Here is a 72,089-nt window from a genome sequence, read left to right on the forward strand (position 1 = left end):
TTTTTTTTTTGTTTTTTTTTAACATCCAATCAAATTACATAATTTTTCTAGTTACAAAAATGTAAAAAAATCTTTTATACTATCAGGTAAAAAAATATAGGTTTATAGACAATTTGCAGATATCTTCTTTGCTCTCAAATCAATATCACGTTTTACTCCTAAATTACACTTAGAATCAAATTGTAGTTTCAATGGATTAACATCATTTTACCTTCACAAGACAACCTGTGGAAATAAATAAATAACCATTTTTACCAGAATTTATCTAAGATTTTATTATAACTTTTTATATTAACTTTATTATAATTTGTAGAAAATGTACACAATTCTTCTATACTAACACATCAATATTACGCAATAATTATACTGACAAGCTACAAGTTATATCTAAATGTTTATTACAAATATGTAACTTTTCTATAATGTGTAGAACATTTACACAATTCCTCTATATTACCACATCAAACATCAACATTATATAATATTTATACTGCTAATTAGGTAAATACAGCAAAATATTTGTAATTCATTGAAAAGGTTTAATTTATTTATAAAACTTCATTAAAAAACTTTTATATAATGTGTAGAACATTTACACAATTCCTCTATATTACCACATCAATATTACATAATAATTATACTGCTAATTTGGTAAATACAGTGAAAAAAATTAATTCATTGATAAAACAATTCATTTATTTCTAAAACTTCATTAAAATATGTAACTTTTCTATAATGTGTAGAACATGTACACAATTCTTCTATATTACCACATCAATATTACATAATAATTATACTGCCAAATACAGTAAAAGATTTTTGGGCATAATGTCAATTTCATTTAAAATACATATTTCTTCTACCATTTGTAGTAATATTACGTACTCCTTACCCTAACCCTAAATATCAAATAATTTTAAATGATACTGCTAGGTAGATGAATTGGGTTAATGCTGTTCATTTCTTTACTTCCACAGGCTTTTGTGTGGTTTTTTTAACATTACTACCATTTTCTAACCCTAGCCCTAACCCTCGTGTTGAAACTTGTCTGAACTTGTTGAATTGTCTGTGTGCATGTAGGTTTTCTTTCCAGTAAACAATTTTTGTAAAGACAATAATAAGATGTGTTCACTTTTAGCAACTGAGTATGTATGTTTCAAGTTTATAATTCTTAATGTGTAATTTTTAGGAAAAGCAAGGGCATAGGACACAGAAGAGATGTCCTGCAACATACATCAGCACTTGACTATGACACACAAGGTCTCAGACCCAAAGGACAGAAAGATTCTTCTGAGCCAGCACTCTAACAGGTAATTCTTTCTCTGATAGAGCTTTCTAACATGTGCTTCACAGAAAGCTTTCTGCATCACATACATTTGTGTAACAGATACAGCGGACCTCTAAACTGCCCCATGTGCCCAGCAAAAGAGCTGACTCGCCTTGATCAGCATTTAGTAAAATTCCACAAACTGGTAAACAGGTAAACTTAACATATACTTTCAATTACAACCCAACTTTTTACAAAGACCTTACATTAACCCTACATTTTCATTCTAAAAGGCCACTGAAATGAAAGAAAAAATAAAAGAAGCAAAGAAAATGTGCATTAAGAAAAATTTGGCTAACTATCACAAACAGCAGGCAACTGGCAGCATAACAGAGGTCACTATGCTGAAGGAGATAATCAGAAAGAAACGAAGGAAAATTGATTTTCTAAGGGCTCAGCTAAAAGGTAAATAGCACATGACTCATTAACAAGTTAACTTTGATCTGCATACTTACACTAATACATAAAACCCTCAGAAAACTGTTATTATGGTTAGTTGGTGTGTTTTATTTCCTTTACTAGGGCAAAAAATAAAGAGCTTAAATAACAGAGGATCTCAGGACTTCTCCAGTGTTGGGGAAAGATCTGTTCATTTCAGTCAGCCTGTGGAGACAATTGAAAAGAAAAGAAGAATTAAAAAAAGACACATTTCACACTCACAAAACCGCTCCAATGATGGGCAAAAACATTCACAGCTCAAGCACCTTGTGAAAAAAAGTGGAGGTAAAAGGAAAAGAAAATACAACCATCCTCACCTCATTCTTCCAGTGATGCTGAAACACAATGCTGCCCCAAACAAGCTGTGGAAAAACCTGAAAAAAAAAAAGAGCCACCTCGCCGTCAGCAGATACTTCCAGTGATGATGACACATCTTCCAGCTCCAGAGACTCTGTAGAAAGACTGTACAGCAAGTAATAAAAAAAAAGAAAATGTGTTACATCCTCACCAGATTATTTCAGTGATGATGAAACCTTTACTCGACTCAAAACTCCTGCACAGCACCCTGGAAGAAAAGGAAAGTTCACATGAACAATCTTTTCGGTAATTATACATTGTTTCTTCCAAGAAGAAAAATAATAATAATAAAAAAAAAAATAATAATAAAAAAAATACATTGACAATTGTTTGTGATCGTATAGTGGATAAAGATCTTTACTCTCTCTCTAGTAGAGAGGTTTTTTTTTTCTGAAGCTTCACTGAACAGATTTACATTTTGTGACATTTTAGGACAAATGACAACATACCTGCATAAACACACATACAATCCTTTAATTCAGACTGTATTCTGCAACTGCACAAGCTCTATAAAGATAAAAGAAAGATGAGATTAAGCGCATTTGCCCAGTGTAACACGATTGGCGCCAAAAAAATAATCTGGAACTAAAGTTACAAACTATTAAATATGCGCCAATATTTGACAAAAATCACATCAATCAAGTTACATGACTGATATTACTGATCATGTTTGTAGTAATTCACTTTACAAGTACATATGTTCCTTTTAAAATATAAAATAGCTCACAGAGTAAGAGCGCCACTGGAGTAAGGAAAGCGCTGAGGGACAATTATAGGAGCTTTGCAGTTGCGCATGTGTGAAGCAGGGAATTGTAGTCCATTAAAAAACATACAACATATGAACTCATTATTTTTAGAAAATACAAAAAACTAATAATACAAGTAATCGTGTATTATAATAGTATAATATAATATAATAGTATAGTATAATAATGAATTAACTGTTAACAAATAATTTTGCTAGAATTCATTAAAATAAGGGTATTAATATTATAACTTTTTAACTCCGTTACACAGACATGTTCGCATCAGCCAATCCATTATGAAGTTGGTCCTTTCCACACTGTCCATGGAGCTTAAGTCACTGAGCAAACAAATAGTTGTTCATCAACATTCTGTGCCCGAGGAAAAAAATGGTATGCTTACCACCAAAAATGCTATTTTACTCCATGTTATCACAGTCCAAATAACAACACATACATTATTCAGATACAACATTTACACCATTTTCATATGAAATATAGAAAAGTTTTGTAATGTTTAATACATTAATGTTATTTGGATAAAACATTTATATCATTTTAATACAAAATGGATATAACATTTACATCATTTTAATATGAAATATAGAAAAGTTTTGTAATTTTTACTACATTAATGTTATTTAGATATAACATTTACATTATTTTAATATAAAACAGAAAAGTTGTGTAATTTTTCTGCAATTTCATTACACAGTTTTTATATTATGATCAAAGTCCAACTTACAACAACACAAATAATATTTACATATAACATTTGTCATTTTAATATAAAACAGGAAAGATCTGTAATATTTACAACACATAATTTAGATATAACATTTACGTTAATTTACATTAATTTAATATAAAACTAAAAAGATTTGTAATATTTACTACATTAATGTTATTTAGATATAACATTTACATTATTTTAATATAAAATAGATATAACATTTACATAATTTTAATACAATTTTTAATATAAAATAGATATAACATTTACATAATTTTAATACAAAACGTAGAAAAGTTTTGTAATATTTACAACACAAATATAATTTAGATGTAACATTTACATCATTTTAATATAAAGCATAGAAAAATTTTTTAATTTTTCTGCAATTTCATTAAGCAGTTTTATTTATTTATTATGATCAAAGTCCAACATTAATTTAATATAAAATATAGAAGTTTTGTAATTTTTACATTAATGTTATTTAGATATAACATTTACTTCATGTTAATATAAAATATATATAATATTTACATCATTTTAATATAAAACGTAGAAAACTTTTGTAATATTTACAACACCAATATAATTTAGATATAACATTTACATTATTTACATTAATTTAATATAAAACAAAAAAGATTTGTAATTTTTCTGAAATTTCATTAAGCAGTTTTATATATTTATTATGATCAAAGTCCAACTTACAACAACACAAATAATATTTACATATAAAATTTACATCATTTTAATATTAAATATAGAAAAGTTTTTTGTTTTTTTTATAATTGTATTACAGAATTGAATACCTCCAGGTTCTATTATTTACGTTGTGGAACAACAATAATAACAATGTGTCTGCTTCATTTTAGAGCGGCTGATAAGCTTAGATGACTTACAAAAATTCAGAGAAGAAGCAATGAATACCATTCCAAAAATTTTGGGTGAGAGAATAAAAACCCACTTTCAACATCAGCACACTGATCCATGTACTTCTCCACATACTTACCTGTCACTTGTCCCTTTTTCTTCCAGATGACTTAAAAGCTGCACCTGACAACATCAGCCTCCGGCAACTCGTGATTGGGTTTTTGCCGGTTTATGCAGGTTGCATTTCAGGGCACCGTTCCTGCGTCTTTGCCAACATGACCTCTAAAAACATCAAGTCAGCTAAACTGACAACTATGTTATTAATGTAAATGTTGAAGCACCTCATGAGGGACAATTGCCTGACAGTATGATTAAACCATTGTCCTTCAGTGAATCTACATTTGCACAATTAGCATCTGTGTTTCAATCATTTTTTGTGCTTTCAGATACATGACCACAAAACCATGGCCAGCTATGGAAGAGCACAAATTGCCCTCACTAAATCTGAGTTTGACTGGTTTAAAGACTTTGCCAATCTACGCCCACGGATGCCACGCTAAAGGGACAACTGTGACACCCTTTTTTCGGGGTCTGAAATCCGAAAGATTTCCAATTTTGTTTCCATGGCTTGGGTCTATGCAGGGTTACGAAGGGACACAAACATGACAGACATACGGTCTTCTGTAGTCACCCACGGGAGTAATAGTCTTGTGTTTACTTCATGTCATCATTTATTTTGCTGTGTTATAATGTCAATCTTGTGCACAGGCTAAAAATAATTTAACTCAAGAGAAGCGTGAGAAAGTTGTTGAAGCAATGTGCCACAGCTTGAAAACATCTGACAAATTCTATGTGGCCAGCTCGAGCCCGGCACACACTGTTAATGTTTGCTCGCTAGTGAGTAAAGCATGTGAAGTCAACATTCAGGAAGGAGAAGAACCAGGCCATGGAGACACTGAAGACACGGAGTACTGCAGGTACAACCAGATTCAAAACCAGGAGGGTTATTTGGAGAACAACGCTGAGGAGGTAAACGGTGATAATCAGAGGAGGAGCAGTGAGGAGCAGACCCACACCCAGCAGATTCTGTCCAACCAAGGATCTGAGGGAGAAGAGCTCATGAAAGAATCACATGAGAGTTCTGAGACAGAAGAGTCAGGGGTTTGGCCTCCTGAAAGTGAAGATGAGCTGATGCAGCTGGTATTCCGAAAACAATAAACGACACTTCAACATCAGTGGTGATTTCTCTAAGACTGCAAGTGTAGCAGACTTGAACAGGTCGGACAGCTCAGGACACCAACCACACGGAGTCAGAAACTGGAATCTTCACCATTTATTCTGAACATGACATGGGAGCACAATTAGCGCGTATATACACACACACACACACACAAACACACACACACAAACACACACACACACACACACACACACAGTGACATGGACGATTCACGACATTCCAGAATATGTCCAATTACTGCTGATATCTGAAGTCAGTGGTCATAAATGACGACCCTGTCACTTTGAAATCAAATCTGTTCTTGCTGTGGTAACATTTTTTTTCTGCCACTGAAAACAAAATACTCTGGCCTCTCTCCCCATAATATAAATCAATGAAGATTTACAGTCAAAGGACACAATATACAAATAATACTACAACATATTATACTCACCAAAAATAAATAGAAAATATAGAAAAAACATTTATATCACTCACTGTATGCTATATGTTTTTTTTTTCACATTACCAAATGTCATATATATTTACTTAAGTAATAAAAATAACTACATGACCATATTCACTTAGGCCGATGCAGTGACCATATGGTTAAGGATGACAGCTTAAGACTCTTTACTCTTTTAAGCGTTTGTTGAAGAGCTTTCAGTGAGAGATGGAGGAGAGAGCCCATCATTTCTACAGTTATTAACCACATACCACACAGTGAAATACTGTAAATAGTTCTCACAGACAGTATTTTCCACTGCATCATGGCAATTTTATCCAAAGTAAAACAAGTAAACGTTCCATTTTACAAATGACTGTGAGTTTCATGTTTAAAAGCTACGTTAGTCATTGTCTTTATGAACCTGCTGTGGTCAAGAGCAAAGTTTAGGTACATTTACGACACCACAGCGCTAGCATTGTAGCTAATCTGTGGATAGTGGTGATCTCGCTCACACTGTTCATGACATCAGTCAGAGGCTAACATTAGCCGAGTTAACGTTAGTAATTGTTCATTATTAATAATATTAATGGTTAATAAGGCCTGCGACGCTGTAAACTGTGACATCGTTCAACAGTCGCCACAGGATCCTTACAAAACATTGTAATTTTTCAGAAAGATTAGATTTATTTTGAGAATACCGTGTACTGAATTGCACAGAGCTGTTAAATATTCTATTTGTGTGATTACAGGTGAACCACGCTGAATGGATTGTTAATGGAAAAGAACAAGGCAGGTTGAGAAGTGATTCACCTCGCTACGTTTGCTACCCAGGGTCTACCTATAGGAACACCTAGGTTCATTTCATGTTAAGTCTGTGTTTCTGTAACCCTGCATTTCTGAAGCTCATGTCTTATTTCTAATGTAAGTTCACCTACATTCATTGTTCATTGTTGTACTATGCGTTCAATACTGAATTATTCAACAGTAAAAGTGTGTTCTTTTAAATGTATTTTGAAAGTCGCATGGATTAAAGTAAGAATGTTTTTAAGGACATTTTGTGCACGTTTTTGTTAAAAGTGCTTCAAGCGTTTGCAGTGATTTAAATAAACAATCTGATATGTTGCAATAATTGTCTGTGTGGATTAAATAGTAGTATTGTGTAAGATATAAGTAAAAGAAGTACAATGTACAGAGTTCCTAAAATGTATCATTAAATAATAAGAAGTTAACTAATAATTACAGTACTGTACAGTTAAGCCAAGTTTTTACTGTGATGTTACTGTAAAATGCAATTACAGTAACATCAACTTACTGTAAAAGTCAAACACAGTTCTGGTACTGTAAGCAAGAAACAAACAGCAATCAGACAGATTTGAATGATCTCGTTTATGAGCGTGTAAAGAAGTTTTAGAAGGAACTAGAAGCTCTCTCACCTCAAACACGTTCCAGTTGGCATTTCCACGCGGTTGCCAGATTGGCTCATGAAAAACAGCCGACGTTCAGCAGTTCAACGACATTAAAGCAGTCCAGCGACATTAAAGCAGTCCAGCGACATCTCCAAATCAGTCCAATTACTGCTGATATCTGACAATCAGTGGTCATGAACGATGAGTGGCATGCTCGAAAACCTGCCAGTGACCCTGCCACTTTCAAAATCAGATCTGGCAACACTGGCCACCGTTACAGACGTGAACGCAGGCGACCTGGAGCTGTCTATGAAGCGACTCTTATCTCAATTATTAACCCCCGCGGTGCGTTTCAGACGCAGCTTCACTCTTAGCCATCTAAGGACAATAAAAGAGAAGTGCTTCATGACAAAGAACTCACACCGATGGGTCAGCTATTCACAGAGCACGTCCCTCCCAGTCGATTGAACCCCAATTCACACCTGGCGGACTGGGTCAACGACTCACACAGACGAGTCACACCAATTGGCTCTTGGTGAGAAAGTTCAAAGTTAGTGTGATAGATGGCGGAAACCCGGAAGGTACTTTCGACAACGCCACCCCCGGGGGGTATAGGCCCCCGAGGGGAAAAGAGTTTATAATTACAAACGCCCCAAATTGATCACGGTTTCCAAAGTTCACAAGATACCCGCCCAATAGCAAACAAGTCCGTGCAATCAAGACAGAGACAGGGTTCTATTTCTAATCGTATACATATTTATTTACTTTCAAGCGTATTCACAATATATTCTTAAATCTTTTGTTAAAATGGTTACACCCAAACACACACACACATACTCACTTATTTACACACTACTGCGGGTATGGTTAGAGGTAAGCCCACCAGGATAACATGTCAACATACCAAACATACAGAACAAACACCAATACTAGAAAATCAAAATAATAAAAGAAGAAAGGCAAGAGAGGGCTTACCAGCAGGAGGACCGTACTTACGGAGTGGGTCGAAAGGACCACACGTGATCTACACTGCACTGTACACCCAAGTGACGCTACACTACCATAAAGGTGAACTCCGGATACCCACCACCACTGGGTTGGCCCCCACTACTGATCGTCCCCAATCCTGCCAAAGAGAAAGAGAAAAGAAAACAGAAAATATGATTAACACTATACAGTACCCGCCGGGAATAGCTGAGCCCACGGGACCAGCAGTAAAGCAATTTACAAAACAGTGACAGCACACACACACGGTAAGCTATACACCCCAAGCAAATATCACATCCCCAAGAGGGCACAGCAAGGCACCATTACCAACCCAGCAAGTCGTGAGGAACAAAGGTGAGGCCCACACAGGCCCTGAAAACCCAACCACTGCCCCACAGAATGTATATAGAAATCAAAAAGAAAATCAACCAAAGAAATCATAACCCAGAAAATAACTAAATAAATCAATCATCAAACGATAAAATAAAATAAACCAAATCACAAAAACAACATACTCGATAACGAGTGGTTAATACCCACTTACCACCCCACACACCCTCACACATACACTAATTAAAGTTAACCCACACACGCTGCTGTTTGAAATGGCGGCACACGGCCCCTCCCAGTGGGATGCCGCCACAATCCAAAACAAGCAACAGCGTGGAAATATACTATAATAAAAACACAATGAAAGCAGAACAACAGCCGGAGTGGAGCCCGACGATGCAAAGCTGGTTATAAGCCCAGTAGAGGAGAGATGAGAGCACCTGGCAGCCTAAAGTCCAATATTAATGTACACCAAACCCGAATACCCAGCTGGTCTCGGAGACAAAAGTCACGAGTATGGATCCAGAACGCGGGGAGAAAGCGAACTGAATAAACCACTGCAAAGCACAGATAGAGCCCAAAGGAGCCACTTCAGAACGCAGGCCACCGAACGGAATTCCCTCCAGAGAGAAACGTGAAAATACCAACCGTTGCCTCCACAAAAGGATCGCTCGCGAACGAGCAATAACAGCAAAACCAATCCTGATGGCCAGGCGGAACTGCGTGAAACAGCCCGAGCTTGCTCCACTGGTCGTGTCCGCACCGTGAATTTAAAGACTATCGCTAACGCCGAACAACGAGCCAGCGTAATGACGTAACCAACGATGCGACACGGCTGCAGCACACTTAAAGGTACTGGAGCACCACCACAATCTACCCCCCACATCTTTTATCGTCGGCCCGACGATACCACATATACGTCCCCATATCCAAATTGAGGTAACATCAAAAATTTATAGTCGCCCCACAAGGCAACCGATGCGGGTTGGAATGTTGCCCCGCAGTGGCCCGGGTGGTACGACGTGGCAATTGCTCACCCCGACAAGGTTTGCGACCTGGCGGCCAAATGGCCGACGGGCCCGCAGCCGAGCTACTAAAAGGGACATCCTGACTATTCTGACCCAGCCCCTCGCCTCCCCCTGGAGCACAACCTTGGGGGGCGTAAGGCCCAGCAGGAACATATGGGCCGGTGTTACCTACCGGCTCCCCAAGGAGAACGTCTTCCTCACTAGACAGCTCCCCTGAGTCAGTGGGAGTTGATTCTCCAGGTTGGGTCAACCCCAGGTGATTATCAGGGGCATGAGGCCCCACCAGTCCTTTCAGCATACTGCGATGCACGTGCTTCAGTTTTGTCGGGTCACCGACAGGGGCGATGGTATACACGGCCCCAGCTTCCAAAGGAGCACGCACAACCGTGTGTACCAAGGAGCTCCACCGGTCTTGGATTTTATTTCGACCTCGCACGCTGAGGTCACGTACGTACACCAGCTGTCCTACTTTTAAAGCCGGGCTCCGCACCCGTGCATCATGCTTGTCTTTGCGGTATTCCGCCGTCGCTGCCAGACGTTCCCTAGCCCCATCGAATGCCACTTGAAGCCGAGTCTGATGTTCCTGTATCCAATCACACACTCTCCCCTGAGCCGGCGGCCGAACTCGGCCTAGCAGAAAGTCCACTGGCAGTTGCGGCTCCTGTCCAAACATTAGGAAGTGTGGCGATTCTCCTGTGGACTGATGCGGAGTGGTGTTATAGCAGAATAGTACATGTGGCAAGCAAGTAGCCCAGTCGCGCTTACGAGAGACCGGCAGGGTGCGCAGCAGATTGTGCAACGTACGGTTGAACCGTTCGCATTGCCCGTTCCCAGCCGGGTGGTACGGGGTTGTTCGCGACTTCTGGATCCCATACATACTGCAAAGTTGTTGGATTAATATGCCCTCGAAACAGCGCCCCTGGTCGGAATGAAGCCGACCAGGGATACCAAACCTATAGAACCACTCCGTGATCAAGACCTGGGCAACGGTCGGGGCCCGCTGATCCCGTGTTGGAACTGCAATGGAGTACTTACTAAAGACGTCGGTGATTATCAAGACGTTCTCCACCCCACCCGTCGTGGGCTCCAGGACTGTAAAATCAACGGCTACTGTTTCATTAGGCCGAGATGCCAACAAATGGCCCATGAATGTGGAGGCTGGCGGAGCCGTCTCCTTAGCCACCTGGCACCTAGGGCACTCCTCACACCACTGGCGCACCTCTGCAAACATTCGTGGCCAGTAACACCGCTGCCGGACCAACTCAAGGGTCCGATTAGCCCCTTGGTGGCCATGCTGTTGATGGAGTTGTTGCAGGACCTCTGACCGCAAAACAGCTGGCAGAAGCAGCTGACGGCACTCCTCGCGACCACTGTGGTGCAGAACACGTCGATAAAGCACCCCTTCATTTTCGACTAACCGATCCCACTGGCGCAACAGGACGAGAGCCAAGGGCGAAAGGGTTTCCCTTTCTTCACGATTTGGCCGCCTACGATCCTTCCAAAAGACCAGGACCGACTGAATAATAGGGTCACTTGCCTGTAAAGCGCGCAAATCTGGGGAAGCATGGGATGGCAATACCGAGACCACCAACTGGGAAGCTGTAACGCGGTCTCCCCAAGCCGCTACCTGTTGCAGCAACCTGGGGACCGCCGTCCCTGAGGCCAGGTCACCTGCCCCCTCTCCATCAGGTTGGTATTGCCGCGAAAGCGCGTCGGCATTACGGTTGGACTTTCCTGATCGGTATTTAAGTTCAAAATCGAACGAGGCTAACTGTGCAGCCCATCGATGTTCTACGGCCCCTAGCTTCGCAGAGGTGAGATGGCTCAAAGGGTTATTATCTGTGTAAACTAAGCACTTCTGCCCCAGGAGATACTCCCGGAATTTCTCTGTAATCGCCCACTTTAGGGCAAGAAACTCAAGTTTCATGGAGCTATAATTGCTCATGTTTCGCTCCGTCGGTCTCAAGGTCCTACTGGCGTACGCAACAGGCCGAACCTTGCCATCCACCTCCTGAGAAAGTACCGCACCTAAGCCACTATAGCTTGCGTCTACTTCCAGGATGAATGGCCGGCTAAAGTCCGCATACGCCAGTACTGGTGCAGCGACGAGCTTATTTTTAAGCCCGTCGAAACTTACCTCACACTCCCCCGACCAGGCGTCCTGAAACTGCTGCCCTGAGGCCCGTCTGGATCGGCTCCCGCTTAATCCAGCTACCAACCGATGTAATGGGGCCGCCAATTTTGCAAAACCTTCGACGAAACGTCGATAATAGCTGGCGAAGCCAAGAAATGAGCGAAGCTCAGACACGTTGGTAGGTCGCCGCCATTTTGAAACTGCTTCCACCTTATCAGGGTCGGTGGAGACCCCCTGCTGGGAAATCACATGCCCCAAGTAACGAACCTCGGGTTTGAAAAACGCACACTTCCCCAGCTTGGCCTTCAGTCCCTCTGCCTGCAACCGGGTCAAAACCATCTCCAGGCGTTGTAGATGTTGTGCTACGGTGGACGAAAAGATCACGATATCGTCAAGATACAGCAGAACAGACTGACACTGTTGGTCGCCGAACATACGTTGCATCAATCTTTGAAACGTGCCCGGCGCGTTGCAAAGCCCAAACGGCATTCTGTTCCATTCGAACAACCCGAACGGTGTACAAAATGCCGTCTTGGCCCGATCGCCCTCCGACACGGGGACTTGGTTGTACCCACTGGCTAAATCCATTGTGGAAAACCAGCGGGCACCCCCCAACATGTCCAACGTCTCCTCAATTCGAGGAAGAGGGAAGGCATCCTTCCGAGTCCTCGCATTTAACAAGCGATAATCCACGCAAAGCCGTAAGCTTCCATCCTTTTTCCTAACTAGAACCAGGGGAGAAGCAAATGGACTACTGCTCTCTCTTATGACCTTCGCCTGGAGAAGCTGGTTGATGTGAGTTTTCACAGCCTCGTAGTCGGAAGGAGCAATGCGCCTATAGCGCTGTCGGACCGGGGTCTGATCTAACATTGGGATATCGTGGGAAATTAAGGTAGTACACCCCAAATCTCCCTCATGGGCAGAGAAGACTGAGGAATACCTCAAAAGCAGTGCACGAACCTCTGCCTGTTCCTCGGCAGACAGGGGCGACAAATCCACAGCCCCAATTTGTTCCTCCACTGACAACGGGGCAGGCGATTGGGAACAAATAGTGGCAGTAACCGAATGAACCTCCACCACATCTCGTGGCAAACTAACAATGGACACAGTGCTCAGAAGTCCAAGCCTAGTACGGGGGTAGAGCAAAATGTCCGTACAACCAACGTTGACTACAGGGACCTGCACGGAACCACGCGTCACTTGCACAAGGGCTGGAGAAACCAGCAACCCCCCTGGCAATCCACAATCTGCGGGCTCGAAAAGCGTGCCGAATCCAGAATGACACTCGGGACAGGTGGCCGGGATCAACTTCATAGTCCCCCCCGGAACCCGCCACGGCCTTCGACCCCCAACGTTCACAGTGCCACTGGTCCTGATCATAGGCTGGACTTCAGCCTGATGGCAGTGCTGCAACGCTCTCACCACCGGCTGTGGGGCTGTAGACACAGATGGAAGATCGAAAAGCGTGGGGCCATGTTGCCCGAACAGTTCCTGATAACACCTACTAATCACATTCATGCCAAGAACCCCTGGAATTTTAGCGGCCATGCCCCCCAAGGGGTCACGAACAACCAGAACACCGCAGTCACGCATACTTTTTCCACAGAGCTCGACATCTAGTTCCAAATAGCCCAAATATGGAATCTCTAGACCATTAGCGGCTCGAAGTTGTAACCAATGACATGATTGTAAACGCTCCTGCCCCAGAGGTTCAAAATGGGCCGAGAAGAAACTTTCAGTGATGGTCGACACCATAGACCCTGTGTCAATAAGACATGGAACATGAACCCCACCCATCAAGACAAGCAAATGTGGACAGTTGGAAAGTAAAGCATTAGCAACAGTAAGGGGATCAAACGCAGTGCCTGAGCCAAGAAAAGCCCCCTCCGGACTGTGACTCTTCAGTCCGGCGGGCATCAGTTTTCCGATGGCTGATTCAGGTGGGGAGGCCGATGCTCAAGAGGCCTAGGGCCTCTATTAGGAGGGACTGGTGGGGGCCCACCACTCGCTCCCCGTCACAGTCCCCAGCATAGTGGCCTGATTGACGGCAGCGTCTGCAGATGATAGGTCCTTCCCAGGGAGATCGACCACGCCTCTGTGGCTCCCCCCGTGCAGCCGCACCGTGAGAAAGACTCTGAAGCTGAGCCTGTTGTTGTTGCACCAACTCCATAAGCTTTGCCACGTCAGCCTGTAATTTTTCCATATCAGACCTTGTCGGGGGCCCACCGCGAGAATCACTACTCACGGAACAAGATGTACCAGGGACCCCGAAGACTCGATCGCTGGAGGGTAAAGAGCAACTACGCGGCCGTAGGGGTTCAGCCGAGCCCTCCCGTTCCCAACGAATTGCTTCCTTACGAACCTCAATCAGCGTGGCCAACGGTTTAGTCCGGATGAAGCTTTTCAAGTCACGACGCAGAGCACCCTCACTAACATGTTCCACAAACTGATCACGCAGAATAACATCTGCATTAAGAATCCCCTCGGGCGCGCTCCGTCTAACCTTATCCATTAGGGTCATCAAGGCGATAGAAAACTCAAGAAGCGACTCCCCCTCTTGCTGTTTCCGAGAAAAGAATGCCTCCTGCAAGGCAACGTATGACTGTGGACAACAGTAAAGCTCCTGCAAGATGCCAAAAATGGTCTCCGGGTTTTCTTTTTCCTCCCTGGACCTATATCGAATCTCTTCCCGCGCCTCGCCCTCCAAATTATCAAAAAGAAAATAGGCTTTGTCAATGGTAGACAAGCAACGAGCCCGCATACAGGCCTCCGCTTCCTCCTTCCACGCCTCGATACTTATGCCTACATTTCCCCTAAACACTGGGCACTTCTTTTCCCTAGGGATAAAGACTAGACGTTCGGTAGTGGATACAGTTGGAGCACTAGCCCTGGACGTACTCGCATCTATAGCTTGGTCAGAGCGAGCCGCCTTTAAGCGCTCATGTTCAGCTCTCAACTGGGCCAACTGGTCCCTAAGTTGTTGCGTTTCCTCCGACATGTTATACGAAGGCACCAAACAAATTTTTACGTATTCAAAAACTCACGAAAAATAACTGGGCAGAGCTCCAAGGGACTACAGGCTCCCAGCACCGGCTGCTGTTCTGCTTCTAAAAGAAAAAAAAACTCACGCCACTCACTCAGCGATGCTCATTCATTCAACCATATAACAACTTTATATTACAAACATGAAACAACAGATAACAGAACCAATGTCTCTGCTTTCATGCATATCCTGCCGACCAACGCCAATTTGTGATAGATGGCGGAAACCCGGAAGGTACTTTCGACAACGCCACCCCCGGGGGGTATAGGCCCCCGAGGGGAAAAGAGTTTATAATTACAAACGCCCCAAATTGATCACGGTTTCCAAAGTTCACAAGATACCCGCCCAATAGCAAACAAGTCCGTGCAATCAAGACAGAGACAGGGTTCTATTTCTAATCGTATACATATTTATTTACTTTCAAGCGTATTCACAATATATTCTTAAATCTTTTGTTAAAATGGTTACACCCAAACACACACACACATACTCACTTATTTACACACTACTGCGGGTATGGTTAGAGGTAAGCCCACCAGGATAACACGTCAACATACCAAACATACAGAACAAACACCAATACTAGAAAATCAAAATAATAAAAGAAGAAAGGCAAGAGAGGGCTTAACAGCAGGAGGACCGTACTTACGGAGTGGGTCGAAAGGACCACACGTGATCTACACTGCACTGTACACCCAAGTGACGCTACACTACCATAAAGGTGAACTCCGGATACCCACCACCACTGGGTTGGCCCCCACTACTGATCGTCCCCAATCCTGCCAAAGAGAAAGAGAAAAGAAAACAGAAAATATGATTAACACTATACAGTACCCGCCGGGAATAGCTGAGCCCACGGGACCAGCAGTAAAGCAATTTACAAAACAGTGACAGCACACACACACGGTAAGCTATACACCCCAAGCAAATATCACATCCCCAAGAGGGCACAGCAAGGCACCATTACCAACCCAGCAAGTCGTGAGGAACAAAGGTGAGGCCCACACAGGCCCTGAAAACCCAACCACTGCCCCACAGAATGTATATAGAAATCAAAAAGAAAATCAACCAAAGAAATCATAACCCAGAAAATAACTAAATAAATCAATCATCAAACGATAAAATAAAATAAACCAAATCACAAAAACAACATACTCGATAACGAGTGGTTAATACCCACTTACCACCCCACACACCCTCACACATACACTAATTAAAGTTAACCCACACACGCTGCTGTTTGAAATGGCGGCACACGGCCCCTCCCAGTGGGATGCCGCCACAATCCAAAACAAGCAACAGCGTGGAAATATACTATAATAAAAACACAATGAAAGCAGAACAACAGCCGGAGTGGAGCCCGACGATGCAAAGCTGGTTATAAGCCCAGTAGAGGAGAGATGAGAGCACCTGGCAGCCTAAAGTCCAATATTAATGTACACCAAACCCGAATACCCAGCTGGTCTCGGAGACAAAAGTCACGAGTATGGATCCAGAACGCGGGGAGAAAGCGAACTGAATAAACCACTGCAAAGCACAGATAGAGCCCAAAGGAGCCACTTCAGAACGCAGGCCACCGAACGGAATTCCCTCCAGAGAGAAACGTGAAAATACCAACCGTTGCCTCCACAAAAGGATCGCTCGCGAACGAGCAATAACAGCAAAACCAATCCTGATGGCCAGGCGGAACTGCGTGAAACAGCCCGAGCTTGCTCCACTGGTCGTGTCCGCACCGTGAATTTAAAGACTATCGCTAACGCCGAACAACGAGTCAGCGTAATGACGTAACCAACGATGCGACACGGCTGCAGCACACTTAAAGGTACCGGAGCACCACCACAATCAGCTTAAAACAGGTGCTGATCGAACGTGAACGCTTTTTTTTTTTCTTAGTTATTCATTGATAAATATTTCAGTTTCTATTATTTGATCACAGTCGAGCAGTGTTCATCTCTGTTTGTGCTGTTCAGCCTGGCAAAATAAATGGCAAAGAGCCAAAGATACAATTCTGAGTTGTGAGATCTGTACATTGTGTTGTATTGTATAATTGATGTCAAAGTACAGTAATTACAGTCAAAGTAAACCAAGTTCAGAGTAAAACTGTTTAACAAGTTTGCAGTGAAACTGTTAAAGGTCACAGTAAAAGAATCAGGTTTACAGTTTTACTATGAAATTGTTTATAGTAGAACTGTAAAATAATTCATGGTCGAACTGTGCTAGTTTGTAGCGGATTACTATGAAAGTTCACAGTAAAACCATGAAGTGGCCAAATTGCCATCAACTCATAGTAGAACTGTAAAATATTTCACAGTTTTACTATGAACTTTTGTTTTATAGTAAAACTGTGAAATAATTCATGGTTTTAATGTGAAAGTTCATAGTGGAACTGTCAACTACATGACTATGAAATTTCACAGTAAAACCATGAAGTGGCCAAATTGCCATCAAAACTCCATAGTAGAACTGTAAAATATTTCACAGCTTTACTATGAAATTTCACAGTACAATTTCTTCCTGGGTGTACAGAACAAGGAGAGATCTTTGGACAGACACAAGTGTTGCTGCCAGCAAAGGGGTTTTAGACAGCGGTGATGTGCTGCTCCTTTTTAAAAGCATGAAAAATGTGTTCCTGTTGATGAGCACTGGACTAGAACTTTAGGAGATCAGTGTCAGATTCACTTATCAGTGCATGTTTGCATGAACAGAATCATTTTTGTGAAAAGCGTTGTTGTCACATGAGATCCGACCCTGTGGTTTGGGTCAGGTTGACTGCAGTGACTGGTTTCCTCGAATGTTGCTGGGCAAAATGGGTCCATTTTAAAGGGTCATTTTGATCATTTCTCTTTATATGCGTACGTTCTCAGCTGAGTTGCAGGCCTGAAATGCACGAATGGACTTTTAGTCATGACTGAAAAGAAGAAGTTGACGAGACAAAACACAAAATATCTCAGGCTCATCCTGTCTGCAGTGAAATACAAGTCAAAATAAATGTGAGGAGCTCTGTGTTTGTATTTGATATGCATTTTCCACACTGTCCCAACTCTTTCTGATTTGGGCTTGTAGAATCAGACATAGAACCAGACCAGAATGTGATCTCAAACGTAACTGTACATTTTGTCAATAAAAATGAGACACAGCGAACACATTGATTCAAAAGCAGTTTATTTAACTAAGAATTAAAAACACAATACACGAGTGGGCGGCGCGGTGGCAAAGTGTGTGGCGCTGTCGCCTCGCAGCAGGAAGGTCCGGGTGGGGCGGTCCTTTCCGCGTGGAGTTTGCATGTTCTCTCCGTGTCCGTGTGGGTTTCCTCCGGGTGCGCCAGTTTCCTCCCACAGTCCAAAGGCATGCGAGTGAGGTGAACTGGAGACACTCGGTTGTCCGAGACTGTGTTTGATATAAACTAAGTGTACCTGGTGTAATGTGTGTAACAACTGTTCGTGTCATGAATGGAACCAAAAGTGTAAAACATGACGTTAAGACCCTACTAAACAAACAATACACAAGTTTGCAAAAGGAAATGTACGTACTAAAATGCTTTTAACCCAAAACACATCTCTAAATAATTCATTTCTATTGTGGAATCACTATCATTCATAAACAACTTGACATGAATCACACTAAATATCTTACAAGCATTATGATGATCAGTGGTAATAAAACTGACTAAAGAGCTCTAAAATACTCTAATAAACCTGTGAAAGAGAAGCACGAATAACGTTAGTGTATCTTCATTATAAAAATGATAAAAAAAAACGGCATACTTACCACCTTTGAGAAACCTGAGCAACAAGAACCTGATAACAAGAGTGTTCCTAATAAAGTGAGCTGTTAAATCTAAACATTCTATCTATGTGTAAAAATGAAGACAGGAAGAGACTAAAGGGTTGCTCAGTATTTCTTCGTGGTCTGCAGCATCTGCCGGACGTGCCGCTTCAGGAGCTCCAGCACCACATGAGCCAGGCCTTTAGGATCTTCATAAAGCTCTAGTGGCTGCGAGAAAACCACTCGGAGGAACTCCGTCAGCTGATCCTATTAACCAAAACACACACACGCACGCACGCACGCACACACAATTTCCAACATAGCATCACTGAGAATAAAAACTCTCCTTCATGATGTGTAACGTGGGGTGAGGTGAAATGTCGGACACTTTACCTGAAGAACCGTGAAGCACCGCTGGGCTACAGGCTCCCAGATCTCAGGGTCCCAACTCATGATGTGCTGGAAAAGTTGGTCCAAGAATCCTCCATCCATCTTTGAAGAGGAAGAATAATAAACTCTTACTTCATGGAGATTGATCATAGGACCAGATAAAAGCTGCTGATAAGTCGCTTACAAACTCTGGCGCAGAGTCGTACAGGAACCAGCCGAAGAGGACGAGCTCATACAGCACGTCCAGAAAGTTCAAGTGTAGCTGAAAGTAGAAAGTTAAAATAATAATAATGATAATAATAATAATAATAATAATAATAATAAAACTAAGAACAATCCTAATATGAATCCAGCTGTGGAACTTTGGGGCTGGTAGGTACCTCTATACAGAGAAACCTTTTGTTTTTACCTGTACCTCCAGCATCTCCAGCTCGACTGAGCTCTGATTGGCTGCTCCTTTTAGCAAGCGAATCAGAGCCTCGTAGGAAAGCTGCACCTCCAGCACATCCTGTCCAAAAAAGAATCCCATTCTTAATACACACACCGCTTTGTTTCTTTAGGTCACTGCTTCAGGTAACCTGGTGAAGTCAGTCACCTGCTTGTTCAGAGCTGCTAGGTGCATCACCAGCTCTTTGCCGCTCACAAACAGCAAGTTCTGGAGGTGAACGCTGGTCAACAGGGTCTGAACAGGAGATGAAGCACAAGGTCAGAACAGAAGGAAATCTGTAAGTGTGGTAACATCTGGCGATCGGAAAGACGGGAGAGGTTCAGGGTGTACTCACAGAGAACGCCTCACGGAGCGCAGGCAGCTTCAGGGCGACGCCTGTGATGCCGCAGTCTTGGAGGTGGCAGCTAAAGAACAATGTCAGAATGAGTCTTTCTGCGAAACTCTGTCAGCCATTTATAAAATACTACTAGAATGACCTGAAGAATGACGATCCTATACCTGATAAATGGCACCTCGCTCTCCTCAGGAGACAGACTCTCCTCACTGCCATCAGAGTCGGTCTCGGAGTCCATGTCCGGCGTATAAAAGGTGGAGCTCTTCACGCAGTGAGCGGCGTCCTCCTGTCCATCGGCCCACAGCTGCCTGCAGTCCCTGGTCACCTCGTGGAAGCTTTGCTGAGAATAAAACCAATGTCAACATGTTGGACAAACCGGAGACAAAAATGCATCACATCTGGGCAGTGTCACGAATTTACCACACGGTCCTCCAGCAGGACATTCACCAGGGTCTCCAAGCGGCGACAGGACACGAAAGCAGTCACCGTTCCAGAAATACTCTGAAAGGAAGATATTGCATCATTTAGACAAATGTGCACTTTTCACACAAGGTTTAAGCACCTGTATAGACAGGCTCTCACCTGTATGCCGGTGAATGAAACCTCACCGGCGGTGTAGTAGGGGAAGCCCTGCAAAAAAAAAAAAAAGAGTATTTCAACTTAAACTCAAAACATACGACTGCACACAAATCCTCGTCTAATCGAAACAAAGCTGGAACGTGAACGATGTGCTCTTACCAGATGATTAACACGGCAGGTGTCAGCAGTGGTGAACAACCACTGCTGGATCTCTGAGCCTTGTACCACGCACACAAAGCATCGTCTGAGCTGCACTGACTACATAAACAAACACAAAAGCATAGATTAGTAGTCATGAACTGGAGGACACGTTTGTGTTACGCCTGCAACACTGCAACACATTCGAATACCTCAGACTGAGAACGGTGACGTTCGGTAGAGAGGAACCGGATTATTCTGGATGCGCTCTGCAGTTCGCAGTTGCCAGAATGCTGTAAAATGACGGCACAGAGATCAGAAATCTTTCTTTTCAAAACAGTGTCATCGCACACATCGAACAACCTAAACAATACAAATTCGAGACGAGAGGGACCCTGACCCATCACTGGGCCTCGACTGGGTTTTGAATCCGTGGCCCTTTAGGGCCTCCCATTAAACCACAACCATTTCATTCACTAATACTGTGTCACAAGTAATGACCATCACATCTCTCCCATCCCTAATCTAAAGTACAAGAACCACTACCGGAATCACGGCTTCCTCTGTGGGCAGTGGGTCAGCGGCCACCAGTTGCCAGTTTGGCGTGTCGACCTTAAGAATGAACACATACACACACAAAAAAATGAATATGAAGTAATGCGATGCTAACGGACCGGGGAGGGGGGGGTGTGTTGTTTACCATTCGTGGCCGGCTCAGAGAGCTCAGGTGGCGGGTTGGCTCTGCGCCAACGCCGGTAATAAATCAAGCCGGCTGAACTTAAAAGCAGCACACCAGCCGCGCACGCCACCTTCCTGAGACTTCCCTCAGTGATGTTAGGCAGGAATTTGACAAGGTCCATGTGGTTTTGTACTGTCAAAACTGTAAAAAAACAGAGAAATGTGTTGAGCGCTTGAAAACACGTCTAACTCGCAGAGAAGCAGAAACACTACTGAAGGCGGTTACTAAGGGCTCTGCCTTTACCAACCCGAGTACCGGTCACGTGTTCATCACCGAATCATTTCATGAAATCAGAAACGTGTCTGACATCATGATATTTCATTACATTTAAAAAGTTCTTAAAAGCAGATATTTAATAACAAAACTCATAACAACTAATAATAATAATAATAATAATAATTGGTTTCATTCTAGGAGTCGATCTGAGTCAGTGTACCGATTCCACGCTAAAACAATAAAGAGTCGATTCATCGACGTGTTCAATTAAACGAACCGATTCCACGGAACTATCCAGTGTAGATTGGACGCGAAACGGGCATTAGCGCTTTAAAAACATTACAAAGCTTTTAATAATTGTATTTACATAACAAACTTTACCATAGGAATATTTTTTTTATTATTTTCAAGTTTCTAAACATGCACAAACTTTGCAAATTGCAATATTGTGCAAGTAATACCGTCACAGTGGTACAATACAGTATTTAGTGCGTGTGCGTGTGTGTGTGTGTGTACAACACGTTAACAACACCTGTACAACATTACACATATGAAATGAGGTTGAGAATGTCTTTTAGGAAAACCAAAGAGTTTGTCTGGAACAAATCAGGCGCACATAACTAAACTTGTACTTACCTTCACCTTGCACTACTTCCAGCATCTGCATGTACAGAGAGACGCACAGCTGGATGATCCTGGATGCGGTGTGTGCTGCCATTTCAGCCCGAAGAAGATTTCTTTTGTCATGCCGCCAAGTTTTCCACTGGATGTTCGCCTGATGTCCGAGCTTCTTTCGTCTCGTTTTCAGCCAATAAACATCCAACAACCATTCAAACTGCACGAATTGATTCTGCAAGTAAGCCAGGAACAAACAGCAATCAGACAGATGTGAAAATGATCTCGGTTCATCGTTGGTTGACGCTGTTGCTTAACTGCGACGTTCATCTGCGGGGACAAACCAACCAAGGGAGCGTCTAAAAAGAGCAGGAAAGAGAAAAGCTTCATAAGTGCTACAGGTTGTACTAGTGACACACACACACACACACACACACACACACACACACACACACACACAGTGACATGGACGATTCACGACATTCCAGAATATGTCCAATTACTGCTGATATCTGAAGTCAGTGGTCATAAACCATGACGACCCTGTCACTTTGAAATCAAACATTGATATAACATTTATATCACTCACTGTATGCTATATGTTTTTTTTTTCACATTACCAAATGTCATATATATTTACTTAAGTAATAAAAATAACTACATGACCATATTCACTTAGGCCGAGGCAGTGACCATATGGTTAAGGATAACAGCTTAAGACTCTTTACTCTTTTAAGCGTTTGTTGAAGAGCTTTCAGTGAGAGATGGAGGAGAGAGCCCATCATTTCTACAGTTATTAACCACATACCACACAGTGAAATACTGTAAATAGTTTTTACAGACAGTATTTTCCACTGCATCATGGCAATTTTATCCAAAGTAAAACAAGTAAACGTTCCGTTTCACAAATGACTGTGAGTTTCATGTTTAAAAGCTACGTTAGTCATTGTCTTTATGAACCTGCTGTGGTCAAGAGCAAAGTTTAGGTACATTTACGACACCACGGCGCTAGCATTGTAGCTAATCTGTGGATAGTGGTGATCTCGCTCACACTGTTCATGACATCAGTCAGAGGCTAACATTAGCCGAGTTAACGTTAGTAATTGTTCATTATTAATAATATTAATGGTTAATAAGGCCTGTGACGCTGTAAACTGTGACATCGTTTAACAGTCGCCACAGGATCCTTACAAAACATTGTCATTTTTCAGAAACATTAGATTTATTTTTGAACTGTTAAATACACTGAGAAATATCCCAGTGGGCTGATAAATGCAGAATTCAAAAGAATCACCACCATCCCACTTCAGTCTAAGCTTCTGTCTCAGCTGGACCCCCTCTGATGCAGCTGTTCTGAAAGAGAGGAGGACACCTAACTAGGGAGGAGGCTCTGAACAATTATTGATCAAAAGGTAGATGTAAGTGATTCACAGTTATGAGAAACCTAGATAAGTTTTAATTATTGACAATGGGGTTGTTTTTTTTTTTTTTTTGCTAGAATTGTATATTATCAGGAGCATATTTTATTACTGGCTTGTTTATTTGAGCACAGATTATAGAGAGACGATCACGTGTGTAGAGAAGCGCACTTTTCCTTTGACTATGCAATCCCTAAAGGGACAAAATGCACTTGAAACTAAAACACATACATCAAACATGAGCTCACTACATAGACAGCATTTTATGTCATCCTGACATTTTTATGTCGTCAAGGCTGTGCAAATTCTTCGATGCCATAACGTGCTTCCTTAATTCAAAGTGCTAAAGTGACTGAATAAACAGAGAGCGTCCTTTCTTCCTTAGCGGACAAATGCAGGAAAACGTACGAGTTTTTTTCAAATGTAAATCGATTTTTATTGATTTTTCGTTTCTATAAAGGTGTACGAGTGTCATTTATGTGTAAATGCAGGTGGTTTAAATGACCTGAGGCTAACTGTGTTGGCTTAGTAAGTAAAAGCTGTGGTGACATAATGGCTGTCTAAGTAATCTAAGTATTGTGTCTGAATAACCTCCTTTATAAGTTCGATGTTAAACAGACCCATTGTCAGCACACTACACCACAGAAGAGTCTCTTACACTAGTTATGATGCTAAAAGAAGCTTCAAGGCGAAGAAGATTTTCATGTGATGATGATGTGAAAGCAGCGCTGCATCAGTGGCTACACACTGAACCAAAATCATTTTTTGCTGATGGCATTAAAAAGTTGGTACGACGCTGAATAATGCATCAGAAGGTGATGTACTTTTTTTTGTAATAAATACAGTTTTAAAAAGTGCAGAAACTTTTTGAAGAACCCTCGTACATACAGATATACACTTAATTCTGTTAAAATACAACTCAGATATAAAGTTCCATGAGCTGGTGGAGCTCAGTGTATGAAGATGTTAAGTAACTGTAACGTTTAGGGTGCAGGGTTGGATTGTAACAGTCAGTATTGTATATGTTCATGTTCTGGTTGGTATTGCAGGTGTAAACAGTTTAAATGCTCGTGGATAAAAACTGTTCTTAAATCTGGTGGTTCTGGCTCAGATGTTACGGTACGTCTCTCCAGATGGCAGTGGCTGAAACAGGAAGTGGCTGGGGTGTGTGAGGTCAGAGGATATATTGCTGGCTTTTCTCACACATCTCTTGTTGTAAATGTCCAGTATGGTTGGGAGTGCAGTTGCTGTGATGTGCTGGGCAGTTTTCACCACTCTCTGAAGGGTCTTGTGTTCAGCAGCAGTGGTGCTGCCGTACCAGACTGTGATGCAGCTTGTCAGGATGCTCTTCACAGTGGATCTGTAGAAGCTGCAGAGGAGCTGCTGTGGCTGATTGAATGAAGTTCATTTTAATAAAACAAGTTAGATTTTCAGACCTAATTATGGTACCATGAACATAATGAAATTACTTCAGAGTTACATTATACCTTTAAATAATGGCAATTAAAATGTAGCTGACATTACAATTTGTGACATGATGAAATTGCTTTAGCGTTACACAGTAACTTGATTTTACAGTAATGGGAAATAATATCTTGCATCAACATGATTCATTTAAATAGTTTAAATGTGAATGAAATATTTTGTCTTGACAAGGAAAATGATATCAGTTGGCCATATTCTGATCATGTGGGACTGATGTACACATTAATATCAAGTTAATTTAAAGAATTGTTTTTTTTCCCAGTGTATAGTTGTCTTTTTTGAAACGTCCACACCTCTGTAAATGGGTTTAAATCATAATTCATTATGATATTAATAATAATAATAATATGTACTAGTAGTTATATTTACATAGAATAGTAGAATGTGGAATCTCTCCGCTGGACTGAGGGAAATTAAAAGAGCTGTTTATTCAATATACTGCAACATTTCTTAATGTACAATAGTGTATGTAACAATCTTGTTCTTCACCTTTTTTCATTTATAAAGTGTACAAGCAAACGTAATCAAACAAAATGCAATTTTACCTGTAACCAACTAATACAAATAAAAGGTTTTTGTTATTGTGTCTTTTGAAGACGTGACACCTAAAAAGTTCAATATTGTGAGGAACATGGAGAACAAAAAGCTTTATTTATTTATACATGCCTGACACTGTGTTTATCATATACAGCCTTCTGCAAAAGTTTGTGCCCCTCAAATTTTATATCTGATCAAGTGAAAATAAGTTAAAACAACACAATGTACAGGAGACTAATGTAATGGTGGCATTTCCTGCACATTTTAATGCACTGATTATTTCTGATTCTTTACTAAACTGAACATATTAGAGGGAAACACACCTAAATGTGACGAGCCTTTGTGTTATTTTCAGTCAGCAGTAGTTTTGCTCCTTGCAATTCTCTCATGAACATCATTTTTGTCCAGTGTCTTTATTTTAGTGGAATGGTGTACATTGATCTTAACTGAGACCTGCAGATCTCAAGATGTTCATCTGTGTTCTTTTTTAGCCTCCTGTAAGAGTCATCAATTCATTCTTCATGAAGTTTTTATTAAACCGGCCACTCCTAGGAAATTCACTACTGTTCAAGGTTTTTTCCATTTGTGGATAATGGCTCTCACTGTGGTTTGTGGGAGTTCCAGAGCTTTAGCAATGGCTTTGTATTCCTTTTCAAACTGGTAGATTTAAGTGATGTTTAGATTAACTGGTTGATTTAGTAGCTAAGGGTGCAGTTACTTTTCCCCATAGGGCCACACATCATTGTTCTTTCAATAAATGAGACCATTGTTTAAAAACATTTTGTGTTTATATCTTTAATATTAATTAGTACAATACATACAAGTGACAAATGCAAAAATAAATTTATTTCCCAAAAAAATTAATTATAATAATAATTAAAATAATGTATAATAGATATTATTATTATTATTAGTCCATCAGCACTTCAGAGTGGGTTTATGAGTATTGATCTTGTACAGGAAGTGATGTCATGAGAGGAGCACACCTTCTTGTACAAAAAGCATGTTTACAGATTTGAGCAGTAGGAAGCTAAACAAAGTGTCACCATGTAGAATCCCAGTGTGAAGAGTAGATGGGTGTTTATCTCCACTGCTCATCATCTTCATCTCATAATTCAATGTGTGTTAGAATCAGAACCTGTAGAAGAGATCAGACATGATCAGATGTTTCAGTCACCTATCAGACTCAACACAATCAGAACTAGAATAAACACCAGCACACACACACACAGTGGAACAATGATAGGGCATTTTACACAATTTATACATTGCATGTGTGTAATGTTTGTTTATTCGGATTTTAACGTCATTTATGACAGACACAGTAGTGACTCGTTACACAAGACATATCAGTTCACAAGGTTATATCGCAGAAATGACCGCCCCACCCTGGGGATTGAACCCAGGACCTTCTTGTTGTGAGGCGACAGTGTTACCCACTTAGCCACCGTGCCGCCCTGTATGTAATGTGTACATGTGTGTGTAATGTGTGCATGTGTGTGTAATGTGTACATGTGTGTGTAATGTGTGCATGTGTATGTAATGTGTGCATGTGTATGTAATGTGTGCATGTGTGTGTAATGTGTACATGTGTGTGTAATGTGTGCATGTGTGTGTAATGTGTTCATGTGTGCGTAATGTGTGCATGTGTGTGTAATGTGTACATGTGTATGTAATGTGTGCATGTGTATGTAATGTGTGCATGTGTGTATAATGTGTACATGTGTGTGTAATGTGTTCATGTGTGTGTAATGTGTTCATGTGTGCGTAATGTGTGCATGTGTGTAGTGTGTACATGTGTATGTAATGTGTGTGTAATGTGTGCATGTGTGTGTAATGTGTGCATGTGTGTGTAATGTGTACATGTGTGTGTAATGTGTTCATGTGTGCGTAATGTGTGCATGTGTGTGTAATGTGTGTGTAATGTGTGCATGTGTGTGTAATGTGTGCATGTGTGTGTAATGTGTACATGTGTGTGTAATGTGTTCATGTGTGCGTAATGTGTTCATGTGTGCGTAATGTGTGCATGTGTGTGTAATGTGTGCATGTGTGTGTAGTGTGTGCATGTGTGTGTAATGTGTACATGTGTGTGTAATGTGTTCATGTGTGCGTAGTGTGCATGTGTGTGTAATGTGTGTGTAATGTGTGCATGTGTGTGTAATGTGTGCATGTGTGTAATGTGTGTGTAATGTGTACATGTGTGTGTAATGTGTGCATGTGTGTGTTATGTGTGCATGTGTGTGTAATGTGTGCATGTGTGTAATGTGTGTATAATGTGTGTGTAATGTGTACATGTGTGTATAATGTGTGCATGTGTGCGTAATGTGTGCATGTGTGTGTAATGTGTGCATGTGTGTGTAATGTGTGCATGTGTGTGTAATGTGTACATGTGTCTGTAATGTGTGCATGTGTGTGTAATGTATACATGTGTGTGTAATGTGTGCATGTGTGTGTAATGTGTACATGTGTGTGTAGTGTGTGCATGTGTGTGTAATGTGTACATGTGTATGTAATGTGTGTAGTGTGTGCATGTGTGTGTAATGTGTGTAGTGTGTCCATGTGTGTGTAATGTGTACATGTGTGTGTAATGTGTACAATGTGTGTGTAATGTGTACATGTGTATGTAATGTGTGCATGTGTATGTAATGTGTGCATGTGTGTGTAATGTGTACATGTGTATGTAATGTGTGTAGTGTGTGCATGTGTGTGTAATGTGTGTAGTGTGTCCATGTGTGTGTAATGTGTACATGTGTGTGTAATGTGTACAATGTGTGTGTAATGTGTACATGTGTGTATAATGTGTGCATGTTTGTGCATGTGTGTGTAATGTGTGCATGTGTGTGTAATGTGTACATGTTTGTGCATGTGTGTGTAATGTGTGCATGTGTGTGTTATGTGTACATGTGTATGTAATGTGTGTAGTGTGTGCATGTGTGTGTAATGTGTGTAGTGTGTCCATGTGTGTGTAATGTGTACATGTGTGTGTAATGTGTACAATGTGTGTGTAATGTGTACATGTGTGTGTAATGTGTGCATGTGTGTGTAATGTGTGCATGTGTGTGTAATGTGTGCCTGTGTGTGTAATGTGTACATGTGTATGTAATGTGTACATGTGTGTGTAATGTGTGCATGTGTGTGTAATGTGTACATGTGTGTGTAATGTGTGCATGTGTGTGCATGTGTGTGTAATGTGTACATGTGTGTGTAATGTGTGCATGTGTGTGCATGTGTGTGTAATGTGTACATGTGTGTGTAATGTGTGCATGTGTGTAATGTCTACATGTGTGTGTAATGTGTGCATGTTTGTGCATGTGTGTAATGTGTGCATGTGTGTGTAATGTGTAAATGTGTATGTAATGTGTACATGTGTGTGTAATGTGTGCATGTGTGTGCATGTGTGTGTAATGTGTACATGTGTGTGTAATGTGTACATGTGTGTGTAATGTGTACATGTGTGTGTGTAATGTGTGCATGTGTGTATAATGTGTGCATGTGTTTGTAATGTGTGCATGTGTGTGTAATGTGTACATGTGTGTATAATGTGTGCATGTGTGTGTAATGTGTGCATGTGTGTGTAATGTGTACATGTGTATGTAATGTGTACATGTGTGTGTAATGTGTGCATGTGTGTATAATGTGTGCATGTGTGTGTAATGTGTACATGTGTGTGTAATGTGTACATGTGTATGTAATGTGTGCATGTGTTTGTAATGTGTACATGTGTGTGTAATGTGTGCATGTGTGTGTAATGTGTGCATGTGTGTGTAATGTGTACATGTGTATGTAATGTGTACATGTGTGTGTAATGTGTGCATGTGTGTATAATGTGTGCATGTGTGTGTAATGTGTACATGTGTGTGTAATGTGTACATGTGTATGTAATGTGTGCATGTGTTTGTAATGTGTACATGTGTGTGTAATGTGTACATGTGTGTGTAATGTGTGCATGTGTGTGTAATGTGTACATGTGTATGTAATGTGTGCATGTGTTTGTAATGTGTACATGTGTGTGTAATGTGTGCATGTGTGTGTAATGTGTACATGTGTATGTAATGTGTGCATGTGTTTGTAATGTGTGCATGTGTGTGTAATGTGTACATGTGTGTGTAATGTGTACATGTGTGTGTAATGTGTGCATGTGTATGTAATGTGTGCATGTGCATGTAATGTGTGTGTAGTGTACATGTGTGTGTAATGTGTACATGTGTGTGTAATGTGTGCATGTGTATGTAATGTGTGCATGTGTGTGTAATGTGTACATGTGTGTGTAATGTGTACATGTGTGTGTAATGTGTACATGTGTGTGTAATGTGTACATGTGTGTGTAATGTGTGCATGTGTATGTAATGTGTGCATGTGTGTGTAATGTGTGCATGTGTGTGTAATGTGTACATGTGTGTGTAATGTGTACATGTGTGTGTAATGTGTGCATGTGTGTGTAATGTGTGCATGTGTGTGTAATGTGTGCATGTGTGTGTAATGTGTGCATGTGTGTGTAATGTGTGCATGTGTGTGTAATGTGTACGTGTGTGTAATGTGTGCATGTGTGTGTAATGTGTGCATGTGTGTGTAATGTGTGCATGTGTATGTAATGTGTACATGTGTGTGTAATGTGTACATGTGTGTGTAATGTGTACATGTGAGTGTAATGTGTGCATGTGTGTGTAATGTGTGCATGTGTGTATAATGTGTGCATGTGTGTGTAATGTGTACATGTGTGTATAATGTGTGTAATGTGTGCATGTGTGTGTAATGTGTACATGTGTGTGTAATGTGTGCATGTGTGTGTAATGTGTGCATGTGTGTGTAATGTGTGCATGTGTGTGTAATGTGTGCATGTGTGTGTAATGTGTGCATGTGTGTGTAATGTGTACGTGTGTGTAATGTGTGCATGTGTGTGTAATGTGTGCATGTGTGTGTAATGTGTGCATGTGTATGTAATGTGTACATGTGTGTGTAATGTGTACATGTGTGTGTAATGTGTACATGTGAGTGTAATGTGTGCATGTGTGTGTAATGTGTGCATGTGTGTATAATGTGTGCATGTGTGTGTAATGTGTACATGTGTGTATAATGTGTGTAATGTGTGCATGTGTGTGTAATGTGTGCATGTGTGTGTAATGTGTACATGTTTGTGCATGTGTGTGTAATGTGTGCATGTGTGTGTTATGTGTACATGTGTATGTAATGTGTGTAGTGTGTGCATGTGTGTGTAATGTGTGTAGTGTGTCCATGTGTGTGTAATGTGTACATGTGTGTGTAATGTGTACAATGTGTGTGTAATGTGTACATGTGTGTGTAATGTGTGCATGTGTGTGTAATGTGTGCATGTGTGTGTAATGTGTGCCTGTGTGTGTAATGTGTACATGTGTATGTAATGTGTACATGTGTGTGTAATGTGTGCATGTGTGTGTAATGTGTGTGTAATGTGTGCATGTGTGTGTAGTGTGCATGTGTGTGTAATGTGTGCATGTGTGTGTAATGTGTGCATAATGTATACATGTGTGTGTAGTGTGTGCATGTGTGTGTAATGTGTGTAGTGTGTGCATGTGTGTGTAATGTGTGTAGTGTGTCCATGTGTGTGTAATGTGTACATGTGTGTGTAATGTGTATAATGTGTGTGTAATGTGTACATGTGTGTATAATGTGTGCATGTGTGTGTAATGTGTGCATGTGTATGTAATGTGTGCATGTGTATGTAATGTGTACATGTGTGTGTAATGTGTACATGTGTGTGTAATGTGTGCATGTGTATGTAATGTGTGCATGTGTATGTAAGTGTGCATGTGTATGTAATGTGTACATGTGTGTGTAATGTGTGCATGTGTGTGCATGTGTGTGTAATGTGTGCATGTGTGTATAATGTGTACATGTGTATGTAATGTGTGCATGTGTGTGTAATGTGTACATGTGTGTGTAATGTGTACATGTGTATGTAATGTGTGCATGTGTGTGTAATGTGTACATGTGTGTGTAATGTGTGCATGTGTGTGTAATGTGTGCATGTGTGTGTAATGTGTGCATGTGTGTGTAATGTGTGCATGTGTATGTAATGTGTGCATGTGTGTGTAATGTGTGCATGTGTATGTAATGTGTACATGTGTGTGTAATGTGTACATGTGTGTGTAATGTGTGCATGTGTGTGTAATGTGTGCATGTGTGTGTAATGTGTGCATGTGTGTGTAATGTGTGCATGTGTGTGTAATGTGTACATGTGTGTGTAATGTGTACATGTGTGTGTTATGTGTGCATGTGTGTGTAATGTGTGCATGTGTGTGTAATGTGTGCATGTGTGTAATGTGTGCATGTGTGTACAATGTGTGTGTAATGTGTACATGTGTGTGTAATGTGTGCATGTGTGTGTAATGTGTGCATGTGTGTGTAATGTGTGTGTAATGTGTGCATGTGTGTGTAATGTGTGCATGTGTGTGTAATGTGTGCATGTGTGTGTAATGTGTGCATGTGTGTGTAATGTATACATGTGTGTGTAATGTGTGTAGTGTGTGCATGTGTGTGTAATGTGTGTAGTGTGTCCATGTGTGTGTAATGTGTACATGTGTGTGTAATGTGTATAATGTGTGTGTAATGTGTGCATGTGTATGTAATGTGTACATGTGTGTGCATGTGTGTGTAATGTGTGCATGTGTGTGCATGTGTGTGTAATGTGTGCATGTGTGTGTAATGTGTGCATGTGTGTGTAATGTGTGCATGTGTATGTAATGTGTGCATGTGTGTGTAATGTGTGCATGTGTGTGTAATGTGTGCATGTGTGTGTAATGTGTACATGTGTATGTAATGTGTGCATGTGTGTGTAATGTGTGCATGTGTGTGTAATGTGTGCATGTGTGTGTAATGTGTGCATGTGTGTGTAATGTGTGCATGTGTGTGTAATGTGTGCATGTGTATGTAATGTGTGCATGTGTGTGTAATGTGTGCATGTGTGTGTAATGTGTGCATGTGTGTGTAATGTGTGCATGTGTGTGTAATGTGTGCATGTGTGTGTAATGTGTGCATGTGTGTGTAATGTGTGCATGTGTGTGTAATGTGTGCATGTGTGTGTAATGTGTGCATGTGTATGTAATGTGTGCATGTGTGTGTAATGTGTGCATGTGTGTGTAATGTGTGCATGTGTGTGTAATGTGTGCATGTGTGTGTAATGTGTGCATGTGTGTGTAATGTGTACATGTGTGTGTAATGTGTACATGTGTATGTAATGTGTGCATGTGTGTGTAATGTGTGCATGTGTGTGTAATGTGTGCATGTGTGTGTAATGTGTGCATGTGTGTGTAATGTGTACATGTGTGTGTAATGTGTACATGTGTATGTAATGTGTGCATGTGTGTGTAATGTGTGCATGTGTGTGTAATGTGTGCATGTGTGTGTAATGTGTGCATGTGTGTGTAATGTGTGCATGTGTGTGTAATGTGTGCATGTGTATGTAATGTGTGCATGTGTGTGTAATGTGTGCATGTGTGTGTAATGTGTGCATGTGTGTGTAATGTGTGCATGTGTGTGTAATGTGTGCATGTGTGTGTAATGTGTACATGTGTATGTAATGTGTGCATGTGTATGTAATGTGTACATGTGTGTGTAATGTGTGCATGTGTGTGTAATGTGTGCATGTGTATGTAATGTGTACATGTGTGTGCATGTGTGTGTAATGTGTGCATGTGTGTGTAATGTGTGCATGTGTGTGTAATGTGTGCATGTGTGTGTAATGTGTGCATGTGTGTGTAATGTGTGCATGTGTGTGTAATGTGTACATGTGTATGTAATGTGTGCATGTGTATGTAATGTGTACATGTGTGTGTAATGTGTGCATGTGTGTGTAATGTGTGCATGTGTATGTAATGTGTACATGTGTGTGCATGTGTGTGTAATGTGTGCATGTGTGTGTAATGTGTGCATGTGTGTGCATGTGTGTGTAATGTGTGCATGTGTGTGTAATGTGTGCATGTGTGTGTAATGTGTGCATGTGTATGTAATGTGTGCATGTGTGTGTAATGTGTGCATGTGTGTGTAATGTGTGCATGTGTGTGTAATGTGTGCATGTGTATGTAATGTGTACATGTGTGTGTAATGTGTGCATGTGTGTGTAATGTGTGCATGTGTGTGTAATGTGTACATGTGTATGTAATGTGTGCATGTGTATGTAATGTGTACATGTGTGTGTAATGTGTGCATGTGTGTGTAATGTGTGCATGTGTGTGTAATGTGTGAATGTGTATGTAATGTGTACATGTGTGTGTAATGTGTGCATGTGTGTGTAATGTGTGCATGTGTGTGTTATGTGTGCATGTGTGTGTAATGTGTGCATGTGTGTGTAATGTGAGCATGTGTGTGTAATGTGTGCATGTGTGTGTTATGTGTGCATGTGTGTGTAATGTGTGCATGTGTGTGTAATGTGAGCATGTGTATGTAATGTGTACATGTGTATGTAATGTGTGCATGTGTGTGTAATGTGTGCATGTGTGTGTTATGTGTGCATGTGTGTGTAATGTGTGCATGTGTGTGTAATGTGTGCATGTGTGTGTAATGTGTGCATGTGTGTGTAATGTGTGCATGTGTGTGTGTGTTTTGGTGTGACTGTGTATAAATTAACAGTAACTCACTGTAGTTCCTTCAGGTTACATTGTGGATCCTCCTGTAGATCTTTGAGCAGTTTTACTCCTGATTCTCCTGAATGATTGAAGTCCAGATTCAGTTCTCTCAGACGTGATGATGGATTTGATTTCAGAGCTGAACCCAGAGCAGTAAAACCTTCATCTGTAATACTGCAGCTCCTCAACCTGCAGAATAAAATAACTTAATAAAAATCATCCATCATCTTCTCCCACCTCCTCCTCCATCTCCATTCAGATCCACAACCAGACATCATCACTGAGAAATCTTCATCATGTAAAACTATTCTATTATATTAATGATAAAGTGTTTTATCTTGTGTGGGGAAAATGAGTAAAATATCAAACTCCTACACACATCAATAACAGTTTCTGTATGAATGATCTTCTGTATCTACAGTGTGAAAGTGAAGATCTTACCCCAGTATCTCCAGTTTACAGTGTGGATTCTCCAGTCCAGCAGAGAGCAGCTTCACTCCTGAATCCTTCAGTTTATTGTAACTCAGGATCAGATGTTTCAGACTGGAGGAGTTTAAACTGAGAACTGAGGACAGAACTTCACAACTTTCCTCTGTTAGATTACAACCAAACAACCTGGAGAGAAATAATCAGATCAATCAGAGAAATGAAAGACGTCACCCTGCACCAGTAGGTGGAATCCATGTAGCAAATCTGATAATATTACCCAGACTGCAGTGCAGATGAAGGTGAAAGCAGTTGAATTGATGATGCTAAATCAGTAATCGTTCCAACAACTTGTTAGCTGGTAGATCATTTAGCAACAATCACACTACAACATCTACACAATCAAAACCAAAAATCCTCCCAAACACCAACCAATGGAACCTGAGATTTCAGTTCTAGTTTAATTAATGATGCTTCATAATCACACAGGAGTCTGAATCATTATCAGATGTTTTTTTAGTGGTGTTCAAACACCTAATATATCAGGATGGTGGGTGGAGCAGCTGGTAGAGCGAGTACTGCAATGCAACACAGTTCCTGAGCTCCTAGGTTTAATTATCTTTTTTTGTTATTGTCTATGTAGAGTTTTGTATGTTCTCCCAATAGTTCCCTGCATTTTATGTTGAAGACACACTTCCTGGTTTTAAGTGGTGTGGCTCTTATGGGAAAAGCTAATTTCCCACCAGGTTGCACCACATGAACCCCCTGTGATATCAGAAGCTAAAGTTGAACAAAGTGAAATTTATGATGATGTAACATGAACTGTCAGAGTTGTGATGTAAACACTTTTTTCCAACATGGCCGAACAATCCAACAAATAATAATGTAGAATTTGTATGTTAATTCTAACAGTAAATCAGGTGAACGAGTTTCTCCTCTCAGAAACCTACTGCCTGATGTGCACATGAAAACAGCATCACTCCAGGGTGTGTTTCTACTATACTTGGATTGTTTCCCACCACGCCCCTGACCAGGATGAAGTGGTTAATGTAAGTGAATGAGTCCTGATGTAAAAACTTTGTAATCATTAAAAACCTGATTTAATTTTAGAACATCAAACCCCCAGCTATTCAGATCTAACTGAAGCACAACTGATGATTTCTGGTTAAAACTGATTTACTGGTCGTTACTGGCTTGATACTAAAGATGTCGCTGTTACCTCTGTGAATGTTGCTAACTAAAAAGCTAATCCACAAAATTCATTTTATTCATGTATAGAGGAACACTGAGAAGATAAAAAATAGCAGTTATTACTGAATCACATTTTTCTTCATCCATGATAAATTCCTACAGCAGGTTCAACACCAGAAACTCAGGTGCTGCTAGTTTAGGATCTAATCTCAGGTAAGTTAGTGAGCTACAGTAAAGAAACAATCATGATAGGATGTGATGATGTATGAAGACTCCAAAGAGTCCCAAACAAACCATCCACCAAGGTTCTGCTTTTATTAAAATGATGCTTCAGAGTGAAACAGATCTTCTGTATCTACAGTGTGAAAGTGAAGATCTTACTTCAGTATCTCCAGTTTACAGTGTGGATTCTTCAGTCCAGCAGAGAGCAGCTTCACTCCTGAATCCTTCAGGTTATTGTTATTCAGGTTTAGATGTTTCAGACTGGAGGAGTTTAAACTGAGAACTGAGGACAGAACTTCACAACTTTCCTCTGTTAGATTACAACTCCACAACCTGGAGAGAAATAATCAGATCAATCAGAGAAAGTATTAGATCTGATAATATTACCCAGAATGCATTGCAAATGAAAGTGAAAGCTGTTCAACTGATGATGCTGAATCTGTAATTGTTCCAAAGTGAGTGTAAAATGTGATTTCAGACTTAAAATGGATTCCACATTTGAAATGCACTTTCACAGTTCAAATGTGGGATCTTCAGTAGATCTAGTGGTGTTAAACTCCTAATATATCAGGATGGTGGGTGGAGCAGCTGGTAGAGCGAGTACTGCACTGCAACACAGTTCCTGAGCTCCAAGGTTCAATTATCTGGTTATTGTCTGTGAAGAGTTTTGTATGTTCTCCCAATAGTTCCCTGCATTTTATGTTTTTTTTTCTGAACATAAAAACATTTGAAGGCAAATTAGCTACTCTAAGTGGCTCCTGGTGTGAGTTATTGTATCTAAAAGTGTGTGTGAGTGTGTGTGCATATAAAAGAAGACACACAGCCTGGTTTGCTTTAGAGTGAAACAGATCTTCTGTATCTACAGTGTGAAAGTAAAGATCTTACCTCAGTATCTCCAGTTTACAGTGTGGATTCTCCAGTCCAGCAGAGAGCAGCTTCACTCCTAAATCCTTCAGGTTATTGTAACTCAGGTTCAGATGTTTCAGACTGGAGGAGTTTAAACTGAGAACTGAGGACAGAACTTCACAACTTTCCTCTGTTAGATCACAACCATCCAACCTGGAGAGAAATAATCAGATCAATCAGAGAAATGAAAGACGTCACCCTGCAGCAGTAGGTAGAATCCAAGAAGGAGATCTGATAATATTACCCAGACTGCAGTGCAGATGAAAGTGAAAGCAACTGAGTTGATGATTCGGAATGTGTGTGTCACCCTGAGATGGTTTATTTGTTTACACTGATTGTTTCCCAGGATGAAGTGATTAGTGTAAATGAATGAATGTGTATAAAACTTTGTAAATAATTTTATACTTTTTAAAATTTATCCTTCGGGATTAATAAAGTATCTATCTAGAAGTGAAAATCTTACTCCAGTATCTCCAGTTTACAGTGTGGATTCTCCAGTCCAGCAGAGAGCAGCTTCACTCCTGAATCCTTCAGTTTATTCCTACCCAGGTTCAGATGTTTCAGACTGGAGGAGTTTAAACTGAGAACTGAGAACCAATAGCAAGACTGCTCTACTGTACTAATTTTCAAACTATACTACATATTTAAAAAGATTGTTTATTATTAATGTATTTCTCTCTTTAATACTGAATTTCATTTTATTTTTTTAAAAGAAATAATAAAAAGAAAGTTTGTCATAATTTGTCTTTAATTTTTTATTAATTTTTTTTTTAATCAGGAAAAAAATTGTATCGTGAACCCAGTATCGTGAATCACATTGAATCGTGGGTAGAGTGTATCGTTACAACCCTACTCAGTATAATTAGCAGAGTGCAAGTTAGTAGGTGGTGTAAAAAAAGACAGCATCATTATTTTATTTTATTAAATTAACTAAATTAAAGTTAATTTCAGACACATTTTGGGATCAGACTACAACACTAGTTTAGCAACTTCTCAGTTTTGTGAATCTAATTATTAGTATTTAATTGATGAACTTATGAAACAAATGTCAATAAATGGCTTACTCAGCTTTTCTTGATTCTTTCACCACTGGCAGCAGCTTCAGAAGACCTTCATGTGATGGATAATATTTACTCAAATTAAACTCATCCAGCTCCTGATCTGAGTTCAGCAACACAAACACCAGAGCCGACCACTGAGCAGGAGACAGATGGTGTCTATCATGATGAAGAGAACCTCTTCTGTTCAGGTATTTTTGGACTTCCTTCACTAGAGAATCATCGTTCAGTTCATTCAGACAGTGGAACAGATTGATGGATTTCTCTGGAGAGAGATTCTCACTGATCTTCTCCTTGATGTACCTGACTGTTTCTTCTTTGTTATAAGAGCTACTTCCTGTTTGTGGCAGTAGGCCTCGTAAGAGAGTCTGATTGGACTCCAGTGAGAGACCCAAAAGGAAGCGGAGGAAAAGATCCAGGTGTCCATTCTTACTCTGTAAGGCCTTGTCCACTGCACTCTTCAGAAATTCAGTGTTTTTTCTGTTTTTGTTGATAAGGGTGAGAAATTCATATAAAGCAGCCAGAAACTCCTGAACACTCAGGTGCACAAAGCTGAAGACCTGACCCAGGTGCAGTCCAGCCTCCTCTCTAAAGATTTGGGTGCAGACTCCTGAGTACACTGATGTGTTTTTGACATCAATGCCACACTCTGTCAGGTCTTCCTCATAGAAGATCAGGTTTCCTTTCTCCAGCTGTTGGGAGGCCAGTTTTCCCAGTGCCAGTATCATCTCTCTGGTCTGGTGTGGATCAGGGTCAGATTTCCCATTATACTTTTGTTCCTTGTGTTTGATCTGAAAGATCAGAAAGTAAGTGAACATTTGAGTCAGAGTTTTGGGGATCTCTTTCCCCTCGGCTCTATCCAGAATTCTCTCTAGAACAGAGACTGAGATCCAGCAGAAGACTGGAATGTGACACATGATGTAGAGACTTCTGGATGACTTCATGTGAGTGATGATTTTACTAGCCAGGTTCTCATCACTGATCCTCTTCCTGAAGTACTCCTCTTTCTGAGGGTCACTGAACCCTCGTACCTCTGTTACCTGGTCTACACACTCAGGAGGGATCTGATTGGCTGCTCCTGGTCGAGTGGTGATCCAGAGGTGAGCAGAGGGAAGCAGGTTCCCCTTGATGAGGTTTGTCAGCAGCATATCCATTTTTACTGACTCCGTTATGTTACACAATCGCTCATTATTTTGAAAACCTAGAGGAGGTCGACACTCATCCAGACCATCAAAGATGAAGAAAACTTTATAAATATCACAGTCTAATGATGGCAGACCTTTCACTTCTGGGAAAAACTGATGAAGAAGTTCCATCAGACTGAGATTGTCCTGCTTCATCAAGTTCAGCTCTCTAAAAGGAAGTGGAAATATGAAGGTGATGTCCTGATTTGCTTTTCCTTCAGCCCAGTCCAGAATGAACTTCTGCACTGAGACTGTTTTTCCAATTCCAGCGATTCCTTTAGTCAGCACAGTTCTGGTGGACGAGTTTGTAAAGAGGTTGTTACATTTGATGGGAATTTCCTGTGCTGCTGGTCTTCTGGATGCTGCTTCAATCTGTCTGACCTCATGTTCATTATTGATGTCTCCACTCCAACCCTCTGTGATGTAGAGCTCTGTGAAGATCTTATTCAGAAGTGCTGAGCTTCCATGCTGGGAGATTCCTTCATTGATTCTTTTAAATTTCTCACTCAGGTTTGATTTGAGTTTTTTCTGATATACAGAGACCAGTTCTAATAAACAGAGATTATGAATCAGTATTTTACTGCATAATTTAAACACACTGTATATCATTTAATATTTTAATAAATAGTTTAAACCTCAATTATTATAATTTGCGTATTTGTAGATGTAGTGACCAATATCACAGTTCAAATTTTTATCTAATGTCAAGTAGGGCTGCACGATATTGGAAAAAACTGACATTGCGATATTTTCTTTTCCTGCGATAATATTGCGATATAAAAAAAAATGCAGGAATTTTCACAACATTATTAATAATATTAATAATGCATGTATCTTACTCTAATTAAGGGGCTCATCTGTGAAAAAGGGTGGTGCCTACAAGGGATACAAAAGATTATGATAAGCTACATCTTTGTACTCGGTTCAAACTGAGCATTAAACTAAGAAAGCTTCAATATCACATGAGGGAATTAACAGGATTGACAAAATTGGTCATTTAATATTTTATTTCACAATTAAAACCTCTTCAAGTAGTAAACATTATTTAAAAAAAACAAAAGACCTTTGGGCTTCAGCCCAGGGGCCCCAAATAATTGAAGGCCCCGGATTGGCTGCTTTATTTATTTATTTTTTTTATTTTGTTAGTTATTTTGGTTAATAAGAATAGGGAAGCTTACAAACCAGTGATTGTGTAAATCATTTACACGTTATTCATATTTCTGACTGTTGATTGGCCAGATAAACTATAACGAGCTGTAGCAGTACTGTAATGAACAAGTATGTGAGTGACATTCAGCTCAGCCAATCAGAATGCAGCACCGGGTTTATACGTTCTGCAGTTAGTTTTGTATGTGAGACTCACTGTATGGTCCCAGCATGGAAGTTCGGGTTCTGGAACTAGGCGGTCTAAAGTGCTGTAACGCTCACTGAAGTCCTGAATAAACAGTTGAAGTGACTCTACCCTGTCGTGTGCTTTTATTCCCACACCTCCACCACCGCGCAGTAAAAGACCCGCAGCATCCCCACGGGACAGCGTCTAGGTGAGCCGACCCTCTGCGGTAGCAAGTGGCTAATGCTAGTGCCGCGATAGCGAAAGTAAAAACACGACAATATTTTCGTTAAGTAAAATATAAAAATAACTAAAAGACAGTGAAATATCAAAATACATATAATCACAATACACAGTAAGTGCACAGCAAGGGATATATATTTATATATGTAGGGGGGCCACAACCAGCCGTAGCCCCTGAGCCCACAGGCAGGTTAAATCGCCTCTGCATGTTAGCGCCATCCCACCTCATTCCATTGGTTTTAATGGCAAGATGCTAAATGCTAAACGCGAAACCCGATGAAATCGCTAAGTAGCCGTGTTCCAATAGACCGTTTCAATGAGGGTAAACAATAACAACGCTACTGCGCATGTCTGTTCCTTTCGCCTTTCCGGTAGCGCCACTTTTAAACATCCATCCAGCTGTCAACATGACGAGCTCGTACTTTTCGAGTCTCCCGAACGCGGAACAAACGCGATATTAGCAGAAATGAATGATAGATCATCAAGTATCTGTACCGGACCCTTTTGAGGAGAATTTAAGAAGTGTTTTTCCGCTGACCTAAAACGTTTGCCTGAGGTAACATACCCAGCCGTGTATCACTACCCTGTTGAAACGGAGTGTGTTTACACCAGAGAGGCAGTGAAAGCACACCGCAGTTTGGACGCATACAATTAATTATTAAAATCATTATTGTGTCATCTCCCCTTTTGTGTCTGTTGAGTTAAGATCCATTATAATATGATAAAAATATGAATTACTTCTCATCTGAATTAGAACATATTAGCTAATGCTAAAACGATTTTTTATAGCCTAACTGGAAATACATGAAATATTTTACAGTAAGCACAATGTACTCATAAATAGAATGTTTACTTTTTGTATTACAAAAGTAGAACCATGTTTCTTTACAGGTCTGTGTGTCATTTAATAATTAAGCTAAGCTAATTATTACAGCTAATTAAGCCGTTAATATAATTCCATATAGTGACATTTCCCCAAAATATAGTCCTATACAGTTATGGCTTTTACATCGTATTCTCAGGAAAATGTAAACTTTTTAAGGCTTATGTTAGGTTTATGTTTATTCTGTTCTATTAATACAAATATTAAGCGCCTGCATATTTTAATACACTTAAGCTAAACGTCAGGGACAAGACACCAAGAGAACAGCGTTTAAGTGAGTACATTTGTTCACAATATTTTATTATGAAATAATATATATTACATTTATTATAAGAGTTGATGGTGGGTATCCAGCCGGCTCTATTTACAGCAGCAATCCAAGCGTTTTGCTGTGCGTTGTCTTTTGGAAATCTGTTCACCTTAATTTCTGAAAGCAAGTTTGTACCTGGCCTGAGGGAACATCCGACAACCGAACAACACGGTCCTAACTTTAATTTAGACATACTGTCAGTAAATCACAACTGAACTAGCGCAAAGGAATTGAAGCAGTTGTGGTCAATCGCTGTTGTTCTGAGCGCTGTTTACCACCAAGCGGAAGCGTCTTAGGAACATCAACGTCACTTCCTGGACTCATGAATATTCATTTGAAACGGTCTATAACCTAAGTCATTGACTTAATAGAATCCTCTCTACCTATCCCCTCTGCCTATGTAGGTAGTACAGCAAGGCAGCTCACTAGGTTTTTGAACACACTGGTAGATATTACATGGAAAATGAGAACGGTGTGAATTGTGTCAAGCAGCAAAAAAGTTGTAGCATGACGTATTTGATTTAATTTGCATTAAGTAACATTGCACGTCCTGCGATGTGACTATCGCGCATGCACACATCGCGATGTCGATGCTGAAACGAAATATCGTGCAGCCCTAATGTCAAGTACCTGGTGCTCGTAAAATGTTACATAATAGGATAGAATTCAATGACTAATCAAAAACCTAGTTGATTCTGGAAAGATAAATATGAAAGATTTTTTTAATTATTTATTAATGATATAATTTCTAAGTATTTAGGTCTCTTACTCCTCTGCAGGGTGTTAGCGAGGTCTGTCTTGTTCATGATCTTGAGAACATTCAGTGTGATCTTTAGCGCCCCCTCTCTGAAACTACTTAGATCTTTCTCGTCATTCACCTCCTGCTCAGAGCATGCTGGGTAATCTTCATTCAGTAGCTTTTTGAACTTGTTTAGCTCATTCTTTAACATGTTGATGACTTTAACCTCCAGTTCCTGTTGAGGAATTTAGAAGAACAGATCATCACAATTAGTGATGTACTTACTGCACACATTCTTGCTTTTTCTTGTATTTTGTATATTGTATACATGCACATTGTACTATCTATCTATCTATCTATCTATCTATCTATCTATCTATCTATCTATCTATCTATCTATCTATCTATCTATCTATCTATCTATCTATCTATCTATCTATCTATCTATCTATCTATCTATCTATCTATCTATCTATCTATCTACAGTGGGGAAAATAAGTATTTGATCCGCTGCTGATTTTGTACGTTTACCCCCTTACAAACACTTGAACAGTCTATAATTTTTATGGAAGGTTTATTTTAACAGAGAGAGACAGAATATCAACAAAAAATCCAGAAAAAAAAAACATTAAATAAAGGTTATATATATATATATATATATATATATATATAAATTAATTTGTATTTGATTAGGTGAAATAAGTATTCGATGCCCTAGCAAAACGTGACTTAGTACGTGGTGGAGAAACCCTTGTTGGCAAGCACAGAGGTCAGACATTTCTTGTAGTTGGTCACCAGGTTTGTGCACATCTCAGGGGGGATTTTGGCCCACTCCTCTTTACACAATCTCTCCAAATCCTGAAGGTTTCGAGGCTGTCGCTTGGAAACTGGAAGTTTGAGCTCCCTCCACAGATTTTCAAGGGGATTAAGGTCTGGAGATCTTAATGTGCTTCTTCTTAAGCCAGTCCTTTGTTATCTTGGCTGTATGTTTTGGGTCATTGTCATGCTGGAAGACCCATCCACGACCCATCTTCAGTGTTCTGGCTGAGGCCAGGAGGTTCTCATTCAAGATTCTACGGTACATGGCCCCATTCATCAGCCCCTCAATGCGATGAAGTCTTCCTGTACCCTTAGCAGAGAAACAGCCCCAAAGCAGAATGTTTCCACCTCCATGTTTGATAGTGGGGATGGTGTTCTTGGGGTCATATCCAGCATTTCTCTGCCTCCAAACATGGCGAGTGGAATTGATGCCAAAGAGCTCAATTTTGGTCTCATCTGACCATATCACATTCTTCCAAGCTTTCTCTGAATCATTCAGGTGTTCATTGGCAAACTTCAGACGAGCCTGTACATGAGCCTTCTTGAGCAGAGGGACTTTGGAGGCACTGCAGGATCTCAATCCATTACGGCGAAGTGTGTTACTAATGGTTTTCTTGGTGACTGTGCTCCCAGCTCCCAGCTCCCAGCTTGAGATCATTGACAAGCTCCTCCAGTGTAATTCTGGACTGACCTCACCTTTCTCAGAATCATTCTTACCCCACCAGGTGAGATCTTGCATGGAGCTCCAGAGCCAGGGCGATTAACTGTGATCTTGTATTTCTTCCATTTTCGAATTATCGCACCAACAGTGGTCTCTTTCTCACCAAACTTCTTGCTGATGGTCTTGTAGCCCATTCCAGCCTTGTGCAGGTCTACAATCTTGTCCCTGACGTCCTTTGATAGCTCTTTGGTCTTGCCCATGGTGGTCGAGAGATTTGAATGGAAGAAACTGATTCTGTGACAGGAGTCTTTTATACAGGGACAGGACTAATTTGTGTGCCTCATGGGCACATAACCGGTATGTGGGGGTCAGAATTCTTGCTGGTTGGTAGGGGATCAAATACTTATTTCCCTTAATTAAATACAAATTAATTTATAACTTTTATTTAATGTTTTTTTTCTGGATTTTTTGTTGATATTCTGTCTCTCTCTGTTAAAATAAACCTTCCATAAAAATTATAGACTGTTCAAGTCTTTGTAAGGGGGTAAACTTACAAAATCAGCAGGGGATCAAATACTTATTTTCCCCACTGTATCTATCTATCTATCTATCTATCTATCTATCTATCTATCTATCTATCTATCTATCTATCTATCTATCTATAATGTGTGATGTAGTTCTAACATTATACTGAAACTAGTTGTTGTGATACATTTAGTATAATAACTTGTGTGCACCACATTGTTTATTTTTATCTGCATGTTAAGTTCAGTAAATGAATAATATTAATTGTTCATTAAAATGTGCTTAACTTTTAAACTGGGATTTCAACTCTTTCTGAACCAGGTTCAAACATTAAAATGTGGAAGCCTGGGTGTTTGGTAACTAATAAGTCCCATTAACCCCATATGGCAAAAAAAAAAAATTCACATACAGAAGAACATCTAAGAGGGTCCAGAATCCAAAATCAACATACGATTAGGGCTGGACGATATGGCTAAAATTTATATCACGATATAACAATAAATTAGCTTTCACATTTACTGGATTTCAGCATTTGTATACAGACAAAAACACGAAATCATTCTCAAATAAACATAAGCTTTGACAATATATAATATAATATATTAACATGTCTTAACCAGAGGTGAAAAGAGTACTAAAATATTGTACTCAAGTAAAAGTACTATTACTTTAATGTATTTTTACTTAAGTACGAGTAAAGTTACTAGTCTAAAAATCTACTCAAGTAAAAAGTAACTCATTTAAAATGTACTCAGAGTAAACTTTACTTAGTCTCTTCTGTCTAATGCAAACAGGACAAGTGGATATATCTCACAATAGTTGTTTTTAATTAAAATATAATAGAAAAACAACATTTAAAACATTTAGGGATGTGTAATGTGTCATTTTAGTCCCATAAAACTTTTTCAAACTGAATAACCACCAGTGATGTGTGAATAGAATGATTCGATTCTATTGAACGGCCCTTTAAACTGAAATAAAGGAACCGACTCACGCTTCTAGGAGTCGCTATGTATATATACGACTCTTTAAAAGGAACCGAGACAAAATATTCGACTCCTCGTCGCAGAATTCACTGCCGCAGTTTCCCAGACGCGATTTCTTTAGCGTTTTTTATTTACTCAGTAACGGATGTTATTTAAAATGTAGCGAATTACAATTCTTAATACAAAACATACTTAAGTAAAAGTAAAATTACAGGCTGTAAAATTTACTTTAAAAATTACAAGTAAAAAACTACTCAATTACACTCAAGCGGAGTGTAATCAGAGCAGTGACGCTGAGCACTGGCGTCGTGCCTGTGGCGTACGTCATCACGCACGTATGTGTATGGATCGAATTTGTTTAAAAATCATATCACCCTTATTGAAACATTTTCTATCGCGATATATATCGATATCGAATTATTGTCCAGCACTACATAAGATCATTACAGTTTTTATTTAACCAACGACTAACTAGATTAGCATCATTATTATCACTCATACATACATACATACAAACCTTAAATATGGATTCCAACTGATCTCTGTAAGTAACATTTAATTTCTTCTTTTGTGGTCTGTAAGTAAAAAACAAATAATCAGTTGTGCAGCTTTTCAGTCTTTATTATACAACACCAACGTACAGAGCAGTACTGAACACTAGCATGTTCCAACATCCAGTTATTGAAACATTTCCTAGCTAATTTGTAAATTGACCAGTTCAGTGAGTTTAATGCATTTAATCCTGAGGAACTGAAAGTAAAAAGACTAGAACATGAGATTATACTGACCTCAGATCAGTAGAACATCCTCCATCTTTAAATGTAAGTGGAGGTTCCATTAAAAAAACAAACATTAAATAACTAATTAATGTTAAGATCTAAAATGTGATTCTTCCAACCTTCTTAAAACTAGAAACTTTATGGCAGATTTAAAATAAAAAAAAACATGAAATCTAAATGTTTCATATTTTTAAAAACCAAAACATTTTTGGTTTTGATGAAGAGATTTTGATGTTTTGGTATTTGTATTTTTAGTACACACCACTCATTACACAGTAACCATGACAACCTCATCCCATAAAAGTTTTAATTTAACACAGATGCTAATTCAGGGGTAAAATGTAATAAACAATTAGCAGTTTAACAGTTAGTAGTATCACTATGTCAAAAAGAGCAGAAAGGCTCACCACCAAGAACATGACAAAGTAACAAACAGCTAGCTTAACTAGATGCTAGGTTAGTTTATATAAAGTCACTTCTATTAAAAAAGGAATGCCTGAGTTTTAAATGTCTGCAAACTTAGCAATGCTTTATAATCCTTTTTTAACACCAGTATGCTAATAACACAACCACGACTAATATGATTTAACATTCTTTAAAACATTAATTAATATTTATTCATTAAAATTTTAATATAGATATAAACATTAATATCATGCTCTTATTTAGACTTTTTCCTGAATTTGTGGACTTAATCTCAGCTACTTAATCTAGTCTTGGACTACACCAAGGGCCACACTGGGTTTTAAAAATTGACAGACGGGCCGGGTGGGTGCGGGGGTTTGGAACTAATATAAGTTCACATTTAAACCTTTATTTTCGTGATTAAAGGATGAATTTTTGAATATAAATGAAACACCATGAGACTCATCCTTTTATGTGCACATTTACACATGCGTGAATGTGATTTTTTTTTTTATGCATTTAAAAAAAACATTTTTATCTTTGTTTCCACTTGGTGTATCACCATCTAAACAAAACCAATTCAGCCTTTAAAGCAGCACTTTCAACATAAGTTAATGGTTTATGTGTAACATTTTAAACCAGTCAAGTGGTTTGATCATGCTGGGGTGATAGTAGGGTTGCCAACCGTCCCGTAAAATACGGAATCCTTCCTTATTTGGAAACTTAAGGCTGCGTTCCGTATTGAACTGATACGGGACGCACTTTATTCTGTATTTTTTATCAATGGTAGAGAAATGCAGCAGATGAGACAGAGACGGGGCGATCTGTATGAAACAGAAGGAAACTGCTGCTACCGTGGGAATTAGAAAGCGTTTGGTTATTATTCTTAGTGTTCACGTTTAGTCTCAGTAACGGCATGTGTGCACAGGGATATCAGCATAACAGCCTGTTCATTTCACTGCTGTTTGAGTAGCGCAGTGGGCAGAGCGCGTGGCTCATGTTTTTCCGCCCTAGGTTCGAATTATGTAAAAATGTTGTTGCACTATGGTTACATGATTACATGATGTTCTTTATGGATGTTGGTTTGCCTAAAACATGGTTCTGGTTCATTATTATTATAAATAATAAAAATAATAAATGGTAAACAGCAGAATCCATGTTCCTATGACGTTGTGAGACACGTTATATATTTCATAACATAACCGCCTGGTGTGCGCCATCTAGTGGAATCAATTAAAACGCAAGTTTAGTGCAGGAAAAAGATTTTAATTAATGCGGTTTTAGGACAGTTTTGTAAATACTCAGCGGGCCGGATTAAACAGCCTAACGGGCCGCATGTGGCCCGCGGGCCGTAGTTTGCCCACCACTGGTTTAGATTGTCCTTCAATTCCCAGAATTACAACCTTAGATCAGTAGATGAGTCCCTAAAGTGGTTTGGTCCAGTAACCAGTTACTCTTCACTAAACAAATAATTATTAAAAGTTTTAGATCTTCATAATGTCAGTCATTTTAACTCTGTGAAAACTAATCAGAACTAAATGAAGTTTAGAAAAATATCTCATTCTAAAAGTTTTTTTGATCTGGGCATTTAGGTGGTGCAGTTGTATAAGGCACTAACACACCATGAGATTATACTGACCTCAGATCAGTAGAACATCCTCCATCTTTAAAATGAATTGGCATTCCCATTGACTGGTCGCTCTTCATGGAGACACAGCTGGGTTCAGGTGAATCTTGTCTCTTACCCTTCATCACACTGGGGTACCGGTAAAACCAAACATAAATAAACAATATAAAAAGCAGGGGGCACCTAAAAAAGGATATTACAAAGTAATCAGACGGCTAGTCATTGATTACTTATACAGTATCTCACAATAGTGAGTACACCCTAGGGGTGGGCGATATGGCCCTAAAATAATATCACAATATTTCAGGTTATTTTTGCGATAACTATATTTTATAATAAAATTTTTTTTCATTTTTTCCGTTTTCTTTTCATTTTAAGAAAACACTTTTCCAAAAAAATAATGTTCAAGTTTTATTTTATTTATTAATATAAGTTTCAAACACTTGGTAGAACTATGTAAGAAGTATGTAAGAATTATGCACAATTTTCTGTATTTTGTCTTTCCAATAAAAATAATGTAACAATATATTCCTTTGCAATACTTTATCATTTGGCTGCCAACTTGTGTGTAATGATGACACTTAACTGAACCCCAGAACATGCTAGTGTGAATGCATGGAAAACAAATTTTAATTTTCTTTCAACAATATGATCCAGACTATTAAGCCTGGGGTCGGGTAAGTGCCAAAAATAAATTTATGGTTGCCTTGGCATTTTTGGAACGAGCTCCTCCACCGCAGAATCACTATCCGCCATACTTGTTGCTGTGCAAAATTGACCCACGTAACGAACGTATGCCATATGCGTAGATGCGTGATGTCATTACGTAATCAATGCAGAATACCGCTATTATCACAATATGGGATTTTTTTATCGTTTTAAAAATTATACCGGTATTATCGTGAACGATACGATATAGCACACCCCTAGTACACCCCTTACATTTTTGTAAATATTTTATTATATCTTTTCATGGGACAACACTGATGAAGATATGACACTTTGATACAATGTAAAGTAGTCAGTGTACAGCTTGTATAACAGTGTAAATTTGCTGTGCTCTCAAAATAACTCAACACACAGCCATTAATGTCTAAACCGCTGGCAACAAAAGTGAGTACACCCCACAGTGAACATGTCCAAATTGTGCCCAAAGTGTCAATATTTTGTGTGACCACCATTATTATCTAGCACTGCCTTAACCCTCTTGGGCATGGAGTTCACCAGAGCTGCACAGCTTGCCTCTGGAATCCTCTTCCACGCCTCCATGAAGACATCACTGAGCCGGTGGATGTTAGACACCTTGTGCTCCTCCACCTTCCATTTAAGGATGCCCAACAGATGCTCAATAGGGTTTAGGTCTGGAGACATGCTTGGCCAGTCCAGCACCTTCACCCTCATTTTCTCTAGCAAGGAAGTGGTCGTCTTGGAGGTGTGTTTGGGTCGTTATCATGTTGGAATACGTTTCCGAAGGAAGGGGATCATGCTCTGCTTCAGTATATCACAGTACATGTTGGCATTTGTGGTTTCCTGAATGAACTGTAGCTCCCCACAGCCGGCAGCACTCATGCAGCCCAAGACCATGATGCTACCACCACCATGCTTGACTGTAGGTAAGACACACTTGTCTTTGTACTCCTCACATGGTTGCCACACATGCTTGACACCATCTGAACCAAATAAGTTTATCTTGGTCTCATTAGACCACAGGACATGGTTCCAGTAATCCATGTCCTTAGTCTGCTTGACTTCAGCAAACTGTTTGCTGGCTTTCTTGAGGTTCAGCTTCAGAAGAGGCTTCCTCATGGGATGACGGCCATGCACTCTTGCGTCTATTTTTAAAAGACAACCTCTGGATATGACGCTGAGCATGTGCACTCAACTTCTTTGGTCGACCATGGTGAGGCCTGTTCTGAGTGGAACCTGTCCTGTTAAACCGCTGTATGACCTTGGCCACCGTGCTGTAGCTCAGTTTTAGGGTGTTGGCAATCTTCTTATAGCCTAGACCAGAGGTCACTAACAGGCGGACCGCGGTCTGGGTCCGGACCCAGAAGCTGTCCCATACGGACCCGGACCTACAGCCAAAACAGAAAGTTATGATTTGAAACCTGACGGAGCGCTTCTATTTTAACCGGCGCAGCTTCTGTACCATTTACGGTAGCGGTTTAGCGGATGAGAAAACGCACAGACACCAGAGATCACGTGACACCACTCAGCCAATCAAGTCTGTGCATTCCAGCCGGTAAACACTGCGACTCTACAGTGCAGACAGATGAGAGAGTTAGAGGCGAGTTACATGTGAAAAGACGGTGGAAAGAAAAAGAAAGATAGCGAACGTAGAACAAACGAAGGGAGAGATACAGACGACCGTGCCGGAGAAAGTTGAGAAAAGACGAGTGAGACAGGAGACAAATAGCGCTCTCCAAAAAAGAAACGTGTACAGCGAAATTACAGCATTTAATCCGTGATGGAGAGACTCATTTCTGTTCTTACTTCCCACTGGAGCACAATTAATTTTTATTTTCTCCTAATTTGATAAGAGAAAGGTTTGATAAGTTGGGGTGGTCCGGGTCCTCTCTGTGTGGAGTTTGCATGTTCTCCCCGTGTCTGCATGGGTTTACTTCGGTGCTCCGGTTTCCTCCCACAGTACAAAGACGTGCAAGTGAGGTGAATTGGAGACACTGAATTGTCCATGACTGTGTTCAATATAAACTTGTGACCTGATGAGTCTTGTGTAGTGAGTAACTACCGTTCCTGTCATGATGTAACCAAAGTGTAAAACATGACGTTAAAATCCTAATAAATAAACAGACATCTGATTTGACAGTCAGTTATTGATTACATGCAGATGTTGATACAACTACTAGGCTACTTATATATAATATATTTCAATATATATATTATATGTTATGCAGTGATAGCTCAGTGGTTAAGGTACTGGACTAATAAACAGACTGTTGGGTCCCTGAGTAAGGCCCTTAACCCTCAATTGCTCATTGTGTAAGTCGCTTTGGATAAAAGTGTCCGCTAAATGCTATATATATATATATATATATATATATATATACAGTGTATCACGAAAGTGAGTACACCCCTCACATTTCTGCAAATATTTCATTATATCTTTTCATGGGACAACACTATAGACATGAAACTTGGATATAACTTAGAGTAGTCAGTGTACAGCTTGTATAACAGTGTAGATTTACTGTCTTCTGAAAATAACTCAACACACAGCCATTAATGTCTAAATAGCTGGCAACATAAGTAAGTACACCCCACAGTGAACATGTCCAAATTGTGCCCAAATGTGTCGTTGTCCCTCCCTGGTGTCATGTGTCAAGGTCCCAGGTGTAAATGGGGAGCAGGGCTGTTAAATTTGGTGTTTTGGATACAATTCTCTCATACTGGCCACTGGATATTCAACATGGCACCTCATGGCAAAGAACTCTCTGAGAATGTGAGAAATAGAATTGTTGCTCTCCACAAAGATGGCCTGGGCTATAAGAAGATTGCTAACACCCTGAAACTGAGCAACAGCATGGTGGCCAAGGTCATACAGTGGTTTTCCAGGACAGGTTCCACTCGGAACAGGCTTCGCCAGGGTCGACCAAAGAAGTTGAGTCCACGTGTTCGGCGTCATATCCAGAGGTTGTCTTTAAAAAATAGACACATGAGTGCTGCCAGCATTGCTGCAGAGGTTGAAGACGTGGGAGGTCAGCCTGTCAGTGCTCAGACCATACGCCGCACACTGCATCAACTCGGTCTGCATGGTCGTCATCCCAGAAGGAAGCTGACGCACAAGAAAGCCCTCAAACAGTTTGCTGAAGACAAGCAGTCCAAGAACATGGATTACTGGAATGCCCTGTGGTCTGACGAGACCAAGATAAACTTGTTTGGCTCAGATGGTGTCCAGCATGTGTGGCGGCGCCCTGGTGAGAAGTACCAAGACAACTGTATCTTGCCTACAGTCAAGCATGGTGGTGATAGCATCATGGTCTTGGGCTGCATGAGTGTTGCTGGCACTGGGGAGCTGCGGTTCATTGAGGGAAACATGAATTCCAACATGTACTGTGACATTCTGAAACAGAGCATGATCCCCTTCCTTCGAAAACTGGGCCTCATGGCAGTTTTCCAACAGGATAACGACCCCAAACACAACCTCCAAGATGACAACTGCCTTGCTGAGAAAGCTGAAGGTAAAGGTGATGGACTTAACCCAATTGAGCACCTGTGGCGCATCCTCAAGTGGAAGGTGGAGGAGTTCAAGGTGTCTAACATCCACCAGCTCCATGATGTCATCATGGAGGAGTGGAAGAGGATTCCAGTAGCAACCTGTGCAGCTCTGGTGAATTCCATGCCCAGGAGGGTTAAGGCAGTGCTGGATAATAATGGTGGTCACAGAAAATATTGACACTTTGGGCACAATTTGGACATGTTCACTGTGGGGTGTACTCACTTATGTTGCCAGCTATTTAGACATTAATGGCTGTGTGTTGAGTTATTTTCAGAAGACAGTAAATCTACACTGCTATACAAGCTGTACACTGACTACTCTAAGTTATATCCAAGTTTCATGTCTATAGTGTTGTCCCATGAAAAGATATAATAAAATATTTGCAGAAATGTGAGGGGTGTACTCACTTTTGTGATACACCGTATATATACAGGTCCTTCTCAAAAAATTAGCATATTGTGATAAAGTTCATTATTTTCCATAATGTAATGATAAAAATTAAACTTTCATATATTTTAGATTCATTGCACACCAACTGAAATATTTCAGGTCTTTTATTGTTTTAATACTGATGATTTTGGCATACAGCTCATGAAAACCCAAAATTCCTATCTCAAAAAATTAGCATATCATGAAAAGGTTCTCTAAACGAGCTATTAACCTAATCATCTGAATCAACGAATTAACTCTAAACACCTGCAAAAGATTCCTGAGGCTTTTAAAAACTCCCAGCCTGGTTCATTACTCAAAACTGCAATCATGGGTAAGACTGCCGACCTGACTGCTGTCCAGAAGGCCATCATTGACACCCTCAAGCAAGAGGGTAAGACACAGAAAGAAATTTCTGAACGAATAGGCTGTTCCCAGAGTGCTGTATCAAGGCACCTCAGTGGGAAGTCTGTGGGAAGGAAAAAGTGTGGCAGAAAACGCTGCACAACGAGAAGAGGTGACCGGACCCTGAGGAAGATTGTGGAGAAGGGCCGATTCCAGACCTTGGGGGACCTGCGGAAGCAGTGGACTGAGTCTGGAGTAGAAACATCCAGAGCCACCGTGCACAGGCGTGTGCAGGAAATGGGCTACAGGTGCCGCATTCCCCAGGTCAAGCCACTTTTGAACCAGAAACAGCGGCAGAAGCGCCTGACCTGGGCTACAGAGAAGCAGCACTGGACTGTTGCTCAGTGGTCCAAAGTACTGTTTTCGGAAATCAAGGTGCCAGAGTCTGGAGGAAGACTGGGGAGAAGGAAATGCCAAAATGCCTGAAGTCCAGTGTCAAGTACCCACAGTCAGTGATGGTCTGGGGTGCCATGTCAGCTGCTGGTGTTGGTCCACTGTGTTTTATCAAGGGCAGGGTCAATGCAGCTAGCTATCAGGAGATTTTGGAGCACTTCATGCTTCCATCTGCTGAAAAGCTTTATGGAGATGAAGATTTCATTTTTCAGCACGACCTGGCACCTGCTCACAGTGCCAAAACCACTGGTGAATGGTTTACTGACCATGGTATTACTGTGCTCAATTGGCCTGCCAACTCTCCTGACCTGAACCCCATAGAGAATCTGTGGGATATTGTGAAGAGAAAGTTGAGAGACACAAGACCCAACACTCTGGATGAGCTTAAGGCCGCTATCGAAGCATCCTGGGCCTCCATAACACCTCAGCAGTGCCACAGGCTGATTGCCTCCATGCCACGCCGCATTGAAGCAGTCATTTCTGCAAAAGGATTCCCGACCAAGTATTGAGTGCATAACTGAACATAATTATTTGAAGGTTGACTTTTTTTGTATTAAAAACACTTTTCTTTTATTGGTCGGATGAAATATGCTAATTTTTTGAGATAGGAATTTTGGGTTTTCATGAGCTGTATGCCAAAATCATCAGTATTAAAACAATAAAAGACCTGAAATATTTCAGTTGGTGTGCAATGAATCTAAAATATATGAAAGTTTAATTTTTATCATTACATTATGGAAAATAATGAACTTTATCACAATATGCTAATTTTTTGAGAAGGACCTGTACAGTCCCTGACATAAGTTCTGTCGCTTATCCATGTTGTGGAAACAAAAGCTTATAACCTGACTTTAAATTCATCCATTGGTTTTAGAAATGACTCATATGAAAGCTGAAACCCTCCCAAATGAGGTTTAATTTACGAAAATACATTTGCTTCACTGCAGAAATATTGATCATTTAATGAACACAGAAAGGTCAGATTTTGGCAAGACAAAAGTTTTGTCGCCCACAGAAAGTAATGTGAAAATCAAACAAATAATTTACTTCAAATACAAAGATATGTTTCATAACATTGGTGAATGAAGTTGTGGTGCTATTAGAGCCATATTTAATATTTTGTGTGACTTCCATGAGCTTTAAGGACTGCATCCATGCGGTTCGACAATGATTCATACAATTTATTGATGAAGTCATCAGGAATAGCAAAGAAGTTCATCAAGATTCTTTGGTTTTGTCTTCCAAGCTTCCTCTTTCATCCTACCCCAAACATGCTCAATGATGTTCATGTCTGGTGACTGGGCTGGCCAGTCCTGGAGCACCTTGATCTTCTTCGCCTTGAGGAACTTTGATGTAGAGATGGATGTATGAGATAGAGAACCATCCTGCTGCAAAATTTGACCCCTTTTATGATTGGGAATGTAAGAGGTAGCTAATACTTCTTGATATTTTAGGCTATTGATATTGCCTTCCACCTTGCAAATGTTTCGCACACCCCAATACTGAATGTAACCCCAGACCATGATCTTTCCACCACCAAACTTAACAGTTTTCTGGGTGAATCTTGGATCCATACGGGCTCCAGTAGGTCTCCTGCAGTATTTGCGGCGGCTGTGGTGTAATTCAACTGAAGATTCATCTGAGAAATCCACCTTCTGCCACTTTTCCAGCGTCCATCCGTTTAGCAGGCTGTGGGCCTTTTGTTTAGTGCTGGCTTCTGGGCACTGATTCGACCATGGAGGCCATTTCGAGACAGAATCCTACAAACTGTTCTAGTTGACACAGGGACTTGAGGTGACCAGGCCTGGTGGAGCTCTGCTGCAGTGGAAGAGGGGCTGGCTTTGGATTTTCTAACCAACAAACGTTCCTCCTTAGCAGTTGTCTTGCGGGGTCTGCCGGACCTGGGCTTGTCAAAAACATCTCCAGTCTCTTCAAATCTTTTTTTAATTCTTTGTACTTGACGCTGAGACACATTAAAGGTGCCAGCCACCTCTGCAGTGGATCTGGTCTTCAGCCTCTTGATAATCAAGGCTTTGGTCGCAGGGTGGATTTTTGGCATGTTGTCAGAGGTGAAGTTGCAGTTCAAGTGAAGGTCTGGGGTGCTGGGGTTCTTTTTATACACACCCACTAATTAACCGATCAATTAGTGAGCACAGGTGAGGCTGTAAACTAGGATTGGGTGCATTATATGACAAGGCGACAAAACTTTTGTCTTGCCAAAATCGGACCTTTCTGTGTTCATTAAATGATCAATATTTCTGCAGTGAAGCAAATTTATTTTCGTAAATTAAACCTCATTTGGGAGGGTTTCAGCTTTCATATGAGTCATTTCTAAAACCAATGGATGAATTTAAAGTCAGGTTATAAGCTTTTGTTTCCACAACATGGATAAGCGACAGAACTTCTGTCAGGGACTGTACATTGGATTCTAAAAAGTGGGTGGTGCAGTGATCTAAGACACTGACACACAATGAGATTATACTGACTTTGACTGGTCGCTCTTCATGGAGACACAGCTGGGTTCAGGTGAATCTGGTCTAGTACCCTCCACCACACTGGGGTACAGGTAAAACCAAACATAAAGGAAACAATAAATGGGTGAATGTTTAAATCTGAATTGTGATTCCTCCATCCTAATTCAAGCTGGAAACTTTATGAAAGATTTAATAAGTAAAAATATATTACATTTAGAGGATTTAATATATTTAAAAATAGAAACACTTCCTCTTTGGCCTTAACCAAAGAGGTTGTTGGTGGTCCTACACAGTTACCTACCTCAGATGAGTAGAAGATTCTCTGAAGTGGTTTGGATGCTCCAGTAACCAGTTACTCTTTATTAATAAATAATTATTACAAGTTTTAGAGCTTCATAATTTTAGTCATTTTAACTCTAATTATTTTCTAAACTTGATTTAGTTCTGATTAGTTTTCACATTCAGAAGGTTTTCAGAGCTGGGTGCTTAGGTGGTGCAGCAGTCTAAGTCACTAACACACCATGATATTATACTGACCTCAGATCAGGAAAACATCCTCCATCTTTAAAGGTAATTGGAAGTCCTATTGACCAGTCGCTCTTCATGGAGACACAGCTGGGTTCAGGTGAATCTGGTCTCGTACCCTCCATCATACTGGGGGTACAAGTAAAATAAATATAATGGAACCAACAAATGGGTGAATGTTTAAATGTGAAATATGATTCTTCCATCCTAATTCAAGCTGGAAACTTTATGGAATATTTATTAAGTAAAAATACATTTAGAGAATTTAATATACTTAGAAAAAAAAAAAAAAAAAAAAAGCTGTTATTAGTATTTTAGTACACACTTATTACACAGTAACCAAAAACAACAACTTCATCACATGCAAGTTTTAATTTTTAACACAGACGTCATGTTGGCTAATTCAGGGGTAATCAAATTTTTAAACAAACACTTCCAACAAAGGACTCTACTGTATCTCAGCTAGCAGATAATTTAGTTAATTTAACTCAAATTTTCTATTAAAAAAATAATGTCTGAGTTTTAAATGTCTGCAAACTTACCTACGATTGACAATATTTTTTTTCTTTTACACTAGTATGCTAATAAAAAACCACATCTGATATGATTTACATTCTTAAATAAATAATCAATATTATTATTACAATTTTAATATACATATTAACATTATCAAGCCTTTATTTGGACTTGGTCTTGAATTTGTCCTTCAATCCCAGAATTACTACCTCAGATCAGTAGAAGTGTCTTCGAAGTGGTGATTATTGAAATGATTATTGAAATGATTATTAAAAGTTTTAGATCTTCATAATTTCAGTCATTTTAACTCTTTAAGTTCTGATTAGTTTTCACATTTTTTTCACATCAGGTTTTCAGAGCTGGGTGCTTAGGCGGTGCAGCTGTCTGAGTCACTAACACACAATGATATTATACTGACCTCAGATCAGGAAAACATCCTCCATCTTTAAAGGTAATTGGTAGTCCTATTGACCAGTCGCTTTTCATGGAGACACAGCTGGGTTCAGGTGAATCTGGTCTTGTACCCTCCATCACACTAAAATAACTAACTATATAAAAAAAAGCACAGGGTCACTAAAAGTTTCAGTTCAGAGAAACACCATCAAGGACATGATACAGTAATCACACAGCTCAGCTAACTAGCAGCTAGTGTAATTAATCCTAAAATCCAAAATAAATAAATAAATAAACTGTATGTCTTAGCTGGGATTTAAAACTGCTCTGTAATGCTTTTAGTTTTACACCAGTATACCAATAACTCAACCAGCACTGATCTGATTTATCATCATTAAATAAATGAAAGTGTATTAATAACAATCTCACTCTCATCAATGTGTTAGATTAGTGCTTTCTTTATAATCACACACAGCGTGGACACATTATCAGTAAAATTGTTCATTTGAAGAAGTGAATGTTTTATGTTTATTATTGATTGTGTGTTTCTGTTATTTTGTCCACCGCCTGCATGTATGTATAAACAAGCGCGCTGACGTCACAACTGTGATTTTGTAAAGCTACATTTTAGTATCCAGACGAAAACAAGGAAGATTTAAATCTCAGTCTAGCTTTTATTAAGTGGGTTTAAGATTTAGTGTGAATGAGAGAAAAACACAGAAGATAATAAAGTGTTAAAAATGTCCGTGTGAACAGGATTAAATAACGGTGTTAAATGTGACGCATATATATCAAATAAAAAAAAAATCAATCCTAAACATTTCTCCATCAAATACGGATTAATAACATTTACATATTTACAACTTTATATTCACAAACTCACCGTGATTTTGTAGAAAACTTTATATTTCTCTCCACATAAACCGAAGAGCTCACTTTTACTTTAACTCGATGCAGCCTTCAACTGCTCCTTTAAATCTGAAACTTTCTGAGTTCAAACGTTGCGAGTACAATGGGAATCTACACCAGAGAGAATTTCAGTTTTTTTAACAGTTAGACAATAATTAGACAGTAATCAAAATTATATTTTTGTTCTGTGTGAATGATGAGATTAAACAGTCTTCATGCGTTTTTACTGAAGAACAGAAATACAATCTCATCGAACAACAATTTATATGCATGTGAATGCTGCACTCAAACTAGCAGCTGCTATTTTTATTACCGCATCCCAAACCAGTGTTGCTCACACTGTTATAAAGTGTTTCCTCAAATAGATTGAGTAACAAACCTTATATGTTTTTATATAAATAAAAGAATGAATACATAAATAAAATGAAAATAAATAAATGTGATAGCTTTTTTTTGAAAAACTGAAATCCAAATTAAAACCATATAAACATAAAATGATTGAAACTCTAACTATCACTAACTATGTTTACACAAACCTGCTTCTAACCCTAACTTTGTTTACCCCAACCAGCATCTAACCCTAACTATGTTTACACCAACCTGCTTATAACCCTGAGATATGCCCTACAATGGTGGTGTCGTCTGCAAATTTGATGATGGTATTGCTGGTGTGCACAGTGATGCAGTCGTAAGTATACAGGGTGTAGAGCAGGGGACTCAGCACACAGCCCTGAGGAGAGCCTGTGTTGAGGCTAATGGATGTAGAGGTGTGAGGTCCCACTGTCTGCACCCCGTCAGGAAGTCTTTGATCCAAAGGCAGGTGTGATAAGGCAAACCCAGATCCAGCAGTTTGCACGTCAGTCGGTGGGGGATGATGGTGTTAAAGGCTGAGCTATAATCCACAAAGAGTAGCCGGGCGTAAATTCCCTGCTGCTCCAGATGGTTTAGTGTTGTATGAAGGGCAGTGGCTACTGCATCCTCCGTAGACCTGCCAGCCCTATATGCAAACTTGTACGGATCGAAGGTGGAAGGAAGGAATGACAGGATGTGATTCCTAACCAGTTTCTCGAAACACTTCATCACCACCGGAGTAAGAACAACTGGCCGGTAGTCGTTGAGGCTGATGAAAGGCGATTTCTTTGGCAGTGGGACTATAGTTGAAGATTTTAGGCAGGATGGAATAGTTGACATGGAAAGTGACCTGTTGAAGATCCTTGTAAAGATCCCGGCAAGTTGATCTGCACATTCCTTCAGCACATGTCCGGAGACACTGTCAGGGCCTGCTGCTTTCTTTGGATTTATGGACTTCAGCGTGTGCCTTACCACCCACTCATCTACAGTGAAGGTCAAATTGATGTTACTGCTGACCGCAGGGTGCAATATAGCTGTTTCTTGTGGCACCTCTTAGGCATGGAGTGTTTAGTATTCAAATTACATTGCAAACTAAAAACTCAGTGCTGCATGTGGTCAGATATCAAGTGCTATTAAAGTGTTAAATTCTAGAGGTTCTGCATGATAACTGCCACAATTCACAGCTTGTTTTAATGCCTTATGTAAAACAGTAAAAATGCTATTGAAATTATTATTTTTCAAGTGTGACCTTCCATCCAAAATCCTCTTGTTACTGTCACATATTTACAGATTTCACATGTATCACAGATAAATACTATTAAAATTAGATTTATAAATATACATGTTAAGTAGATGCTGCAATACATGCCAAATCCAAAGGCTGTGCATCATTATTAAAACCTAATCACACTCTTTACTGTCAGTTTTAATGAACTATGGTTTAAATGTGGTCGAGATCCCAGATCTCCATAAATAAATGTAAATGTTGCATTAATTAATAAAAGCTTGTGGGTGACTTGTCAAATATTTATACACCTTTTATTTTCTACACTATTCTTGTTTGGTTTTAAGAAGGTCAATCATTAGATTCAGCAGTTATTGAATAATAATGCATTTTATTTATAGGTGCCTTTCAAAGCACTCAAGGGCACCTTACATCTTACAGAGCAGATTAAACAACAATACACAGACAATACAAGACATAAACAATTAACATTGAACAATCAAGTAAATTAATTGTAGGCTAGTTTGAATAAGTGAGTCTTTTGGTGGGATTTGAAGGTGGAGAGGAAATCGATAGTTTGAATTTCAAGTGGGAGAGAGATCTAAAGATAGGGGGCTGAGTAGCTAAAAGCTCTGGCCCCCATAGTGGACAGATGTATAGAGGGAATAGAAAGCTAAAAAGCAGAAGAAGATCTGAGCGCATGGGAGGGCATGTAGATTTATATAAGGTCAGTGCAATATGGTGGTGCTAGGCCATGGAGAGCCTTAAATGTAAATAACAATATTTTAAAATGTACGCGGTACTGGACAGGAAGCCGCTTGAGAACCGGAGTGATGTGTGATGAGAGTTTTTTGGGGTACACCAAAGAGAAGAGAATTATAATAATCAATAGGGGATGTGACCAGGGCGTGAACGAGAATAGCAGCACTTCTTGTGGAGAGGAATAGACGTAGACGATTGATGTTACATAGATGGAAATAAGCAGACCGTGTGATATTGGGGGACAGTAGTAGCCTAGTAGGAAGCTATCAACCGGAAGATTGGTGGTTGAAATCCAGGCTCTGCTATGCAGCCACTGTTGGGTCCTTGAGCAAGGCCCTTAATCCTCTCTGCTCCAGGGGCACCGTACGATGGCTGATCCTGCGCTCTGACCCCAGCTTCAAGACAAGCTGGGATATGCGAAAAAAGAATTTTATTGTACTGTACAACTGTATATGTATATATGATAAATAATGTATATCTTCTATATATTCTTCTTCATACTGTTGATATGTGTTTTAAAGGAAAGGTTGTTATCTAGAATAACACCCAGACTTTTAACTTGAGGGGAAGGGGAAACAACAAAATTATCCATTTTGAAAGTAAACACATCAGTTTTAGTAAGATTGCCCTTTGTACCCACAAGTAGAATTTCAGTTTTATCCATATTTAATTTGAGGAAGCTGTTTGAAAACCAAGACTTGGTTTCAGATAAGCAGTTGAATAGAGAGGAAGGAGGAAGTGAAGCAGTAAGTTTGATAGATAGAAATAGTTGTGTGTCATCCACATAACAGTGAAATTGAATGTTGTACAAAGCTGCTTTCAGATCCAGAAGAATTAAGAGTGTTACCCGAGTCAGCAGCCAACAATAGATCATTTGTAATTTTAACAAGGCCCGTCTCAGTGCTATGGAGAGGGCGAAACCCAGATTGGAATGCCTCACATAAATTGTTATCCAAAAGATGTTTGTGGACCTGGGCAACAACAACCTTCTCCAGAATTTTTGAAATATAAGGTAAGTTTGAGATGAATGAAGCTGCATTTATGTTCATGAATTTAAAATCTTGTGTGTCTGTTTATTGTCATGAGCAGAAGAATAAAGTGCATCTGATAAAATATGTTGAGGAGACTGTCATCACTACAGAAGAGTAAGAAAAAAAATCATAAACTGATATTACATCTAAAAACAACTGTATAGATAATGAAGATCAAATCAAAGTAAAGGGAAATAATGGTGAAAATGTGAAATTATTTATAATTTCAGAACAGCAGGATTAGTCATGTAAAACATCTGTCTTTATAGACCGAGTTGGTGATTGTTACAAAATGCAACAATCATGTATAAAAGATTAAAGGTCCTTCTGTCTCTTCACCCATTAACACTCAGTAAGGTAAAGCTTAACTCTGATTGGTTACTCAGCAGACACAACTAATCAGTGCACATTTAATAGTTTAAATAACAAACTTCAGCTGTGTGCAGATAACTCATATACTGCACAGTACATACTACATACTAAACCAGTATATACTAAACTGTTCTATTTAATACTGTATACTACATACAGCAACAATACATACTGTATACTGAAAAGTGCACTAGTGTATACTGTATACTTCATTCTGCACCAGTATATACTGTATACTACATACAGCAACAATACATACTGTATACTGAATAGTGCACTAGTGTATACTGTATACTTCATTCTGCACCAGTATATACTGTATACTACATACAGCAACAATACATACTGTATACTGAATAGTGCACTAGTGTATACTGTATACTACATACAGCAACAATACATACTGTATGCTGAATAGTGCACTAGTGTATACTGTATAATTCATTCTGCACCAGTATATACTGTACACGACATACAGCAACAGTACATACTGTATACTGAATAGTGCACTAGTGTATACTGTACACTACATGCAGCAACAATACATACTGTATACTGAATAGTGCACTAGTGTATACTGTATACTTCATTCTGCACCTGTATATACTGTACACTACATGCAGCAACAATACATACTGTATACTGAATAGTGCACTAGTGTATACTGTATACTTCATTCTGCACCTGTATATACTGTACACTACATGCAGCAACAATACATACTGTATACTGAATAGTAATATATAAATAATTGTGCATTAAAATGTGCAGGAAATGCCATCATTAAATCAGTTTCCTGTAAAAATGCGTCACATTTAACACCGTTATTTAGATGTGTCAACAACAACACGGAGATTTTTTACACTTTAGTCTTCTGTGTTTTTCTCTCATCCACACGAACTCACAAACCCACGATTAATGAAAACAGGATAAAGAGATTTCTGAAAACTGCTTCATTGTTTTTGTCTGGATACTAAAATGTAGCTATATACAGATGTTGTGACATCAGCATGCTCGTATATACATACATGCAGGCGGTGGACAAAATAACAGAAACACAATCAATAATAAACATAAGTCATCAAATAATAAACATGTATGAGAGGATTACATCAAGAGTTCAAAATTAACTGAAGAAAGGTTGGAATTCATTACTGATAATGTGTCCACGCTGTGTGTGATTATAAAGAATGCACTAATCTAACACATTAATGAGAGAGATTGTTATTAATACACTTTCATTTATTTAAGGATGTTAAATCAGATCAGCGCTGGTTGAGTTATTGGTATACTGGTGTAAAACTAAAAGCTAAAAGTTTTAAATCCCAGCTAAGACATACATTTTATTTATTTATTTTTAGAATTTTAGGATTAATTACACTAGCTGCTAGTTAGCTAAGCTGTGTGATTACTGTGTCATGTTCTTGGTGGTGTTTCTCTGAACTGAAACTTTTAGGTGCACTCATGCTTTTTATATAGTTATTTATTTTTGGTTTTACCTTTACTTCAGTGTTACTCCAGTGTGATGAAGGGTATGAGACCAGATTTACCTCAACCCAGCTGTGTCTCCATTAAGAGCGACCAGTCAATGAATCCTCCAATTACATTTAAAAATGGAGGATGTTCTACTGATCTGAGGTCAGTATAATCTCATGGTGTGTTAGTGCCTTAGACCACTGCACCACCCAAGGACTGAATTTTTTTGGAATCCACTCTATATGTTAAAATATATGAGTAATCAGTAAATTGGGTTTTGACTACAGATATTTTATATGGGCTGATGATTACTGATCAGAACTAGGTGAAGTTTAACTAGCCGTCTGGTTACTTTGTAATATCCTTTGTGGTGTTCTTCTAAAAACTGAAACTTTTAGGTGCCTCTATACTTTTCATATAGTTAATTTATGTTTAGTTTTACCTTTACTTCAGTGTTACTCCAGTGTGATGGAGGGTATGAGACCAGATTCACCTAAACCCAGCTGTGTCTCCATGAACAGTGACCGGTCAATGAAACCTCCACTTATCTTTAAAGATGGAGACTGTTAATCTGAAGTCAGTATCATCTCATGGTGTGTTAGTGAAAACTTTCTGAATGTAAGAAACTAATCAGAACTAATCGAAGTTTAGAAAAAATTCTTAGAGTTAAAATGACTCTGAAGATCTAAAACGTTTAATAATTATTTATTAGTAAAGAGTAACTGGTTACTGGACCATCCAAACCACTTTAAAGACTCTTATACTGATCTGAGGTAGGTAACTGTGTAGGACCGCCAACAAGCTCTTTGGTTAAGGCCAGAGAGGAAGTGTTTCTATTTCTAAATATATTTTAGAAATAGAAACAGTGTGATGGAGGGTGCGAGACCAGATTCACCTGAACCCAGCTGTGTCTCCATAAAGAGCGACCAGTCAGTGGAACCTCCATTTACATTTAAAGATGGAGGATGTTCTACTGATCTGAGGTCAGTATAATCTCATGGTGTGTCAGTGCCTTAGACCACTGCATCACCCAAGGACTGTGCTCTGAAAACTTTTAGAATCCACTGTATATGTTAAAATATACAACCCCAAATCAGGAAAAGTTGGGACATTACATTTGTTACATTAACTTTGACTTTTATTTGATTGCAGACTTATCTGCTCAAATTTATTTAATTGGTTAATAAACATCCATTTCTACATTTCAGGCCTGCAGAACATTCCAAAAAAAGTTGGGACAGGGGTAATTTAGGGCTAGTAATGAGGTGGAAAAAACTAAATAATTATGTGATTTTAAACAGGTGATGTCAACAGGTGATTGTAATCATGGTTTGGTACAAAAGCAGCATCCAGGAAAGGGTGAGTCTTTGATGAGCAAAGATGAGTTTGAGAAAATTATTGAAATGATTAAAAACAAAGAAAGAAAAACTCGACTTTAAAGAAAGATTGGAAGGGATTTGCATATTTCTCCCTCTACAGTGCAAAATATTATTAAACTATTCAAAGAATCGGAAGGAATTTCCGTGCATATAGGCCAAGGGTGCAAGCTTAAGCTGAACGCCCGTAATCTTCCATCCCTCAGATGGCACTGCATCAAGAACCGCCACTCAACAATAGCCACATATTTGAGGGATTACTTTAGCAAACCTTTGTCAAGCACTACAATACAGAGTTACATGCACAAATCCCACCTAAAACTTTACTTTGCAAAAAAAAAACCTTATGTTAACCATGTCCAGAAGCAGCGTCAACTTCTCTGGGCTTGGAGGCATCTAGGATGGACCATCACACAGTGGAAATGTGTATTGTGGTCAGATGAATCAGCATTTCAGGTCTTTTTGAAAAAAATAGACGCCGTGTGCGCTGGACCAAAGACGAAAAGGACCATCCAGACTGTTATCAGCAACAAGTCCAAAAGTCAGCATCTGTCATGGTATGGGGTGTGTCAGTGCCCTTGGCAAAGGTCATTTACACTTCTGTGATGCAGCATTAATGCAGACAAGTACATTGAGATCTTAGAGCAACATGAGCTGCTTTCAAGACGTCGTCTATCCAGGGATGTTCATGCATTTTTCAACAAGACGATGCAAAACCACCTGCTGCACACATTACAAAGGCATAGCTGCGGGAGAAGAGGGTACAGGTACTGGACTGCCTGCAGTCCTGACCTGTCCCCAATAGAGAATGTGTGGAGGATTCTGAAATGAAAAAAGCAACAGCCATGATTCCGTACTGTTGCACAACCTAAGACGTGTTTGCAGGATTAATGGGACAAAATAAAAGCTGAAACACTAAATCACTTGGTGCCAAAACGTCTTTTAAGTGTGGTGAAATGGAACGGCAATATTACAAAGTGGTAAATGCTTTACTGTCTCAACTTTTTTTGGAACATGTTGCAGGCCTGAAGTACATGAATGGATGTTTATTAATAAATGAAATGAAGTTGAGCAGATAAAACATGAAATAGCTCAGGTTCGTCCTGTCTGACATCAAATAAAAGTCAAAGTAAATGTAAGAAACTCTGTGTTTGCATTTTCCATACTGTCCCAACTTTCTGATTTAGGGTTGTATAAGTAATCAGTAAATTGGGTTTTGACTACAGATATTTTACATGGGCTGATGATCAAATTACAAATCAGAACTAAGTGAAGTTTAAAAAGAACTAGTTTAACTAGCTGTGTGATTACTTTGTAATATATTTTGTGGTGTTTCTCTAAAAACTGAAACTTTCAGGTACCCCCTGTACTTTTTGTATAGTTTATTTATGTTTGGTTTTACCTGTACCCCAGTGTGATGGAGGGTACGAGACCAGATTCACCTGAACCCAGCTTTGTGTCCATGAAGAGCGACCAGTCAATGGGACCACCATTTCACTTTAAATATGGAAGTGATTCTACTGATCTGAGGTCAGTATAGTCTGTATGTTCTGTACTAGTCTATATGTTCTAGTGCAGTGTTTTTACTTCTAGTTCCTCCTGATCAAACACATTAACTTCATTAAATTTATTCAACTAGTCAATTAATTTATAGAAATATAGGAAAAGTTTTAATAACTGGATGATGAAACATGCTGGTGTTCAGTACTGTTCTGTATAGTTAATGGTGTTGTATAATAAAGACAATCTATAATAAATAAAATATAACTAAGAAAATCTGCACAATTAGCTTATTTGTCTTTTTTATTTACAGACCACAAAAGAAGAAATTAAATGTTGCTTACAGAGATCAGCTGGAATCCATATTTAAGGTTTGTATGTATGTGTGTGTAATAATAATAATAATGATGCTTGTATAGTTTGCTGTTGGTTAAATGATTACTGTGAGAGATCGTATGTTGATTTTGGATTCTGGACCCTCCTTAGATGTTGTTCTGGTTCTTACATATGTAAATGTTTTTTTTTGTTGCCATATGGGGTTTATGGGACTCATTACGGGTATTAAACACACATTTTAATTTGAATGAACATTTACTGTTTATTTGTTTACTGAACTTAACATGCAGAGAAAAATAAAACACACCCGTTAGTATACTAAATGTATCACAACAACTAGTTTCAGTATAATGTTAGATCTACATTACTCCTTATATGGTCACCTCACTCACTCATCTTTCTTAATTCCTTTATTACATGCCGCTTATTGTGATGATCTGTTCCTCTAAATTCCTCAACAGGAACTGGAGATTAAAGTCATCAACATGTTAAAGAGTGAGCTAAACAAGTTGAAAATGCTACTGAATGAAGATTACCCAGCATGCTCTGAGCAGGAGGTGAAGGATGTGGAAGATCTGAGTAGTTTCAGAGAGGGGGCGCTAAAGATCACACTGAATGTTCTAAAGATTATGAACCAGACAGACCTTGCTAACACCCTGCAGAGTAGTAAGAGACCTAAATATTTACATTATTAATTTATTTAACATTAGATTAAATTCTTCCATATTCATCCTGGTTCTAGAATCATCTAGGCTTTTGACTGGTCATTGAATTATATTATATAACATTTTATGAGCACCAGGTACTTAATATGAATGAGACTATGATATTGGTCACTACATCTGTGCAAATCCATTATAATTTAAAATAGAAAATTCTATATTTAAAATTATTTAAAACAAAATGAAACAATTATTTATTAAAATATTAAATTATATACTGTGTTTATTGATCATGCAGTAAAACACTGATTCATAATTAATTGATTTATAATTTTCTGTTTATTAGAACTGGTCTCTGTATATCAGGAAAAACTCAAATCCAGTCTGAGAGAGAAATGTAAAAGAATCAGTCAAGGAATCTCCCAGCATGGAAGCTCAGCACTTCTGAATGAGATCTACACAGAGCTCTACATCACAGAGGGTTGGAGTGGAGACATCAATAATGAACATGAGGTCAGACAGATTGAAACAGCATCCAGGAGACCAGCAGCACAGGAGAAACCCATCAAATGCAATGACCTCTTTAAAGACTCGACCATCAGAACTGTGCTGACTAAAGGAATCGCTGGAATTGGAAAAACAGTCTCAGTGCAGAAGTTCATTTTGGACTGGGCTGAAGGAAAAGCAAATCAGGACGTCATATTCATATTTCCACTTCCTTTCAGAGAGCTGCACTTAATGAAAAAGGAAAATCTCAGTCTGGTGGAACTTCTAAATCAGTTTTACCCAGAAATGAAAGGTCTGCCATCATTAGACTGTGATGTTTATAAAGGTTTGTTCATCTTTGATGGTCTGGATGAGTGTCGACTTCCTCTAGATTTTCAAAATAATGAGCAATTGTGTAACGGAACAAAGTCAGTAAAAATGGATGTTCTGCTGACAAACCTCATTAAGGGGAACCTGCTTCCCTCTGCTCACCTTTGGATCACCACTCGACCAGGAGCAGCCAATCAGATCCCTTCTGAGTGTGTAGACCAGGTAACAGAGGTACGAGGGTTCAGTGACGCTCAGAAAAAGGAGTACTTCAAGAAGAGGATCAGTGATGAGATCCTGTCTGGTAAAATCATCACTCACATGAAGTCATCAAGAAGCCTCTACATCATGTGTCACATTCCAGTCTTCTGCTGGATCTCAGCCTCTGTTCTAGTGAGAATTCTGGATGAAGCCGAGGGGAAAGAGATCCCCAAAACTCTGACTCAAATGTTCACTTACTTTCTGATCTTTCAGATCAAACACAAGGAGCAAAAGTATCATGGGAAATCTGACCCTGATCCACACCAGACCAGAGAGACGATACTGGCACTGGGGAAAGTGGCCTTCCAACAGCTGGAGAAAGGAAACCTGATCTTCTATGAGGAAGACCTGACAGAGTGTGGCATTGATGTCAAAAACACATCAGTGTACTCAGGGGTCTGCACCCAAATCTTCAAAAAAGAGGTTGGACTGCACCTGGGTCAGGTCTTCAGCTTTGTGCACCTGAGTGTTCAGGAGTTTCTGGCTGCTTTATATGTATTTCTCACCTTCATCAACAAAAACAGAAATGTGCTGGTAAAGAAAAACACTGGATTCTTTAACATCTTTAGAAACTATACAAACATGTCTGCCTTTCTGAAGAGTGCAGTGGACAAGGCCTTACAGAGTAAGAATGGACACCTGGATCTTTTCCTCCGCTTCCTCCTGGGTCTCTCACTGGAGTCCAATCAGACTCTCTTACGGGGCCTACTGCCACAAACAGGAAGTAGCTCTTACAACAAAAAGAAAACAGTCAGGTACATCAAGGAGAAGATCAGTGAGAATCCCTCCTCAGAGAAATCCATCAATCTGTTCCACTGTCTGAATGAACTGAACGATGTTTCTCTAGTGCAGGAAGTCCAAAAATACCTGAACAGAAGAGGTTCTGCTTATCACGATGAACTCCGTCTGTCTCCTGCTCAGTGGTCGGCTCTGGTGTTTGTGTTGCTGAACTCAGATCTGGAGCTGGATGAGTTTGATTTGAGAAAATATTATCCATCACATGAAGGTCTTCTGAAGATGCTGCCAGTGGTGAAAGCTTCTAGAAGAGCTAAGTGAGTCATTTATTGACATTTGATTCAAGGGTTCATCACACAAACACTAATGATTAGATTTAAGAAACAGAGAAGGTGCGAAAGTAGTGTTGCAATCTGATCTCAAAATGTTTCTGAAATTAACATCTAATTCAATAAAGTAAATAATATTGCTGTTTCTGCACCATCTACTAAGTTAATTATACTGAGTATAAAATCTGATGTTAAATGGTGGAAATCATCAACCACAGAACTCCAAAAACATCAGGACTAAATGTAATAAAGAGACAAATAAATAACAAATAATAAAGAGAGAAATGCATTAATAATGAACAATCTTTTTAAATAAAGAAATTTATGTTAGCATGAACAAGGCGCTCAGGTGGTGCAGCAGTAAAGTACACTAGTTTACTTTTGCTGAGATCTGAGGATGTTAGCATGGAGTGAATTGATCTGACTGATGTGTAATCATGTTTTCAGGAGAATGAATTTTACTCTGATGAAAACACTGTAATAATAATCAGATCGTTTTTCTATACGACAGTATCATGAATCAGACATGAAATAAACAGAGCTCAGTTTTCATAAACATGACGCGTGAATGTTAGTGACAGCAGTTTCTATGTAGAGATTCCTGATAATAATTAGTTCCCAGTCGTGCTGTGCAGAAATACAGCAGTGAGAGTGAAACCTTCACAGAGTAAAATAGTGAGTAATTATGAAATGTAAATTTAATTTAGAAAAAATGATTGGACCACTTCATACTGGTCAGGACCACGGTGGATCCAGTGCTACTTGAAAACACTTGCAAGGATGTAGGAACATACACTTTTGACACCTACACAAACACACACACACACATGCACACACACACACAGTCACTCTCTTCTATGTTTTAGGATGGAGATGGAAATCAAGTTGTAAGTAACATTGTATTAATTCTCAGTTGCTACACGGCTACAGTTAGCTACCTTCCACTATTTTGGACTGTGTAGAAATGTGAAGCTCCGCCCCTTTGTAAATCAGTACAGTAGAGCAGTCCTGCTATTGGTTGATTCATGAATTCAGCTGCTTTCACTTTTATCTGCAATGTAGTCTGATCTGATTATTTCTCTCCAGGTTGTGGGAGTGTAATCTAACAGAGAAAAGTTGTGAAGTTCTGTCCTCAGTTCTCAGTTTAAACTCCTCCAGTCTGAAACATCTGAACCTGAGTAAGAATAAACTGAAGGATTCAGGAGTGAAGCTGCTCTCTGCTGGACTGGAGAATCCACACTGTAAACTGGAGATACTGGAGTAAGATCTTCACTTTCACAAAGTTTTATACACATTCATTCAGTTACACTAATCACTTCATCCTGGAAAACAAAAAAACCATCTCAGGGTGACACATACACACACACTTTTTAAGACAATGTTGAAATGATTACTGATTCTGATTCATCAATTCAACTGTTTTCACTTTCATCTGCAATGCAGTCTGGGTAATATTATCAGATCTGCTACTTGGATTCCACCTACTGCTGCAGGGTGGCGTCTTTCATTTCTCTGATTGATCTGATTATTTCTCTCCAGGTTGTGGGATTGTAATCTAACAGAGAAAAGTTGTGAAGTTCTGTCCTCAGTTCTCAGTTTAAACTCCTCCAGTCTGAAACATCTGAACCCGAGTAAGAATAAACTGAAGGATTCAGGAGTGAAGCTGCTCTCTGCTGGACTGGAGAATCCACACTGTAAACTGGAGATACTGGAGTAAGATCTTCACTTTCACACAGTTTTATACACATTTATTCATTTACACTAATCACTTCATCCTGCAAAACAATGAGCATAAACAAATAAATCATCTCAAGGTGACACACACTTTTAGAGACAATGTTGGAATGATTACTGATTCAGCATCAATTCAACTGCTTTCACTTTCATCTGCAATGCAGTCTGGGTAATATCAGACCTGCTGCTTGGATTCTACCTACTGCTGCAGGGTGACGTCTTTC

At 39.5% G+C, this 72,089-nt stretch overlaps 3 protein-coding genes and 1 long non-coding RNA gene across 4 annotated transcripts in view; 1 reads left to right on the forward strand and 3 right to left on the reverse strand.

Annotated features, from left to right (window-relative positions):
- Nucleotides 1–1,805: 1,805 nt before the first annotated feature.
- LOC134329154 (uncharacterized) lies at nucleotides 1,806–2,321 on the reverse strand. The gene is made up of 3 exons (XR_010014809.1): nucleotides 2,274–2,321; nucleotides 2,083–2,139; nucleotides 1,806–1,930 (listed from the first exon to the last, which is right to left on the reverse strand). It is a non-coding gene; the product is annotated as an uncharacterized LOC134329154 (long non-coding RNA).
- Nucleotides 2,322–18,647: 16,326 nt separating this feature from the next.
- LOC134328455 (uncharacterized) lies at nucleotides 18,648–21,121 on the reverse strand. The gene is made up of 11 exons (XM_063009549.1): nucleotides 20,930–21,121; nucleotides 20,739–20,837; nucleotides 20,583–20,630; nucleotides 20,421–20,501; nucleotides 20,165–20,340; nucleotides 20,001–20,070; nucleotides 19,814–19,900; nucleotides 19,628–19,726; nucleotides 19,403–19,480; nucleotides 19,222–19,320; nucleotides 18,648–19,095 (listed from the first exon to the last, which is right to left on the reverse strand). The coding sequence occupies exons 1-11, from the start codon at nucleotides 21,119–21,121 to the stop codon at nucleotides 18,955–18,957; spliced, it is 1,170 nt and encodes a 389-aa protein (XP_062865619.1). The 3' UTR covers nucleotides 18,648–18,954.
- A 5,419-nt stretch (nucleotides 21,122–26,540) lies between these two features.
- On the reverse strand, nucleotides 26,541–58,941 carry LOC134328708 (NACHT, LRR and PYD domains-containing protein 3-like). The gene is made up of 12 exons (XM_063009888.1): nucleotides 58,877–58,941; nucleotides 58,019–58,148; nucleotides 57,097–57,213; nucleotides 48,634–48,750; nucleotides 46,328–46,385; nucleotides 42,850–43,054; nucleotides 38,137–39,862; nucleotides 37,052–37,225; nucleotides 36,326–36,499; nucleotides 34,769–34,942; nucleotides 34,340–34,516; nucleotides 26,541–26,865 (listed from the first exon to the last, which is right to left on the reverse strand). Exons 2-12 carry the CDS (start codon nucleotides 58,129–58,131, stop codon nucleotides 26,859–26,861), a joined length of 3,042 nt encoding a protein of 1,013 aa, XP_062865958.1. The 5' UTR covers nucleotides 58,132–58,148; nucleotides 58,877–58,941; the 3' UTR covers nucleotides 26,541–26,858.
- A 6,051-nt stretch (nucleotides 58,942–64,992) lies between these two features.
- The window catches only part of LOC134328729 (NACHT, LRR and PYD domains-containing protein 14-like), a 7,730-nt gene continuing 633 nt past the window's right edge, over nucleotides 64,993–72,089 (forward strand). The window contains exons 1-6 of the mRNA XM_063009910.1: nucleotides 64,993–65,102; nucleotides 67,309–67,366; nucleotides 67,793–67,997; nucleotides 68,340–70,119; nucleotides 71,218–71,391; nucleotides 71,671–71,844. Coding sequence (XP_062865980.1) covers nucleotides 67,817–67,997; nucleotides 68,340–70,119; nucleotides 71,218–71,391; nucleotides 71,671–71,844 — 2,309 coding nt within the window. The 5' untranslated portion in view covers nucleotides 64,993–65,102; nucleotides 67,309–67,366; nucleotides 67,793–67,816. The remainder of the gene's footprint in view (nucleotides 65,103–67,308; nucleotides 67,367–67,792; nucleotides 67,998–68,339; nucleotides 70,120–71,217; nucleotides 71,392–71,670; nucleotides 71,845–72,089) is intronic.

The sequence above is a fragment of the Trichomycterus rosablanca genome, chromosome 15 (genome assembly GCF_030014385.1).
Source record: "Trichomycterus rosablanca isolate fTriRos1 chromosome 15, fTriRos1.hap1, whole genome shotgun sequence".
Classification (NCBI taxonomy): Eukaryota; Metazoa; Chordata; class Actinopteri; order Siluriformes; family Trichomycteridae; genus Trichomycterus; species Trichomycterus rosablanca.

Bases quoted from the DNA above. Each gene is read 5' to 3' on its own strand.
- LOC134328708 (XM_063009888.1), bottom strand. From the start codon at position 58,131: ATGGAGGGTACAAGACCAGATTCACCTGAACCCAGCTGTGTCTCCATG. The intron at 48,751-57,096 runs GTCAGTATAATA...CCGGTACCCCAG, and splicing joins GGATGTTTTCCTGATCTGAG to TGTGATGAAGGGTAAGAGAC. The intron at 43,055-46,327 runs GTTTGTATGTAT...ATTCCTCAACAG, and splicing joins AGTTGGAATCCATATTTAAG to GAACTGGAGGTTAAAGTCAT.
- LOC134328455 (XM_063009549.1), bottom strand. From the start codon at position 21,121: ATGGGTCAGGGTCCCTCTCGTCTCGAATTTGTATTGTTTAGGTTGTTC. The intron at 20,341-20,420 runs GTAAATTCGTGA...TTTTATTCTCAG, and splicing joins TCCTGCTGGAGGACCGTGTG to CAAAGCTTCCACGAGGTGAC. The intron at 19,481-19,627 runs GTAAAAACAAAA...TTCTACTTTCAG, and splicing joins TGGAGATGCTGGAGGTACAG to CTACACTTGAACTTTCTGGA.